At 43.7% G+C, this 61,148-nt stretch overlaps 2 protein-coding genes and 1 pseudogene across 4 annotated transcripts; 2 read left to right on the plus strand and 1 right to left on the minus strand.

The window, feature by feature from the left end:
- Positions 1 to 100: 100 nt before the first annotated feature.
- On the plus strand, positions 101 to 4,658 carry LOC9648558 (protein argonaute PNH1). Of its 2 annotated transcripts, none has more exons than XM_002984799.2 (21): positions 101 to 212; positions 455 to 1,027; positions 1,089 to 1,297; positions 1,366 to 1,515; positions 1,574 to 1,707; positions 1,756 to 1,862; positions 1,924 to 2,030; positions 2,078 to 2,216; positions 2,273 to 2,389; positions 2,457 to 2,564; positions 2,623 to 2,694; positions 2,745 to 2,867; positions 2,918 to 3,077; positions 3,125 to 3,246; positions 3,301 to 3,438; positions 3,494 to 3,636; positions 3,692 to 3,818; positions 3,874 to 4,009; positions 4,073 to 4,146; positions 4,206 to 4,332; positions 4,402 to 4,658. In XM_002984799.2, exons 2-21 carry the CDS (start codon positions 494 to 496, stop codon positions 4,584 to 4,586), a joined length of 3,012 nt encoding a protein of 1,003 aa, XP_002984845.2. In that variant the 5' UTR covers positions 101 to 212; positions 455 to 493; the 3' UTR covers positions 4,587 to 4,658. The 2 variants fall into 2 exon arrangements, with proteins under 2 accessions (XP_002984845.2, XP_024545686.1); XM_024689918.1 differs by having other exon boundaries at positions 3,509 to 3,636.
- A 33,159-nt stretch (positions 4,659 to 37,817) lies between these two features.
- LOC9648560 lies at positions 37,818 to 42,326 on the plus strand (annotated as a pseudogene). Its single transcript, XR_002994198.1, has 19 exons — positions 37,818 to 38,771; positions 38,833 to 39,195; positions 39,254 to 39,386; positions 39,435 to 39,541; positions 39,603 to 39,709; positions 39,757 to 39,895; positions 39,952 to 40,068; positions 40,136 to 40,243; positions 40,302 to 40,361; positions 40,412 to 40,534; positions 40,585 to 40,744; positions 40,792 to 40,913; positions 40,968 to 41,105; positions 41,161 to 41,303; positions 41,360 to 41,486; positions 41,542 to 41,677; positions 41,741 to 41,814; positions 41,874 to 42,000; positions 42,070 to 42,326. The product of XR_002994198.1 is annotated as a protein argonaute 1 (transcript).
- A 918-nt stretch (positions 42,327 to 43,244) lies between these two features.
- Positions 43,245 to 45,710, minus strand: LOC9648767. The gene is made up of 3 exons (XM_002984902.2): positions 45,058 to 45,710; positions 44,075 to 44,647; positions 43,245 to 43,942 (listed from the first exon to the last, which is right to left on the minus strand). Exons 1-3 carry the CDS (start codon positions 45,620 to 45,622, stop codon positions 43,470 to 43,472), a joined length of 1,611 nt encoding a protein of 536 aa, XP_002984948.2. The 5' UTR covers positions 45,623 to 45,710; the 3' UTR covers positions 43,245 to 43,469.
- Positions 45,711 to 61,148: the final 15,438 nt, after the last annotated feature.

The following is a 61,148-nucleotide window of genomic DNA, read 5'->3' on the forward strand; positions in this document are numbered from 1 at the left end:
GAATCGGCGGTGAGAGAATTAATGAACGGACGGCGGATTGGTTGTTACACGTGGTTTTCCAGTCCAGCAGGGCCGTCCGATTACGACACTGGAGCGTGGTCCTTTATTTCTTTGAGGTTTTTAGCGGAGGCCGGATTGTTGGCGCTACCAAGAACCCTGATCCAGGGAGCGCGAAATCTCTCTCGGCGGCATCAATGAGAGTGTGATTCCAGGTATGAATCGCGCGGTGCTCGCGACGCGCCAGCGATCTTTCCCCTCCTCTGCTCCTCGTCCTGCCTGGCCCGCGCGAAATTCAATCTCCCGGCCATTGATTGCAAGTCTTGCGTGGGATTCGTGTCTCCATTCCGAGCCAGCGCCTAGCTCGCCCCGACTTGCATTCCGCTCAATCCCTCCATCAAAGCCCTCCCCTATCCACATCGCCAGGAATTTGGTCTGAATTTCTTGCTGACCGCAGGTAACGCGAGAGCTTCCACATTCCGGGAGCTGATCGGCCATGCCAAGGAGGAGAAAGACGCCCAGAGAGGATGAGAAAGGATCTTCTCCACCTTCGTCGAGCGGAGCTTCTCCACAGCCGCCGCCCCGTGCCGCCGCGAGCTCCAGCTCAACGCCACCGCAAGCTTCACAAGGGGCTTTAGCCATGGCCAGGCATCCACAATACTCGCAGCATTACCAAGTAGGAGGAACTAGTGGTGGAAGGAGTGGAGGCCAGTATAGTCAATCACGTAGTGGCCGTGGAGGAGGAGGAACGGGAGGATATCATGGGCAGCAGCAGCCACAGCAGCAGCAACAGCCGCGACAAGCTCCAGCAGTGAGCGCAGTGGTTGAGCAATTTTCTGGATTGGGTGTGGAAGTTTCAGTTCCTGCGCAACCAGCGCCACCGCAGCCGAGCGTCGTAGCTCCTCCAGCGTCTAGCAAGGCCTTGAGATTTCCGCTGAGGCCCGGACGCGGCCAAACGGGGGTTAAGTGCATTGTCAAGGTGAATCATTTCTTTGCAGAGCTACCAGACAAGGATCTACACCACTATGATGTAAGTTTCTTCTTGTCACGAGCTAGTGTTTGCATCCAATTGGCTTGTTTTGCTTGCGCAGGTGACGATCACTCCCGAGGTGACATCGCGTGGTGTGAATCGAGCGGTCATGGAGCAGCTGGTTAAGCTTCACAGGGATTCGAGTTTGGGTCACAGGCTCCCAGTGTATGATGGCCGGAAAAGCCTGTACACTGCTGGGCCTTTACCCTTCCATTATAAGGACTTTCAGGTAAGTCTGCCGGAGGAAGATGATGGATGTGGTACACCGAGGTGAGTGTAGCTTAGTTTTTCTTTACTCTTTTACAGCATACTGAAGAAAAGCATAAAATATCTTTCAGGAGAGATCGGCAGTTCAAGGTGGTCATCAAGTTCGCTGCTCGTGCTGATCTGCATCATCTTGGCCAGTTTCTGGCCGGGAGGCAAGCAGATGCTCCCCAAGAGGCCTTGCAAGTGCTGGACATAGTGCTGCGAGAGCTTCCTACCCATAGGTTCGCTCCTCTTTTCTTTGGTATCGGGTTTTTATGTGTTTCTTTTGAGTTCTTCCAGGTATTCGCCTGTTGGACGATCGTTTTATTCACCAGACTTAGGACGTAGACAACCCCTCGGTGACGGCTTAGAAAGCTGGCGAGGGTTCTACCAGAGTATAAGGCCCACGCAAATGGGTCTTTCTCTGAATATTGGTAAGGATTATGAAATGTGATGGTATGTGTTCTGATCTATTGTTGAAGACATGTCATCTACTGCTTTCATTGAGCCGCTGCCCGTGGTGGACTTTGTTGGCAAACTCCTTAACAAGGACATAAGCAGGCCACTTTCGGACGCTGACCGCATCAAGGTAAAGTCCCAGCTTGGTTTGCGAAGAGCGATTTTAAGATAGATCTGATTTTCTGTGCCAGATCAAAAAAGCTCTGAGAGGAGTCAAAGTGGAAGTTACACATCGCGGAACCATGCGACGAAAATACAGGATTTCTGGCTTAACTTCTCAGCCTACTCAAGAACTAATGTAAGTGTTTCTGATTGTTTGTGATGTGTCTTATTTTGGGTTTGCAGGTTTCCTGTTGATGATAGAGGTACAATGAAATCGGTAATGGAGTATTTCCGAGATACATATCACTACACTATACGAAGCCCATCTTTACCTTGTTTACAAGTTGGAAATCAAGAAAGACCAAATTATCTGCCAATGGAGGTGTGCAGTTTTCGTAGGCATGCAACGAACTAAGTTCATTTTTGGCTGATTAACAGGTCTGCAAGATTGTGGAAGGACAAAGGTATACTAAACGTCTCAACGAGCGTCAAGTGACAGCCCTTCTAAAAGTAACATGCCAACGGCCCAGGGAAAGAGAACTCGATATTTTGCAAGTAGGATAAGAATCTTTTCCCGTTTTTGTCTCTATTTTTATTTAACTGTTCTTATGTTTTGTGCTAGACTGTTTATCATAATGCATATAATCAGGACCCATACGCCCAGGAGTTTGGGATACGTATCAGTGACAGACTGGCTCTCGTGGAAGCTAGAATACTGCCTGCCCCATGGGTTTGTGTTTCTTCTCTTTTGTTGTCATACAATGTTCTTTAAAAATGCGGGTTTGCAGCTGAAATATCATGAAACGGGTAGAGAAAAGGATTGCTTGCCTCAAGACGGGACCTGGAATATGATGAACAAGGTAAGCGTGCTTGGAAGAAAACTGTTCTTTTTTAATTCATATGTCTCCAGAAAATGGTCGATGGAGGGACAGTGAACTACTGGGCATGCGTCAATTTCTCTCGTACTGTTCAAGATAATATAGCTCGGGGATTTTGTAACGACCTTGCTCAGATGTGTCTTATTTCCGGAATGGTACGGCTTTAAGAATGATCTTCAGTTTACTAATCGTATATGACATGCAGGCGTTTGCTGCTGAACCTATCATTCCAGTTCATGCTGCACGCCCAGACCAGGTAGAACGTGCTCTGAAGTCGGTATATCGTGAAGTTCAAAGCAAGGTCAAAGGAAAGGAATTAGAGTTACTAATTGCCATATTACCCGACAACAATGGCTCACTTTATGGTAAGAGACTTGGTTTTTTACAGATTTGCTGATAAGTTTTATTCCAGGCGACTTGAAACGAATCTGCGAAACAGACCTGGGATTGGTTTCTCAATGCTGCTTGACAAAGCATGTCTTTAAGAGAGGAAAGCAGTATCTTGCTAATGTTGCGTTGAAAATCAATGTCAAGGTAGGGCGCTTCATGCACGATGTTCGTGAATAAGCTCAACAAGTTTGTTGTAAGGTCGGAGGCAGAAACACTGTCTTGGTGGATGCACTATCACGGAGGCTTCCTTTAGTAAGTGATACACCAACAATTATATTTGGAGCGGATGTTACGCATCCTCATCCTGGAGAAGATTCGAGTCCCTCGATTGCAGCGGTAAGTGTACGATTTTTCTTTTCGTGTGTCTCTAAATAAGCTGTGCCTGTTACAGGTTGTCGCTTCTCAGGATTGGCCAGAAGTCACGAAATACGCAGGTCTAGTGTGCGCTCAAGCTCACAGACAAGAGTTGATCCAAGATCTGTATAAAACATGGGTTGATCCTCAGAAGGGAACCATGAATGGCGGTATGATAAGGTTAGTAGCGGTGAGTTTTTGTTTTACTTATTGTGCTAACATACGCAAACTTTAGAGAGCTTTTAATTTCTTTCCGAAGTGCCTCTGGATACAAACCTGGAAGAATCATCTTCTACAGAGATGGTGTGAGCGAAGGACAGTTCTACCAAGTTCTCCTTCACGAGCTGGATGCAATTAGAAAGGTATAGTATGGAAAGACTTGGCACATTGACTGATTCAGCTCTTCGTTTTGGACAGGCTTGCGCGTCACTCGAGCCGAACTATCAGCCTCTCGTGACGTTCGTTGTGGTCCAGAAACGGCACCACACCCGGCTATTTGCTAACGATCACGACGATACAAGAACCACTGATAAGAGTGGAAATATCCTGCCAGGTGCTGTTGCCGTCAATAAGTGGCGAATTTAGATAACTAATGAGAGACCGTTTTCCTTCACAGGCACTGTGGTGGATTCGAAGATTTGCCATCCAACGGAGTTTGACTTCTACCTTTGCAGCCATGCCGGCATTCAGGTAACTTGATGGAGCCCTGGCCTTTGTAGCTTTGCTCATACGACGAGACTATGTTACAGGGAACAAGCAGACCAGCTCACTATCACGTACTTTGGGACGAGAACAAGTTCACTGCCGATGGCTTGCAGTCCCTCACCAACAGCCTGTGCTACACTTACGCTCGCTGCACACGCTCAGTCTCGATAGGTAAAGACCATAGCTCTTTCCCATAGGCTTTGACAACTAAAGCACAAAGCAATCGTCCTTTTCTTTCAGTACCACCTGCATACTACGCTCACCTGGCTGCGTTCCGCGCGAGATTCTACATGGAGCCGGACGCGTCCGAGGCTGGCTCCGTCCACCGGAACACTGCTCCCCGAGCTGGTAATCGCCAGGATGGCTCCATCCGGCCGCTGCCCGCGTTGAAGGACAAGGTTAAGAAGGTCATGTTCTACTGCTAGTCAGTATGCTACTACTCTCTTTTGCTTTTATCTCGCGTTTTTAATCTATCTGACTCCTGTTGCTTTCGCATACTTAGTGTCTCACTAGGGGGACCTCGTTGTCAAAGTCGCGCCTTGTTTTTACTCCTGGTGGTTTACTCCATTTCGGATTCTACACTTCCACTACTGCTTCCAGCGGCAGTCCTCGAGCGCCCAGGCTCAATGATGAAACCACCATGAAGTAGCAACAAACAAAGGAGGATCCTTGAAATCCAACACCATAAATGCCGAGCCAGGGCGCTGCAAATTGCTAACAACAAAACGCAGTCTGGTGCAGCAGCAGCAGCAGCAGCGCAGCGCGCAGCAGTCGAACAACAGAGGATTGTCTTCACTCTCCTGGCAAAACGGTACTGCTTTCTTTCGCTTCGTTTCCATCTCTATGGCGTGCAATTTGTAAAAGGGTGGATATTACAACGGTGGATTTCACTCACACCACATGTATGCCAGCTATTGGTCTACGTGTATTATGAGTGAAAATAACACAGGCATAGAATATTTTACGAATATCCAATCCTTATGCCCCGGATGGGGCATCATGCCCATAGCAATGACCCATGCTATGTGCGGAATGGAGCCATTCATGGGCCATAGAACCATTCATCCTATCCATTCTGGCAAGTTGTTAATGTTGCAAATCAAATGGACAATTGACTAAATTGCATACTATATTACTTTATCTAGAGCATTATGTTTTCACTTCTTGCTCTTGGTGCTCATGGCAAAAGAACTAAATTATCATTTCTTGGCACACCTCTTTTAACATAGTGTTCATAGCAAGTGTAAGTGAACTCCATCTAACTCCATTGCAAAGCCATGGATATATATTGTTTGGAGTCATATCTCTAATGCATCCCATTGAGTTTATCCTTCGTTGCCATTGATTTCCAATGTAACTCTCTCAATGCTTTAGTTTTGTACCATGATGCTTAGAAGATTTGCGTATGACTCAAAAGTAGGTTAATTCCATGAATTGGTGGGGCTCATACTTCGATTGTGTACTACACAAGGGTGCATAGTGTTGATGTTTGGACCTCGAGTTCTCTCAAGAGTAGCATGCTGAAGGAGATTTGAGAATATGGAAGTTGCAATTGCATGCAGTAACATTCAGGTGAGAAGAGCAATAATAATAGACACTTTCAACATTTTCCAATCATAACTATTTCAAATTTTGAAATTTGTAAAAAGGGTTTTCAAGCATGGGGCAAAACTATTCAATATATGCTATGCGCTACAGCTGAAGAACTAGAGTTTTCAAGGATTGGAAGCTCGTGCTCACTTTAGTAAGAGTAGATTTATGATAATTTCCTATATGCTCTAACCTTGTTACAATGTTTGAGGTTTCTAGGTTTCCTCTTGACATGGCAAATTGGAGAGGATTTTATGACTTCTTTGAGGCACAACAATGGATCCAACAAAGCATAAAATTGAGGGTTTTATATGATGCCTCCTCCTTCAAGGCTCAGCAATCTCCAACAAAGCAGCCTAGAATATTTTGAATATTCTTACCTTTAGCTTTGCTAATGAACTAAGTTGAATTGGAAAGAGTGTGAAGAAATCATATATTTCAAGACAATTATCTATTTTTTTTGTGAAAGTGTCTAGATTATGGTACTTCCACAACATCAGCCCAATCCATACAAGCTCTCTAGATTCTAAAGTGCCTAGTGGATCTTGTGTTTGGTCCACTCCATTGACGAGTATGTTAAAGGGAAGAAAACTTCTCATGTGCATGTGGAGAACCTAGGAAATCAAGTAAATGATGTACCCTATCTCTCAACTTGGATCCAAATAGGCCCTCCCGGTTGGATCTGGAGAATCAACTATGAAGTGATGGAACTTGGATAACTCTTTCAGGCTCATATTTATAAAATGCTCAAACATACAAGAGATTTGAAAGTAAATAATTACATTGGATGATATCCATAATCCAGCTGTGGAAGTTCTCTCCAAAGTCCTGATTAAAGACTACGCAATTGATGAACTCCACTGGAGGAATGATCGTCCTTATTCAGAAGACTTATAACAAAGCATCTGTCCTAATGAGTGAAAGCCCACTTAGCAATGCTAGACTCTTGTAATGCTTCTAACAAGCTTCCATGCACAATGAGTGTTAGAAGCCATCTTGGAGTAAGTCTCCCACTACATTTGGCTTGATGAATAGGTAATGCCGAACCACCATAGCCACGCATGCCTCCACAATCTGCTTATAACTTTCATCAAGTTTAGTGAGTCTAAACTCAAGCGTTGTAATCGTCCTGTGTGGGGAGAGTTTCTTCCAACAATGGAAGAATGTCCTTTTCATCCACAAAGTCTTCTTTTTCATTATTCTCATCTTGGTTTGGTTTCTATACAGCTAGCCTCAAGAGAAATGGCTCTATCACCAAGGGATCATCATTTGCAGTTAAAGCATTTGTAGTAGCTACAACTGCAAAGACCACAACATATATTTGTGAGGAAGGAATTTAAAAAAAATAATGACTTACATTCATGAACATCCTTCTCCTCAAGTCCTCAAACTTGCTTTTGATAACTTAGCCAATGTTTGTTAGTAAGATGCTCTATAACATTGTAGGTATATTACTATTGCTCAGTTGCCATTGGCCTTGTTTGCTTTGGCTCCTTATGATGTTTGAGGAGGATAGTAACAAGGCTGGATAGAGTTGAGGCCAAATTTTGCAGATTCGGCATGGACCTCACCACCATTAGATTGCCTTGCACACTGAACAAATGCTCCTAGGTTAGTCATGGATGAAAGTTGGATTTTTGAGGCTTGGAGTGATAGTAGAATCACATGTTGGGTTGTGCCAGGTTGGAAAGGAATACTAGAGTATAAGCCACCCCATATGAGACACTCAAGGAGGTCCATTGCCAACTTATCAAGTTCCGTCACCTTCACCAATAACTCTCTTTTCCGCCCATACAAGTGTACATGCCAAGTCTTCGGGATTGCAATCCACTTGGTGACAAGGACTATGCTGAATAGTCTAGGGACTAAGGGTGTCATAGATGACATCCCACCAATGACTTTGGATCGACTACCATAACATCCATGATGACAAGATAAGGATTGCCAATTGTTATCGGCATAGGTGTGCATTGCAACCACAAGTGGTGAGAGAGTCTACCATAGTGAAATGAAAATGAGTCAAATAAATCCAAAGAAAAAAAATGAAGAGTGTTATACTTGTGATGTTATACTTGTGGCTCACATGGCAGCCCACTGCCTTGAGGGTCAACTTGAATATATCTAGGTGTCAAAGCTTTATTAGATGACGATGTCAATCCTTGGGAGTAGTTGTGGAATGCTAATAGGGAACTATGAGGTCGTTGGTGTGGCAGCATTGTCAACTCACCATATGCAAAAAAACACATGGAAAAAAGACAGGTACAAATGAAAAAACTTACCAAGCTAGACCACTTGTTGCTTTAAGAGGTAGATGGCCAGGTATTGGCACTTGTATTGGTAGATGAAGTTTTGAGAGTTGTAGTGTTGCGAATGTGACTTTGGGTATCGAAACTTACTTGTCAGCTAGTCCTTTTAGATATTCTTTCCTTACTGCCACAATGGCAAGGTGTCGGTATTGTTGGACCCGTTATCAGCCTCCGCTTGAGCTAGTTGAGAAACTGGTCTTCATGTGTGCACTTGACCAAATGAGCATAAGGACGGAATTCCTAAGTGCTATTAGTCAAACATACTTAACCTAGTTAGAGAAATTCATTTGTTGACTTGCACTTACTAGTGTAAGGAACCCCTGTGATATTGAGCTTGGTCCCTCAATATTCACTAAATGATAGCTTACCGTGTCTGCCAAACACCCTCGCTATCATGCACCTTATGTTAGTACCATTTGGTCCTAATTGTTATTTATGGAAAGTGTCTAGATTTGCTAATTTGGTATATTTACGGAATGTAGAGATTGTCCTGAACACAATAGTGTTCGTATCGTGTCCAAATTCGCAATCTAAAGACATTCCATATTTAGTAAGTTTCGAGTTAGTCCCAAAGACTAACTCCTGGTACTAAGGGAGTAAGGGAGGCTTGGGGTGAAAGCCCAAAGCATGTGTTCCTCAAGGGGGAAGGGGGGGGTTTGTGGGGGGTTTTAAATGTATAGTAGGGATAGTGGGTAGTTAGGCATGGCTAATCAACTTGAGGCATAGTCTAGCTCTCACTTGCATGTCTGTCTTTGTTTTGTGTCCGGCTTGGGTCTAATCCTAAGTTCCATTCCATGCTAGCTGGTGGAGTACCCATGTCCTTACATTAGGCCACCGGTATGTTAAAACAGCGCCAAACTTCGTTTGGCTCCGTTTTATGTGCTGGTCCTGGCATTGAGATGCTGGATACTCTAGGACTGTTCCAAGTCGCTCCATGCTCCTGTCCCTTCGCTCGTTGGGCTACATGCTCGAGAGTCATTCTATGCTTCAGTGCCTTTGCTTCTTGGGTTCCATGCTTGAGAGTTTGGCACCATTCCTTCATTCAGTGGCCCAAGGCCCTGAAACTTGAGTTCCACACCACTGTCTTTTGGACACACATGTGACATGTGACATATGGAGGGTTTAGGTTTTGCTTCGTGGTTATCCTATAGTAAATCACCATAGGATAAAGGGTAAAAACCACGTGTGTTACATTTGGTATCAAAGAATACGTCTCAGCGAGTACTATCCAATGAGAATGGGCAACTAGTCTTGCTGCATATGGAGAGATGAAAATGATGATTCAAGTGGGTATATGTTTGGGTGCTAAAACTTCGCATTGGTTCCTTGAGTATGGATTTTGGTTATCTGTTGGTTACCTATTGTACCTTATTGTGTGAGCTTGTGCTTGGGCTCATAAGATGAATGTGAGATGTTTCGTTTGTATGAGTTTATGCTTGGGCTCGTGAGTGAGGCACATTAGCAACTCAAGGTTACACTTTGAGTTGGCAAAATTAATATTAGCCTATCGTTAGTTCCATGAGTTGTTCCATGTACCATAGGTGAAAGTAAACCTCCCCTGGGTTTGCTATGAGTGGCAAATAGGCTGGCCTATAGCTGTTTAGCACGGCACTAGTGGATCCTTCTTAGGCATGATTATAAGTGGATTAATTAAGACTATAGGGATTAGTCTATTGGTTCAAGTAATCATTGCTGTGCTCTCTCATAAACTTTTCTTGGATTGGACTGAAAGCAGTGCGAAAGCAAGCTTAAGGTTAAGTCAAAGTTAAGACCAAAAAACGAGTCGTGCGGGAGGACGGATTACACACGTAAATCATCTTCTGTTCTTGGAGAAATGATTCACAACGAATGTGTTAACTCATTGATCGTGTTCACATTATGCAATCAAGAATCCCTACCTTGATGCATATTGATTATGATGGTCCTACAATGGTGAGTCATAGGATGGATAGCAGTGAAGTGCTATACCATTTTGTCTAAGCTTGTTATTGAAGACTTAGGTTGCAATGCTCAATTCTTTTTTGGAGAACCTTACTATTGCTCCTTGAGTAGCTTGGTGATGGATTAGTTTTGAGTTTGGTCAAAAAGAGAGTGTTATGAACTTGTCCATGTTGTGAACAAAAATTAGTGGTGTTAAATATTGTAAATCTTTATCGGTGGGGTGTGGCATTTATATTGCATTTTATCAAATTGAGTTAGCACTTGATATTCATATAACCTTTGTAGTAGTGATATAAGCATTGCTCATGGTGTTGCTCAATTGATGATCAAGTTATTATGATTTTATATCATATCCATGTGATAATGAGTAATGTGTTTACAAAGTTGCTTGGTTAAATGATGATCAACCCTGAAGTGGTTGATAGTGAAGCTAGTCTATTTATAATTAGTAGCATTGTAGTAGCTTTTGACTAAGTTCTCAATGGTGGTCCATTATATGTTAAGTTGATACCTTGTTTCCTTGAGGGTTTGCCCATTGAGGTGTTGGAAAATGATTGTAGCATTTATTTGCTATAGCTTATCAAATGATTTGCTAACATTTAGAGTAGATTGTTGGATGGAGAAGATGTGTAGTTGAAGCATTAACATCGCTAGCATTTGTGTTAGTGGAAGTGGCATTGTTATTTTGAGTGATGAGGAATTTTCCTTAGACATTGATTTTTCATATCATTTTTCTTGTTAGTGTTTTAATTTCATATTGAATCTTGAAAGTGATTGAAGAAAAGTGTTAATGCGACATGGATATCCGAAGATATAGTTTTCGTGATCAAGCCTTGGATGTTCACTTTGCATTTTGCAGATGTCGGTTATATGGGCAAAGATGTTTGATGCTTAAACTAACTATAGGTCATGAGAATTAGTGTTGAGGTGAATCTATATGAAGTTGTAGGTAAGAGGAAGTTGGTTGAGTCTTGAAAGTTTGCATTCCTAAACTAAAAGTCATTCTTTCTTTAGGATGGAAAATTTTCCACAAATTTTCTTAGACTTTTCCAATGGCTGATCTATTGATCACTTTACCCAAAAACCATTTCATTTTCGTAAGCCAATACAAACTAGTGAAAGGGTTAGAGTTGACTTTGGTTAATTTAGACATTAGTAGGTAGTTTGTATGATGTGACCTGAAAGGGATACTGACTTTGGGGCTAAGGCAATTGAGTTGGATAGAGTCTGGAGTCAATGTAGAAAAGTGATTGTTGCACTTTTCTAAGAAGGGTGACCCTTTATGCCTTTCTTTGTAATGTTATGCTAGGTGGCAGGTTGCACCTTGCATTTCATTAGACTCTATAAAAGTAATGAGCTCTCACTGATTCTGACTTGGTCTTGGTGGTCTTGTGCCTTTGCTGAGGATAGTGATGTTCAATTTAGTTGTTTGAGGTTGAGATGTTGGTACCCATATTATAGCTTTATCTATGAGGAGGTTGTGTATCAATATAAGCCATTTTATGGTCTTCACTTTAGTTTCGACTAAGTGTTGATTATGTATAACTAACCTCTTCAAGGCATGCTCAGAGTTATTGGCTAAATGCATTAGTAAACTTATTGCAGTTGAGTTGGATTCAAGTGGTCATTTGGTTAGTGTTTGTCCATGAACCTTTATCTTGTATCTGGGGTATTATGTTCATGTTAGACAAGTATGTGACTCGATGGCATGAGTTTGGTGTTTGGTTCTTATGAAGGCAAGTTGAAGAATGATTGTTAATTGATTGGCAACTAGTGATTGCTTGTAGACTTCGTCAAGGACTGTTGACACTTGCTTTACTCGATGAAAATTTATCAGTGATGGGTTTGCTTTACCAAATAGTGTTACGAAGGATCGTGTCATGGGCTTGCATAAGTTTTCCATGTTGGTATATCGATTCCTTTGTCAATGTCATTTAGTTATATTTAGTCCGTGGTGTTAGATTTCATGGAATCTTGGATGTGGTGAATTACTCCTTGATGATGTGTTATCTATAACTAAGTTTTGCTGAAGGATTAATCTCAGATACTGACTAAGGTATTTTCGACTTTAGTTAGTTTGGTTGCTAGAGAGCTTTGAGTGGTGATTCACTCTTGCTTTCTATTAACTTTGTTTTGGTGTTGATAGCATTGAAGTGATGCTTTGACGTTGACATTGTTGATGTTAAGATTTAAGTGAGATGAAATGTTTCTCCTTAGGATTGACATTGAGTTTCATTAGTCTCGATGCAATTAGTGTTGATGCTTGGGTTGTAGCTTTATGTTATTGGCATTTGTATAATTACTAAGTAGCAACTGTATTGACGTTCAAACGAGCTGAGTGGCAAGTTTGAGTTAGTTGTGTTCTAGATAAAATTATTTAGTAAAAGTTGAACTTTGGCTTTTTCTTGAAAAGTGATTTAGTCATGGGCGACGCTAACTCTACGAGAGGAAAAGTTAGTGATTGATATTAGAATATTTGAATCCTTGTTGGATTTGAGTTAGGATATATCGATTATTGATGATTTTTCTTATGCTTATTACAAAGTGAGTTACGTCTTGCTAAAGATGGATTCATGGAGGATCGTTTGGTGATCACTTGTTGAGCATAACTTTATTGTGTTTAGTTTTTGGATTGATGCAGAAATGCTCTTCATTAGCTTTGCATTATGAAGTTTAGCTTATGGATGTGTTGAGGAGGATATTAATGGTTGTACCATGATTTCTTCTTTAGCATTGAAATTAGTTCATGCGAGACTCATGATCATTGTTAGGTAAGACTTGGCTATATGTTTCTTCAAGCTTTTGGTTCCTTGAGTTTTCATGTTTATGGTCCATTTGTTAGAAGTTGTTGAGGAAGGCATTTTGGCTTATTAACTTCGATGTTGAAGTTAGTATTTGCATCTAGCAATCATTAGTGATGATTGACTATCATTTGGGGTAGTTGATTATCCTTATCAAAGGTTTTGTTTGATTATTGTTGATATAGAATGATTTACCGTTCTTCGAGATGGTTGATTATTTCTTCAATAATGATTATGCATCTCTCTAATGATGGGATGATTGATGATCTTTTTTGATAGTTAGTTGTTCTCTTTTATAGCTTTTGGCTTTTTGCAATACCACATATTCTTTATGATTTACTCTGGATTGGTTTCTTAGGTTTGAGACATCAATAGAATGTTGCTGACGCTTGCTAAAGCAACTTGGGTTCCTTCATATTGTTGATTGAGATCTATTTAGATTGACTAGTGCAATAGTTGGCATAAGTGTTTGTTAGTCTTACCGCATTCATTCTATTCTGTTGATTATTGCTCGAGTTAGCTTTAATAGATTAGGATGTTATTTCCTTCGGGTATACATTTGCGAGTATTGTGCTTGCCAGTTAATGATACTTTGTGTTCTTTGAGTTCTTTTTGGTAAGTTGTTTGGCATATTGTCTACAATTTTCGGTAGTTAAGTTTTATCATTAAGTTTTCTCGATGATACACTTGCTATTGAATTTTGTTCGATGGTGAATCCTATATTTTCCAGTGATAGTGATCTTGGTGGTTCCTATATGCTAATACTAGTTTATCAGATGATAACTTACTTGAAATACTTTTGTGTTTTAATCTAAGCTTTATTCACTAATAATTAAGTCTTTAAGATATCATTGTTTATGACTTTGATATTGTCCATCTATTGATCTTTAAGTTTGGGCCAGTATAGGTAGACTAGCTTTAGCACTTCGTATGCATGGTGAAATCTCTAGTCATGGGGTAGCTACTATCGACTAGTCATATAACCTGCCTCTATGTTGATGTTCTTTATTCCGTAAAAAGGGTGTGACTATGTAAACAACTCTAACTACCTATTTACAGTAGTCTATCTAAACCTTACTGACGGGTTTGGTTTCTTTGCTCATGAGAGTTGGGGTCTCTGGCTTCTCTCTCTATGTCCCTACGGGCAGGGGCATATCACACTTTTGTAAGCTAGGTGACACCCAAAGTAGCAAGGGTGGCTAACTCCATTGGTCATTTCTTTGTCGGTGACGGTCAAAAGGTGTTAGATAAAGAGGTTACCCCTAACTCATTTAAGTTAGTGCATTTCTCACATAGTGTGAACACTATAAACTTTTTCTGGAATTGTTTCCTTAGCGGTGGTCTAGACTAGAGTATGCATCGACGAGGACGTCAATCTTCCCTAAGGGGGGGAGAGTGTCGTGAATGTGACTTTGGGTATCGAAACTTACCTATTGGCTAGTCCTTTCAAATATTCTTTCCTTACTGCCACGACGGCAGAAAGTCGGTATTACTGGACCCGTTATTAGTCTCCGCCTGAGCTAGTTGAGAAATTGGTCTTCACGTGTGCGCTTGACCAAATGAGCATAAAGACTGAATTTCTAAGTGCTATTAGTCAAGCATACTTGACTTGGTTAGAGAAACTCATTCGTTGACTTGCACTTGCTAGTGTTGGGAACCCCCGTGATATTGAGCTTGGTTCCTCAATATTCACTAAATGATAACTTACTGTGTCTGCCAAACACCCTTCCTATCATGCACCTTGTATTAGTACAATTCGGTCCCAATTGTTATTTATGGAAAGTGTCTAGATTTGCTCATTTGGTATATCTACGGAATGTAGAGATTGTCCTGAACACAATAGTGTTCGTATCGTGTCCAAATTCGCAATCTAAAAACATTCCATATTTAGTAAGTTTCGAATTAGTCCCAAAGACTAACTCCTGGTACTAAGGGAGGCTTGGGGTGAAAGCTCGGGGGGGGGGGGGGGGGGGGGGGGGTTTTTTGGGGGTTTTAAAATTTTAATAAGGGAAATGGGGGATTTAGGATTGGTTAACCACCTTGGGGAAAAACCAACCCCCCCCTTCAGGGTTGTCCCTTTTTTTTGGCCCGGCTGGGGCCAAACCCAAAGTTCCTTTCCTTGTAACCGGGGGGAAACCCCCTTTCCTACAATAAGGCAACCGGATTCCAAAAAAAGCGCTAAACTCCGTTTGGCTCCGTTTTATGTGCTGGTCCTGGCATTGAGATGCTAGATACTCTAGGACTATTCCAAGTCGCTCCATGCTCCTGTCCCTTCGCTCGTTGGGCTACATGCTTGAGAGTCGTTCTGTGCTCCAGTGCCTTTGCTCCTTGGGCTCCATGCTTGAGAGTTTGGCACCGTTCCTTCATTCAGTGGCTCAAGGCCCTGAATGAAGGGTTCCACACCACTGTCCTTTGGACACGTGGCATATGACACATGGCATATGAAGGGTTTAGGTTCCACTTCGTGGTTATTTTATAGTAAATCACCATAGGATAAAGGGTAAAAACCACGTGCACTACATGTAGCAGATGGTGGAGTTATGGGGCTGGTAGCAGTGGCACTATATGGGTTTACATGAGCATGTTCTATAATTGGTGTTGGTGGCAGCATTCCATATTGGACAACACCGTGGGCATAAGGTGTTCAGATTTGGTCATTTCAAATGCTTGGGTTGCTGCTTTCTAGGGAAGGTGAGGAGAACGAAACATACTAGAGGTTTTGGATATGTTGTAGTGTATGCAATGTTAGGTGGCACTCTACTTGCTCAAATGTAGTTGGGAGTTGTGGGTGGGATGCTATTGGAGTTGATGTCCCTACTGTAGAGCTTGGAAAATCAAGTGGCTAGCTTGTGTCTTGCAGGACTATTGGCTGTACTAACTGTGGAACATCGAGTGCTTGGGTGCATGCTTGCAAGGCATTTCCTGCATAGTATCTACTACTATTGAGGCGTGCAGCATTCTTGCTTTGAGCCTAGAAACCACAAGGGATTGGTTATGCAAACCTAATTGAGGAGAAGCTACCCACCATCGCAACTATGGCACTCTTGCTTGCGTGGTGGTCCTGCGATTGGGGGAGTGTGTGTTAGAAGCCTTGCCTTTAGTTAGATCATGTGAATCAATTGGAAGAAGCTCTATTTCGTTAAAGTGGGAATTGTCATTATCCCACTTGTAAAATAAGGTTTCCAAACCTTTATATAGTATATAAATATAACAAAATTCAACTGCATTGAGGCACATGCCATTTTATTTTAAACAAGGAAATGTCTACTCAATCACTTCTCCTCCCCCTGCCACTGCTTCACCTCTCTCTTCTCCTTGTCATCGTCGTCCAATTTCTTTCCATCCTTTTAATATTGGCTCAGTTGCTCCGAGTCTAGGTGGAGCCCAAGTCCCCATTCAATCTTTACTTTCCCCTTATTAATAAAACAACTTCGTAGACTTCCAATAACATGCTATAACATTTCTAGTATAATGCAAATCCTCTCAAAGAATTGTCTTTTAATATTAATACAATGGCATGGAACCCCATGCCATAATAAGTTACATTTTTAAATAAATACATGCCATCTCAGACTGTTATTTTTTGCCTCCAATGCCTATACAATAATCTTGGAATTTCATCACTCTCCACACTATCAGGATTTAAACCCAATAGTAATGCCATCTCTTCTCTAATACGTCCACGCTCATGTTCAGTGGTCGAAGAACCCATCCGGTTGAGCAGATTATGGAGATGCGGATAGTGCTTGGCTAGACAATATACATGCCATAAATGATGATTGGTGTCTGTCCGATCAAATGGCTTCTGATATACCGTTCCATCTGCCATTTGGTTGATTTCTGCAGCCACCTCCTGGACTGGCCGGTTCTCTATCACCATCGCTCCAAGCCGTTTTGCAAGGTCCCCCAGAACATACGGTTTCTTCTCCCTAGTTTCCATACTGCAAGAGATGGGGTGCACTGCATATGTGTGCGTGTTCACTGCAGTTTTAATTGGCGAGTCATCGATGATGAGGATTTCACTTGACCTAGCAGTCCGGTTCATCACTACAGCCTCTGGCTTGACGAAGATGGGCTTGCTACCCCTCACATGGACCATAGTCAAGCAATCCTCCTGCGTTAGGAGAAAGTCAAATGGTAATATTACTCGCGTCTGATGGTGCATCATTTGTAGCAACGTTAATGCATTGTGGCGCATCATAGATGTCCAAACTCCCAATTGCAAATTGAACCCGGCCCTCTGTTTTAAGTGTCGCATGGTCATTATTAGATCCCGCAGTTTCTCCCGTGTGATTAATGTGAATCTGTCTCTTTTGACCAACTTGCGACCGCAGGCTTTGGAGGGTGCAGTGACATTCGAGGACGAGCCACGCTCATGGGAGAAAAGGACACCGTTCAGATCAAAAACGATACAATACCTTCGCCGTGACTCTGAAATGAAATGCATTAGCATAAAAAATGGTACAAGTCAATTTTACCATCTACAATATTAGCGAATGGTGCTCCCGATGGTCGTTGAGAGGGTTTTAGTCGAGGAAACGTGAAGGGCGGAAATACTCTCCTCTGCAATGTGGGGTCAATCGCATCCGATGGCGTGTGGGCACATGCCATTTCAGCTGTAGACTCTGGTACAACTGGCTCAACAGTGGCATGGGGTGGTTCCGATGGCGTTGTAAGCGACTAATTTTTCCATTCCACTTTAGTCACTTAACCACACCTTCGACCACTTGGAGGAGTCTCACTCACAACCTCCTTAAGTCCAATTCAGGGCTTGGGACTTACTAGCCCCAAGAATGGCATCCATGCCACTCATCCCTTGCACTTAGTCCAAGTGCTCCACATGTCCGGTCCCAAGACCGACGCCCCAAGGTACCACCGACATACTAGCCCGTTACGCTAAGGCCATGCCCCTTAACCTTGGTCATACCGGTGGTCTAACACCACGTGCATCACAATCCCGTCTCTCAAGGACTGGACCATTCGTCCATGAGTGATCATTCCAGATCCACTCCTTAGCATCCTTAGGATGCCCACAGACGTGGGAAATAGCCTTCCCCAATATCCCTTTTCTGGTCCCCACCAAGTCCCTTTCTGCCCATGGCCGTGTTCACCAACACTACCACTGGATCGAGGCCCACCGGCCCGACCACTAAGTCCCACGGTCCTCTGGGACTTCCTCACCTCACGACTGTGTCCTTGGTCACTACCCCAGAGGACTGCTCCTCTTCCTTTCCACAGTCTGGGCCTTTGGGACAACATTTCGGAACACCGTGGCCTTACGCGAGCCACCTGGGTACTCTCCCCACCTTTCGCCTTTAGGTGCTCTAGCCATGGGCTTAGAGCGAGGTCCCGTTGAGCCACGCCTGGTATCTAAGTAGGTAGTGCCACCCACACTTGGACTAGGAGCATCGGCCAGTCGATCTCCCGGGGGAACTAGAGCCGGCTCTTGAACACTTCACCAAGCTACCCCGCTTGTCGGTCCGTATTCACTCTAGTCTTGGACTTCCCAGTGGTCAGTTCATCACCCAACACTGGGTCTGGCCTTCCTGGGCCAAACTGGCCTTTCCTGGCCAAACTGGCTCCACTGCAGTCCTCCCCCTTACTATACTTTTGGAGCTCATCAAACCCCCCAGGGTCTGGGAGACGAATGCTTTGGGCTTTCACCCTCTCAGACTCGAACTTGGACTCGGACTCGGACTCGGACTCGGACTCGGACTTGGACTCGGACTTGGACTCGGACTCGGACTCGGGCTCGGGCTTGGTCTCAGCCTTGGCCTCGGTCTCGGTCTCAGTCTTGGTCCCAGTCTCGGTCTCGGTCCCGGTCTTGGTCTCGACCTCGGACTCCATCTTGGGTCCTTCTCGGACTCCATCTTAGACTCCATCTTGGACTCCATCTTGGTCCATCTCGGACTCCATCTCAGACTCCGTCTCGGTCCATCTCGGACTCCATCTCGGGTCCATCTCGGACTCCGTCTCGGTCCACCTCGGACTCCATCTCGGGTCCATCTCGGACTCCATCTCGGACTCCATCTCAGGTCCATCTCGGACTCCGTTTCGGTCCATCTTGGACTCCATCTCGGACACTTCCACGTGTCATGTGTTGGTCCTTTTTGGGTCCCTTTTTGGAGCCTCACTTATTGCTCGCTTCGTGCTTGTTCCTCGAGCACTTTGTTGGGAGTTCCACTCCCACTCTCGACCTTCCAAGTCGGAGCTTTTAGTCCAAACGTGTTACGCTCGTTTGGGCTTTCGCTTCGGCCACTACCACGTGGCACCCTTTTTGGATCCACTTTGGGGCCTAGCGATTTTGTGTCTCACAGGCGTGTGATCACACGCCATTTCAGCTGATGCCTCCGTTGGCAAAGTGGACATGACCGAACAGGTAGCAGGGGCGGTGTAGGGAGGTTCCAACGGTGCGTAGTCAGACGATTGGGCACACGTTAAGTCCGTTGGAAATGAGGATACGACCGACTCGGTGGCTAGGGCGGCCTCATGCGGGTCCAATGGCGCCTGGTCACCGTCAGTTGGATACGTGGACAAGATTGACTCAGTGGTATGGGCAGCATCAAGTGGAGCGTGGTCAGCTTGCTTGGCGTTGATATGGATAGTAGCCTCCACCAGCTCTGATGACTCTTGCAGGCAAGTAGAGTCCACTAGCGGATCCATATGCATGTCCAAATATCTCCCTTCGATTGAGATGGTATCCTCCCTACTGGCTACTAAAAACAAACTCATTAGCACATTGAATCGACTATACTGTATTTACCATCAACTGCTATTGAGGAACTAGGACCGATATCACTTGGGCGCACTGCTGATTCTGAAGGATTGGACATATGTTTCAACCCTTGCTTGTCACTATCCTTCCTCGACACTAAAGGCTAGAGTTTGTATCTTAATTCAACTGAATAATCTCTACTTACCATTTGCTCTGCGACCTACATGGACAATGTTAGAAATGGTAAAAGGTTAGGAATGGATGTATTATTATTTACCTGATGGTTTGTCTTGTATGACCTTCCTCCGCTGCTCTTTGGCCACCTCAGGCTGGCCATCGTCGTCATCATCGTCGTCGTCGTTATTGTGATCGTCACCATTGTGAGGACCATCCAAGTCCTCTTCGTCCTCCTCTTCTTCGTCCTCCTCTTCATCCTTCTGCTCTTCCTGCTCATTATCTTTCTCTGGCTCCTCATCCCCCTCCTGCATTTCTTCCATAGGCTACTCAAGCTGGATGGCTTGTTCTTCTAGGACCATCTTGGGAAAATCATTTGGCCGAGTCTCCATCTCAAAATACAAGATATCCATAGCCTGTTTTAGTGCGTGACCTAGGACCGTATCCTCACCCGACTGTCTTAACATGGTTTCTACACGTTCTTGCACCCTTCGAAGACGACGAGATGAGAAAAACGTGGCCCTGACTTGAAAAGCATCCCTCATCCATTGTACCTCTCTATTGAGATTGGGGAAGGGGAGTCCGCCATAGGAATCTAAGTCAGGAGGTGGTGACTGGCTGCTTTCACTCAGCCCTTGATCTGCAATGAATGGCATGAGCACACACGCCATAACCGCAAGGCATTACCTATCATCTTTTCGTTGCCCTTTTTCCTTTTCAAATCAAACGCCTCTGATCCCGACGACTGTCCAACGTGCTTTCGCTTTTTATGACCACTGTCAGTTTGAGCTTGGCTGGTGCTTGCCTGTTTTGCCTTTGAAGAAGTGTCTCCTGCAAGGAATGGCATAAGACCACACGCCATTGCAAATATAATTTGTACCTCCTTTTTTCCTATTGCTTGTCTGTTTGTCCTTCTTCGACGCGCCACCAGTGCGCTTTTTAGTCCTCGTGTCTGAATATTCACAACGATCTATAATCAAAATGGCGTGAGGCCTCACGTGACCTTACCTTGTGCAGGTTGTGAGCTCAGCCCAACATGGGTATCTTCAACAGTAGCTGTTAATGCCGTTTCAGCATCTAGGGGTGGCCACGCTCCTACATACAGAGCTTGTGAGATAACATTTAAACTTAAAGTGCGTACTCACCAGGTTCGCAAAGAAGATACTGTTTTTCTTTGGCAACTGTAATTATATGCTCCATTGAAGTCACCTCTTCAATGGAGTTTGTCACCACAACACACGGGACACCCTTGAGTAGTGCGGCTCGAAAGAATAGTCCACTACAGTTGTACTCGACAACGCATTTGCCCTTGGAGTCGGAAGCAGGTGACCCACCCACTATTGTGTTGAAGACCCAGCTGAGCATTTCCCATGCTGCACCTGGAGCTTTCTTTGGATTCGAAAGCTCCATAGCCATCTTTAGTTCCTCAGGCACGGGTAAATTGACCTCCCTCAGATCAATTCGATCGGCCTTGTCGAACAAAGCTGGGAAGTCACTCCTCGCCCCTCCAATCTATCATATACATCTCCCACGCGCAGAATGTCAAGCAAGAAACGTGCTACAAATCGAGTGTGCACGAGACATTGGCACGAACACGGAAGCTCTGGGTTCAACTGAAGAAGCCACAAAAACCAGGACAAGGACGTGCACTAGCAACTAGCGCCTAGCAGGTAAGCCTCGTTGCATGTGGCATAGCATGTGGCCTCACGCCATTTCCATTGCAGGAATTCTCGAGTCTTCTCTCGAAAACACTGGGGGTCAATGACACACTCAGCATCCATAACATTCTACTCGCAACAAAAGTTGTTTTTGACAAATGGGTAGATGTGCTGAGGAGGTACCATGACGGGGAGTTGCTAAACTCAATGGGTGTGGAGGACGGCCGGAAGCCCAATGATTTGAAGCTCCACGCCTTGCGTTTCTCGCGGTCTCTAGACGACGACGACCTTCTGACAGTGGCTAATGCTCTTCTACGTGGTGAGGTAGTCTTCAACAAGACCAAAATGACTCCCGGCCATATTGTGACATACGAGGACTTGTGCACGACTCTGAGAGCTCATGCGCTATTGAAGGATTGGATCTTCGAGCAAGTGGCCGTGGAGAGGGTGAGCATCGACACCACACAAGAGATGATGGAAGCGCTGGAGTTGTCAAATGAAGACATCGACGAGTACGTGAAGGGGGCCCCCAAGTTCATCGATCTGCTGCGGGATGCCACGAAAAGTAAAGCTGAGAAGTTGAATTAGTATCCAAATTTCATTAAGAGGGATGTCGACCACCGGCTTCAGAAACAGCTCGACCCCGCAGCAGAGGCCTATTGAGAACCTTACCGGGTATACGTGAATTCGGATGAGGATCAAAGGTGGAGGAGCATTGTTTCCCGCGGAGATGAGCAGGTCAAGAACATCTTTTGTGTGATGGACTTCACAAACAAGGAGATCACTCATGCAGACGAAGTCAGCTCCATCATTGACTTAATGGTGGGACTTGCGGAGGTGGAATCTTCAGTCCACTATATGATCTACGACTCTGAATCCTATCACAAGTTCTGGAAGGCCTTGAACGAGGTGAAGGCTTGGTTGAAAGGCAAGGAGATGCGGGAGATCCATGGGATAATGGCTAAGAAGAAGATACCGACGAATGTCCGCATCTTCACACTCGCCCTTGTTATTGGTCCTGCAGCAGAGTGTTGCCTTTTATCAGGCGGACAACTCTTGTCTTGAAGACTTTTTTCACCTCCTCACCCACCATAATATCCACAACTATCTCTTGCATCGCCAAGCTAGAATGCTGCCCAGAGACGGCATAGAACCGGATGTTCTGATCGTCCAACACCTTCCTATTGATCAAGTCTGGAAACCTCGTCTCGCCCTTCATTGTTCGGTAGTAGGGGATCACGTCTGCGATGTCGGGTGTTACTGGACTTGCCAGCATCTTCTGCTTCAGTTTCTCCACCCACTCATCAGATACTAGCCTGTGGTTGTATTTGCTTTGGATGTCGATACGGCTCACGTCGATTGTATATACTTTGTTGGAATAGTAACAAGTACTATTATCTGCGACAATTTTTGCTGCCTCTTCTTGCTCTTTCTGCTCTTTGTGAGTCTTCTTTTTGGTGGGTGTAGTGTTCGAACCCGAGGCAATGGCATCACCGAGTAGCTTCTTTTTTGGAGCAGGAGATCGGACGTCGGCTTGAGCTTGACCACCCTTTTCTGCTTCGGGGTAGTTTCCAGATCGACCCCCTTCCCCTTCGCTTCGCGAACTGGAGTCACTCTCAACGGCTCAATGTTGGACTATAGTTTTTGAACATCGCCGTAGGTGAGGTCCGTGGATTCCATGTGATCTTCATAGACCCGCAGCGTCTTTGAAATTGTGGACCTCCTGGACAACCTCTCCCTAGCTCCCTCTAGGAATTCCTCATAGCCGTTGCCCCCCTCCGTGAAGCCGCTAGGATGTGCAAGGTGGATCTTGAAGGCGGACGTTGTCTCTACCACAAGTGCCAGTCCATATTCTTGCATGGAACTGCATGGAGTGTCTGTCACTTGGATGAGGATCCCCATGCATTCTTTTCTCCCACCATCTGTGTTGTACAGCCTCAGATCCTCGACTTCCATCCCGAAAGTCCAACTGGTGAGCTCCTCCCCCTTCTCTACATCCACATTGACAGTGGCTGGAAGAAGAATGCAATTCCTCACCTGTTTAGAAATGCACAACAATTAGAGCTGACAGATGAAAAGCTAGCAGCTGGAAATAACGTGAGGCCACACGCTATTCACCACTGCATCAGATGTCTTGAGGCTGCATCCTAAGATGGCGTGAGGCTACACGCCATCTGTAACCGGACTGCACTTGAGAGCCCAATCGGTGCATGCCAATGTTGCTACTAAATGGCATGTGGCCTCATGCCATTTTCTACTTGGCCTAAAAGACTTACCATTTGAAGCCGAATGGAGGCATGACAATCGAGGCCGAACTCGCTGGCGAATGTGCACTGTGTGTGCAGCGGATCGTAGCAGCAAGGCTACTCTGCCACTTACAGTTGGAGAGTGGCACTGAAATCTCCCGGGACGCCAAGTGGGCTGCGTGTGGGTGGCGAAGTGGGCGGCGGGGTTGGCGGCGAAGTTACAAACTGGGTGTGTCTTGAAGTGGACGCCGATGCACACGAGCGCGATGCGAGTGCGAGTGTGATGCAAGCGCGAGTGGACGCCGATGCACACGAGAAACCTGTAGAGAAGGTAGATGAGCGCGAATGTGAGTATGATCGCGAGTGGGAGCGTGATGCGAGCGCGAGTACGAAGCAAAATGCAAAACCTAACCCCACACGTGCGAAATGTCACGACGGTTGGTAATCCCGCCACATCATCATTCCTCGGACTTGGGCGCCACCATTAATTTCTGGATCGCCGCACGCATGCATGCACATGAAATCCAAAAGAAATCCGCAACGTCATCATTCCTCGGACTGCATGCACGCGAAATCCAAAAGAAAGATCATGATTGGGATATCATTTAATACCCTCGCTATATTTATGCATGATTGGATATTCCAAAGCATCTTGTATTTCCAAAAATGCCAGATGTTCAGCTAAATAAAGAATGGTATACAATGTCCTTCTTGATGACCCTGCAAAGAAGCATCTCGATCGGACACCACATGAGACCACACAAGCCTTACAATGTTTTAGGGGCATTTGCCATAGATCTGACCGTTATTTTGCTCCAAGATTCTACAGTTTGGTGTGGATTGACCTTTCCATCGACACTGCAAAGGGACATCACAATCAGATGCGGGATCACAAGAAACCAACTTCATTAACTCTGGTTTCACCAAGATCTACGTAAGGAGTTATGAAATGAAAGGACCCTCTCTATTGAAATGTGTTTATGGTCCTAGGGGCATTGTGACATATCAAAGGATTTTGCATCAAGTTCTGTATTTGCATGTTTATCAAGCTACTGAATTGCTAAACCCTAAACCCTAAACCTTAAACATGTGGCAAATGTTGCGTGAAGAAAGATGCCCTTTCTGGGCAAATGCTGTAAGAGGCAGATGCCGAGCAAATGTATCTCAGGCTAGCGAAGGGGACAAACGAAATCTAGCTATAAACATGACGGGATGCAAATAGATTACTAGGCTAGTCCTACGAAAATCAAAAACCATAATTGAAAACATTGAAAATGCAAAAAGAAAGGTTTATAATATTTTTGAATTTTAAGCAACCAAAGGAATGTAAGTAGGGCATGTGTTTGTAAGTTTAAAAATGCCTCAACAACTTAAATTCCCAAGTAAATAAAGCTGTTTCTATTTTTGGTACAAGTAAACTTTATAGCGTGTGGGCTCATGCAATTTTGAACCCAAAAATGCACCAAAAAATGCTCGACTAGCATTATTCTTTGAATGGCATGTGGCCTTATATTGCCATAAATGGACGTACACACACAGCATAATTATTCCTTTACACAGCGAATAATCTTGGCGCGGATCGTTGACACGGCATGGCAAAGTTCGAATCACTGACATGGCACAGCTGGATCGAGGCAAGGACATGATGTGACAAAGTTCAACCTCCGACAGCAAAATCTAGAAGCTACTCAGTTTGAAATTTGTCAGAGGAATCATAAGATTTGGTTTGTCAGAGGATTTGATGTGACGTTCAAGCGTGTGTTATTTTTGAATTCTCGAACTCATTCCTAGGTCTATCATTTTTGTGCGCCGTGTTCTTGGTTCCGCTGAGCGCAGTGAGCGCTGCTTGTGTAAGCGGCGTTGTGAGCTGTGGTTTATGCGTCTATAAGCGGTTGCGGCATTGCAAGCACCATTGCGAGCGGCAGTTTATGCGAGTGGCAGTTTGTGCGAGCGGCGCTACGAGCAGTTGCGGTGTTGCGAGCGGCATTGTCTTTCGTGTGGCTACCGCTTCCTCTTGATATTCGGCACTTGTGCTTCCTGGTATGTTCACCATGGAATGGCTTAGGACCACATTTAGAAATGGCATGAGGCCACATGCCATCTTAGGCCCTTGCAATTTCATGGCTAGCGTATTGTCATGTATGTTTTTACTTGCCTGCAGCTGTGTGTATATCAAGATGGCATGAGGGCTCATGCCAATTTTGTGAATGCGAAATTTCACGTGGGTGTCAATAGCATGTTTGAATAATGGCATGTGGCCTCATGCTATTGAGGTTGTTTGGTATGTTATGATTTAGGCCATTCTCCAATCATTTTTTGTATGGTCTTAACTTCTTTTCTGCACTTTCAGAATGGCCTTCAGGGTTGGGGAAAAGGTTTACATTTTGAATGGTGGGAAGAGAATTGCAAAAGGGACCCTTGTGTCTATGGATCGGAACTTTGTTATACACTGTCAAAGGCTTGGGGAAGGCAATGTTGCTGTATCAGTAGAGACTATCTTTGATGGGAATGTGGTCGCTATTGAACGAGGAGAGATGGTCGTCGGGGTAAATGTTATTGTTGCCTTGAAAAATCTTCAGAAGAAAGCAGATGTTGGGGACAGCGCAAGTGCAACGCATGTTCCCTCCGTGGATCTTAAGAACCGTGCTACATGGATTCAGGCAAAGGTGTTTCTAAACAACCCCGAGGGGGAGGTGGTAGCTGAGGGCTTAGCCACAGTTGTCGATCCAAGAGATGCGGTTGCTAATCAAGAATTGGGCTGGGATGATATTGGAGTTGCGATTTTAGAGGTTGTTGACACAGAAGAAAACAGTCTGACTATTGGAAGCATTGTGCGGTGGAAATTGAGGCACTTAGTGTTTGAGAATGTGAAGGATTCACAATCAAACACCACTACAACTGATGACAGAACATCTCTTCATGGGAAAAGAAAGTACACCTTCCTAAAGCACAGCCAAAGGGATCTGAGCAACGAACCGAAAAGGCAAAAAATGGCGATGGAGGTTCGAATGGTCTCGACAGTTGCTTGTTGCAAGAGGAGGTGCTGTCAACATGCTGATTGGGATGCTATTGAAGAGGAGAGAGCAAGATACAAGACATTGTCCTGGAAGGCAGCTTGCAATTTTGTGTATGAGGCATTACGGTCATCTGTTGATGCTTCAGAACATCAGGTGGGGGGCATGGTCTTCCAGAGGGGTTTGGTCTGCATGAAGGCATGGAGAATCATTTATGGAGTCCCTCGAACCACATTCTACAGAATCAAAACTGAGTTCGAGGAACAAAGGGTTCAACAGGCAGTCCATGGGAACGACGGTACGCACAAAACCAGGGGTCATGTTGTATATGGAGAGGCAATCTTCAAGAGGTTTGTCAAGACATGTAGCGAGCAACAACCACATAAAACCCGCCTCTTGGAAGATGGAACACGAGACACCCAACGAGTTCTCCCTTCCATGTATACCAAGGGGGCCATATTGGAAGATGTGAATCGGGAACTCCAGAGTAATGGCTACAGAAAGCTGAGCCAATCTAGATTTAGTAGATTGTGGAGCAACAGGTTCAGGGATGTGAGTATAGGAAAGTACTCTAGCTTTTCAAAAGTGTGACGAGTGCACTGCTATCAAAATGGCTTTGTCGAAGAATTCTTGCAGCGCTCAAGAGCGAGAGACGTTGGTTAGAAGGCGGCTCGACCACAACAACGAGCAGAGAAGCTACAGGACTGCATATTATCATAACAGGATTCTCTCCATAGAGAAACCTGACTCTTACCTCTGCATCATCCACGACAAAATAGACTAGAAAAAGACGTGCTTACCTCGACTCAATCCTGCCCCCAAGGCAATCTCTTCATCCATGCAGCTGCCTGTGTCTCTGTTTGGCATAATCGCTCATGGGCATAGTGCCCAGAACTATGGGAACTTCTTTGTACCTCTATGGGGTGGCGGGGGTGCAAACATGATGATTGCGTCCCTAGCAAAACACTTAAGGTCTCTGCAAAGTGCGCAGACTGAGCTGAACGGCCAACCCTTGCATAAGGCCCTTGTCGATCAAACCCCATACAGGGTTCAGCTGGAGGAGGAGCAAAGGCTTGCAGTATTGCGTGGGGCCCCATGCCATCCCAGTGAATATGTTGGCCGTCAGATTGTAGGGTTATCACGTGAGGCCTCATGCCATTCCGATGAGGCTAGTCGCCCGGTGAATGCACAGCCTCATCCAAACGAAGCAGAATCTCAAGGAAGTTTTTGCGGCCGATGTGGCCTTCCACCCCATCTTCTGCTCCAAACAGACAATGCTGGCAGTGAGAACAAAAACATGTACGTCTTCACGTACTTGGCGATGCTTGTTGCCAAAGGCATATTTGAAACGGTTACACTTGGCTTTCTCATGGTTGGGCACACTCATGAAGACGTCGATGCCATGTTTAGTCACCTGGCAGAGTCCCTCCGGTGATCCAATGTCCTCACCCTCCCACAACTCTACGATGAATTCCAAAATTGCATCAAAGGCACTGTTGAAGCTGCACTTGTGACAGAGGTTCCAGACTTTAAGGGGTTTGTAAGAGGCTACATCAGGGACGGATCCGAAACGCTGATTGGCCATTCCAAGCCTCTTCAGTTTCATTTTAGCATGCGTGACGGTGCTCCAGTGATGAGGTACAAGATGAGAGAATGGGACACAGTGTGGCTGCCAGTGGATGGCATTGAACTCTTCAAGAGAGATCCCATAACTGGGGAACCTATGATTCCTCAGGGTTCCCCATGGCCGATGCACCCGGATGGACTCAAAGACCAGGAAAGTATAGTGGCCGGGATTAGACAGCATATTGCCTTCTGGAAGAGGGGGTTGGTGTTTGGTGGAGAATCCTATTTTAAGAGGTGCAAGCCTTTGCTTGAATACTGGGAGAAGATTATATCTGCTATCCAAAATGGGCCTGTTGTATATGAAGAATTGGAAGAGTCCTTTTGGCCAGAACCCAGAGCACCAGATAGTAGCGGAACAATGTCCTCTGGAAATGAGTGACAGATAATGATGTTGAGGATCACTATTGTGGGCCGAGGAACAAGAAGCCGGATTCAGCATTCAATCCAGTACAGGTCTGCAAAGGAATGGTCGTGCTTGTCAAACCCAGTAATAAAAAAAAAATGATATGGGTGGGGCGCTGCATCACTGATGCAGAGGAGGACGCGGAAACTAACTCCTTCAATGTAACTGTGGAGTGGTTCAAGCCAAGTTCCGGATATACGAAGGATTGTCTAGAAAAGAGATGGGTGCTGAATTCAAGGGATCCCAGCATAAACATATCGGTGGATAATATTGTGCATGGTTGGATGCGGAAGCAGAGTGCCACCATCACCTTGCCAGACCATGCAAGAGATGTAACAAGAGCATTCATAACCCAGGTTCAAGGTGAGATTCATGAATATTCCTTTACTAAGTTTCTAATGTATTTTATTTCAAGGTGAACAATCCAAATCTGAATCAGAGGAGGCGTGATGGCATGTGGCCTTACACCATTCCTAGGTGAGATGATACAAATAACAAGTATAAATTCTTAGTTGTTCTAGCAAATCTTACTTAAAGTTCAAGGTGAACAAGCCGAATATGAATTCATCGGATTGTTATAACAAATTGCGAGGTGATGGCATGAGGCGATACGCCATTTGAGAGTGGTAGCCATTCCTATATGAGGTGAGTGAAATATTTATTAGAAATACCTCATTCAATTGTGCACTTCTAAGTCTTGGTCCACTCAATACTGTTTGCATGTTTCTATTTTAATTCTTTCTCTAAAATGTTATTTAGCATATGGCTTCATGCCATTGCTCTCCACAATCATGCATTGAATTTTTCTATCCTTGCATAATACTTCTCCATATATATAGCATGTGCTCACATGTGATATGGTTCATTAGGCCTGATATAGTGTGTGAGGTAAAACAAAGATGATGTGACATATGCATTTACCAATCACATGTGCATAAATCTAATAATATGGCATGTGGCCCATATTAATGGCACATAAACCCATATTGTGGGCTTACGTGCTTTATGTACCATCATTCCCTTGCAGCGTGTGTGTTGGTTTCCTTTTATAACACAACGAACTCCATATTTTAGGGTGAAGAGCGTTCTCATGGCAAGCACAAAATCTGTAAGTGAGGCAGAAAAGGAGACGGAGAAGGAGATAGGTGAAGATGTAGAATATATAAGTCTTCCAAACTCCCTGTACTATACTCCAGGTGATCATTTTTCTGAACAAACGGCAACATTAACAACTATCGAGAACGCCCCAGTAACGTCAGAGACAACAATCCAAAGCAAAACAACTGACCTAGAGAAGGATGATAGTACCGCTGAGAGTACCAAAAAAGAGGTGTCCACTAGCGCTTAGGCTTATAATGGCGTGTGCCCTCATGCCATTTACTTGATCACCAAATACCTTTTTCCCTTTGCACTAGTATATCTTAATACCGGTCTGAGAAATAGAATGGCATGTGCCCTCAAGCCTTTTACTAAATCACCTTTGAAAGAAATGCAAGCTTCTATGTCGTAAAAAAAAGGTACTAGAGAAATTCCTTAATAATATGAATGTTATTTAGTTTCATGAAAATACACTAAGGGTCAAATGAGTTAAATGACTTCTCCAGACTAGCAATGCCTCTTGCTACACCTTCACAATTAGATTCGTTAGAAAAAAATAACATTGAATAATATCTAAATGTTCTCACCATTAAGTTATATGTCTGGCTAATAGGAATGACGTTCATCTTGGAAAGCTCACCACACGCTCAATGAAAAAACAAATAGTGTGTGCGCGCATGCCATCGCTCTTCTTTAGCTTCAGATTCGGCTTGTTCACCTTGACAATGAGATTTATTATACAACCAGATAGACTCAGTCTGGACACAAAGTCACCGCGTCAAATTTACACTAAAAAACACTCAATTTTCTCTGAGTATGGCTAAGTACAATTTTTTCGAAGCTTGTCACTTCACTGGTGTTGCTGTAGGCAAGGCACTCTCAATGTAAAATGGTAGATCTACACCTGCAACATCAACCATTGCACACTCCATTGTTAAATCCAAATAAAATAAATATTGCTCGTCTAAGTTGAGTCCCTCTTGATGCATAAAAAATGCCTAGTTTTGAATAATGTTGAGAGCCTGTAAGGTAGCCAAGCATAACAAAATAGATTAAAAGAAATTGTTCTATTCTTGCTCTAAATATTACCTCTAACAGAGTTGCACCTTCGACATTAGAGAGAAATAGTCCAGGTATATCTTCAATATTTTTTCACCAACTGCTAGCATAATCCTACAAAAGCACAATTTATGAAGAATTCTATAATATTACCAAAATTCTTACCCAAGCTCTCATTCCATCGGTTGAAATAAGTTCGTAGAAACATGAGATGGTCTAAAGTAATCACCACATTGATACAAACAGACCTCATGGAGGTTCTAGGTTGCAACCCAATGCGAAATATCCTTCTTAAGGTATGGAGAAAAGACATAATATAGACTCTGGTTGTGCCATGAATTAAATACATCAAGAATTCCTATGTCTTCCATAGACTCAAAAAGGTGCTTATAAAACCACACCACACGTTCAAAGAGCTCTCTCCACAAATGCTCTATACATTGCAAAATAAATTCAATTTAGTCCTTATTTAGAAAAACTTTAACATTGTGAGTACCTAGTGATGTGTTGATGTCCCATGTATAAAGCTCCTAGCTGCAGGACCCCAATAGCGGACCATGTCCCTCTCAACCTCATTATGCTCTGAAGCATTGTCGCTCCAAATGTGCTTGGGCTTTCCAAATCAATGAATAGCCTATGCATATGTGTTGAATATTGCATGGGATTCTTTGGAGGTAACCAACTCACAAGCTACAATATAATGAGTTGCCCCATAAATAATGGCATGTATATAAAAACCATCTTACAAGTTTGCAATATGCTACAATAAATATGTTATCACATATGCTCACAAAAAGCAGAAATGAAAGAATACTCACAATCCATATGGCAAAGTGTATAAACCTCCTTGTTCCTATAAATCTATTATCAAATCCTTGTTGTATGCCTCTATTCTAGCCTAGTTGGATCGTGAGTGGCTAAGGCCTTATGAATTTAGCATCGGCTAAACTAGTATCCTCCAGTTCGATAGTTAAATTGAGAATTGATAATCCCCTAGTTTGTGCCACCTCAATTTATAGCATTGTTAGTCCGAACATGATGAAGTACCTCTTCGAGTTGTACTCTATAGTATACACCTCTCTAATTTGGATCGACAAGCCGCATGTATTTATACAGTGTTGGTTTTAAAATTCTAGGATAGCATGTGAGGTAAGCAGTAGTCTTAGTCTCGAAGATCTTCAGGTGCATCCAGGTGCCAAATGCAACTGAACTACCGAATCCCCTAGATTGCAAAAAATTATAAAAGGCCTAAAAATGTGCAAATCATGAATTTAAAAAGCTGGAAACTAAACAAACCTCTGGGAGAGCATTGTTGTCATTATCCACACTTGAATCACAATCCAAATCACTAAAATTGGATGGAAGGCCATCTATCTCCTCTTCCTCCATATCTTCCAGTAAACCTGGAAAAAAAAATTTTAACAACACAAATTTGAAGTAAATTGGGGAGGGAATTATACTCATAGTAGGAACTTCAAAGTCCATAAAGAGAAATTTAGTAGTAAATCAAAACCACTTCCACCTTCACTTCTACATACATGCTATGCCTGGAAATTGGCCATCTCCCTACTCTAGTGAGATAAGTGAAAATTAGACTTATCAATTCTGGAATTTGGCGAACAGCCTCCTTAATGACTTTTGCATAACATAGACATCACTAGAGTCGAAAAACAAGGTGATGATGGGGATAAACTGCACCAAAGATTTCCGGAGACATCCTTGTCACCAGAGATAGTGGCTCCTGGCCATGCGGCTGGTAAGAAGCATTAACATAAATGAATATTTCCTTTATTTTCTAATTTCTGAGTGTAAATAGGCCAATGGTAGTGTATGATAGTGATGATGGGGCCCATCTGCATCTATTGTGGCTTCCTCCCACACCAAAGCTCCTCCAATCTTAGACACATAGACCACTTTGTAATTTAGTGTGCGGAGATTAGTATTGAAGGTGAATTAGAAACAACTTAATTCATTGCTTAGTGTAATCTGGAAGGACAAGTGAATGAAATCCAATTCATATGCAATCCATTGCTTACCAGAATGCAAGACGGCCTCAAACATATGCGAGCAAGTTTGTATAGCTGAAGTATGACATTCTCGATGTAAAAATAGGAGAACTTACAATACAATGTTTTAGCAGTGTGAAATAATTCTCTCAATTGTTGTGCAGCCGCCTAATTAATACGTAGGTCCCTGCACAAAACAATAAGATGGTACTAGATGCTAAAAAAATAAATACACATACCTCTTCTCAATGAACTATGCTATTGTGGAATCAACAATTGAAAGAGGCATTGATGCCTTCTTTAGCAAGGAGTTGCTAAATTGTGTTGTCACAAAACACACCCTCATACTATGCCTCTGAAAGGCCAAGCTTAGGAGAACACTCTCCTAATTCTGCCAATAGGGCATGACTTGGCTAAAAAGCACATGCCAAAGAAATATTTCACCACCAGCCCAATGGAACTCAGGGTGTCTAGGAACAACATCTAGCATCTCATTGTCACTTGTGCTTTCCATGCCAAAGCAACCAAGAAGTTTGTGTTTCAGCCATTGCACCTATGAGAGAACTTTAACGTCCCCCTGTGCCCTTAACTCAAAGGTTGTGGTGGCATCCTATAAAGCAAAAACCTCCTCATGTTGTAGCATGATGACGTTAACACTATCCTAAGTGGTTAGTTGAACAGTTTCATTAAATGCATTGGTGGCATCAATTCATTGTTGTTGACACTCCAACAATCTACATACAAACGTTAGTTCAATTTCAAAAAGCACAATTTTTAATTATTTTACTCCACTATAGAAAAGTTGTCAAGCAACTCCATAAGAGTAAGAGGAGTGGAGCTACTTCCCTCTAGAAAGGGGGGGTGGAAGCACACCATAGTCTTCAATGCCTACATTGCTCATAAAAATATTTGAAACCAATCACTAACAAACCAAATTACCTTCCACATCTGCTACCAAGAAACATGCCAAATAATAGAGCACTAAATTTTGTGTTACAGACATGTGGACTATTTGTGTTTAGGAAAGGAGCCACATATTGGCATCCCAAGATGCCAATACATTCTAGGATGTTGCAACAAAAAGAGTGGGACATGGTAAGTTAAGCTTAAAGCATAAGTTTTATATGCTTTTCATTTCTATATGCACAAGCTATCTTTGTGGGCTGGTTGCTATTCCAAGCATTCGAATGTAATGCACAGGTATCTCACATGTGTATAATTGCAATATTGGCAATTGCAGCCAAAGAGGTTCCAAATGAGAATGATTGATGACTTGCCTGAGGAGGACTATATGAGATGGACCTCAAGGAATGCATGCCATATATCTAGAATGCACTCAACCAATTGCAAGGTGCATTAAGCTTAAAGGAGGAGGGCGATCAACGCAAGTCTATGGATTCCATCCTAGAGAACTCAGCAATTACTAAGTAGGGTGCTAAGGCAAGAAAGTGTCTCCTAAACCCTATGACCTATGTCATAGGGTCAAATTTGGCATCTATGTATAGCACAATGTTCATATTATAGCAACTCATCGGGCCAACATCCATGGGGCATCCATGAGGCATCCAAATGACATTTAATGCCAAACTAATAGAAAACTATCACATGGACACGTGAGTGAAATCCACTGCAGTAACATCCACCTTTTTACAAATTGCACACTATACAATCCATGCTTTTACCATTGTTTTGGTTTTCTTCTCTCTCTCTCTCTCGCAACAGGCTTTTAAACTAGAGAATCCTGGATGCGAATTTTTGAGAAACTTCATGCATATCTACATGGTTCTCAGACGTTACTTAAAGGTGATTATGCTGCCGTTACTTCTTGGTCCCTCAGGTATTACATGCTCTTCCACCATTGCGAAGTTATTTGTGGCCATGTCACTATGACATGCCTGGCAGAAACGCAGCGTAGGCGCTTTCATCATCATGCCACACCGTGGCCTGTCGGGTCATTGCTAAGCACTTGCACACTTTCTCTTTACTGCTGATGTTACACACAGGTAAGCGCGAGTGAGCAAGCGAGCACAAGCGAGCGAGCAAAGCAAAGCAAAGCCAAGCAAGCAAACGTGAGTGGAAATCTCGCAGGAACTTGAATGGATTGCTGCAAGCTACCTAGGCCTGCATACGCTCTGCTTGCTTGTCGAGCGAGAGGAACAAAGTGATGTGAAATCCAGTCCAAGCTTCTGTTCATCCAGGGATTGCGAAGAGAGATATGGATAGCGTAGGACTTTTGGATCGATCAGTATGAACTCAATCAGCCCGACTTGTATGGATAAGTTGGAACTTTTGGATTGATCAGTTTGACTATGAACTTATAATAAGATCCTAGAGCGTTGGATAAGTGGAACTTGATCTTAGTAAGCTTATACTTCTATTGGGGTTTCTTTTTCTTATAGACAGGGAAAAAACGAAACAAGCAAGCGACAAAAGTTTCACTTTGAAACTCTCGATTGTTTTCTCTTTTCTGCGATGGATTTTGTCTTGATGATCGACTTCATCGGTTCTTCTTTAAGCCCTAGACTCTTCAGGCGCCGACACCCAGGAAACCTATGAAATCCTGGGTGGGCTAGTTGCGATCTTCGTCGCCGACGTCCTGGGAAGACTGCTCCACGCTGATGCACGAAATCGCACTGTCGGATGCGCTGAGTTGCTACTGCTGTTGATCGAGACGGTAGAGATGAGCCTGGTGCTGGAATTGGTGCTGCGTCTTCTTCCACAGCTCGAGCTGGAGGTCACTGGCGAGATTGCCGCTGGACGGCTCGTTTGCATGGCCCCGGCTTCTAATCGCATTGCTGCTTTTCTTCACGGTAGCATTGTCTGTGGACGTGAAATCCGTGCTACTGGCCGCTCAAGGCGTCGCGTAAGTTGTTTTGCCCGCCACCATTTTGCTGGCTTCGATGATTTTGCTCATGGTGGTGGTGGCGGCCATAAAACCCCTCCGCGAAGCTCGGAGCTGATCCTCCTCCAAGAAACGGAGCCAGCAAAGTTCCTGACGGCATCACACGATATATATCAGACCATGATGGCATTCTACCCTCCCCGGATTGAATCCCATCAAATTGCTCGCGCGATGATGGAGATTATCCATCCACGCCGCCGCCGCCGCCGCTGTTGCCGAGCTGCTTGTTGGGCGATCCTCCGCGTCCACCAGGCTCCGCTTGGACGGCAGCAGCACCGGCGTGGATCCCCTGTTTAGCAGCAAATTGTGGTGATCGAGCTGCTGCGATGGTGGCGCGGGATGATCGGATTTCACGGCGGTGGTCACGGTGTTCTTCCTGGTGGAGGCGGCGTTGGGCGATCGACCGTATGTCCGCGTCCGCTCGCTGTACTTCCTGGCCATGACGACGTGCCAGTGGTTCTTGACTGCATTGTCGGTTCTACCCGGGAAGAGCCGCGCGATCATCGCCCACTTGTTGCCGTGGAATCTGTGCGCCGCCAGCAGCCGCTCCTCCTCCTCCTCCGGGAACGGCTGCCGGCGTGGGAGAGCGTCGCTTGGAACACGCTCATCGCTGGGTTGGGTCTGCGATCGCGGATCTCCGAGGCAAAGTCACTGTTTGATCGAATGCCCGCAACGAAGAACATCATCTCGTGGATGTCGATGATCCGGGGATTCGTCGAGACAGGCAGCGTGGATGATGCTAAAAAGCTCTTCGAGGATGGGATCCAGCGTCTTGGAACTTGGTTCTCCAGGCGTATGCCCAGAGCGGGCATACTGAGAGCGTCAAGAGCGTGTTCCAGGAGATGCCCGAGAAATCTCTCCTCGCCCACGTCTTCCCCATCGCGGCATTCGCGCAGGGAGGCCAGATCGCGGAGGCCAAGAGCGCGTTCGATCGGATGGTCCGGCTGGACATCACGGCCTGGAACACGATCATCGCTGCCTACTGCGGCGATCACGATCCAGGCTTGAAGAACGCGCGCAGGGGATTCGATCGGGCTCCCAAGCGCGACATCGTGTCGTGGAACACGATCATCAGTGGCTACGTCCAGCGCGAGAATCTGGAGGAGGCCAAGCTCCTGTTTGATGCCATGCCCGAGAAGAACAGAGTCTCTTGCAATGCGATGCTCGCTGGCTACTCCAATCGATGCCTCTTCCACTCCATGACCCAGTCTGCGACCACGCAGCCGGATCGCCTGTCGGATCGGCCGGCTGGGCGACGCGATCGATCTGGCGATGAGCATGCCGTTCGTCCCGGACGAAGTGGAGCTCACATCTTTACTCAGTGCTTACGGTTTACATCGTGACGCCGACCAGGCCGCACGGGCAGCCATGGCGTATCTCCCACGCGATCCTCGCCGTACGTGCTCCTCTCCAATGCTTTTGTACAGGAGGTAACGCCGTTCTTGGCACCAGGTAATTATGCTACGCAAATGGCTTTCGAGTTCTTCTCCATATACCCAAACTGGGCATACTTCTATATCGAAAGGTTGCATGGCTTGAGTCTTTGTGATATTCCATTTGCTTGCAGCGCCAGCTTGATTGAAGCTGCCAACCTCTTGGAGAATGTGTATGAAGAATTATCTGTTCACTGACACATTTTTCTCTTGTGAAGTGGGCAAAGTGTGGCTTTTTATTATTTTGATCCAAAACTTCTACCTGTGCATTCAATCTTGTGTGACACTTTTTGATACGTTCTAAAAGCCCATTATTCAAGTGATGGTCAGGATGCTTAAAATTCTGTGCGGCAAGCAGGTTTTACATGGAGAGCTTGGGTGGCTGCTACGGATCTCCTCCGGGAATCGGACGAGTGAAAGGCTGAGCGAAGGCTGGGCTCTTACGTAAGGTGCCTTTCTGGTATATCTTCATCTGCTTTTCAAGTCCATCAATCACTCAAACTTGATTCAAGATGCAGGAAAAGCTGGGGAAAAGCTACAGAAAAATGCGGCTTGGGTCCAAGAATGAATAAAGCACTGATCTGATCGCTTCTCCAGCATCGCCGAATCTTCTCCAACGAAGTGGAGCTCGCATCTTTGCTAAGTGCGTGTTGTATCACGCGGCCTTCGTACAAGAGGTGAGACAACGAGAAAAAGAACTTGAGGCAACATGGCTTTCGGTGGACCTCCAACGTGGAAAGTAGATCACAAATGGGCATATATGATTCCCACATTTTCTGTGGAATGCATAGCGCATCTTTGCTTGGGGTGATCTCAAGAGGTTCTTGCTTAACTTGCGACGCGCCAGCGATCTTTCCCCTCCTCTGCTCCTCGTCCTGCCTGGCCCGCGCGAAATTCAATCTCCCGGCCATTGATTGCGAGTCTTGCGTGGGATTCGTGTCTCCATTGCCTCAGATTCCTAGCTCGCCCCGACTTGCATTCCGCTCAATCCCTTCACCAAAGCCCTCCCCTATCCACATCGCCAGGAATTTGGTCTGAATTTCTTGCTGACCGCAGGTAACGCGAGAGCTTCCACATTCCGGGAGCTGATCGGCCATGCCAAGGAGGAGAAAGACGCCCAGAGAGGATGAGAAAGGATCTTCTCCACCTTCGTCAAGCGGAGCTTCTCCACAGCCGCCGCCCCGTGCCGCCGCGAGCTCCAGCTCAAGCTCCACTCCGCCACCGCAAGCTTCACAAGATGCTTTAGCCATGGCCAGGCATCCACAATACTCGCAGCATTACCAAGTAGGAGGAACTAGTGGTGGAAGGAGTGGAGGTCAGTATAGTCAATCAAGTAGTGGCCGTGGAGGAGGAGGAACGGGAGGATATCATGGGCAGCAGCAGCCACAGCATCAGCAACAGCCGCGACAAGCTCCAGCAGTGAGCGCACTGGTTGAGCAATTTTCTGGATTGGGTGTGGAAGTTTCAGTTCCTGCGCAACCAGCGCCACCGCAGCCGAGCGTCGTAGCTCCTCCAGCGTCTATCAAGGCCTTGAGATTTCCGCTGAGGCCCGGACGCGGCCAAACGGGGGTTAAGTGCATTGTCAAGGTGAATCACTTCTTGGCAGAGCTACCAGACAAGGATCTACACCACTATGATGTAAGTTTCTTCCTGTCACGAGCTAGTGTTTGCATCCAATTGGCTTGTTTTGCTTGCGCAGGTGACGATCACTCCCGAGGTGACATCGCGTGGTGTGAATCGAGCGGTCATGGAGCAGCTGGTTAAGCTTCACAGGGATTCCAGTTTGGGTCACAGGCTCCCAGTGTATGATGGCCGGAAAAGCCTGTACACTGCTGGGCCTTTACCCTTCCATTATAAGGACTTTCAGGTAAGTCTGCCGGAGGAAGATACACCAGTGTAGCTTAGCTTTTCTTTTCTTTTACAGCATACTGAAGAAAAGCATAAAATATCTTTCAGGTGATCTGCATCATCTTGGCCAGTTTCTGGCCGGGAGGCAAGCAGATGCTCCTCAAGAGGCCTTGCAAGTGCTGGACATAGTGCTGCGAGAGCTTCCTACCCATAGGTTCGCTCCTCTTTTCTTTGGTATCGGGTTTTTATGTGTTTCTTTTGAGTTCTTCCAGGTATTCGCCTGTTGGACGATCGTTTTATTCACCAGACTTAGGACGTAGACAACCCCTCGGTGACGGCTTAGAAAGCTGGCCAGGGTTCTACCAGAGTTTAGGCCCACGCAAATGCGTCTTTCTCTGAATATTGGTAAGGATTATGAAATGTGATGGTATGTGTTCTGATCTATTGTTGAAGACATGTCATCTACTGCTTTCATTGAGCCGCTGCCCGTGGTGGACTTTGTTGGCAAACTCCTTAACAAGGACATAAGCAGGCCACTTTCGGACGCTGACCGCATCAAGGTAAAGTCCCAGCTTGGTTTGCGAAGAGCGATTTTAAGATAGATCTGATTTTCTGTGCCAGATCAAAAAAGCTCTGAGAGGGGTCAAAGTGGAAGTTACACATCGCGGAACCATGCGACGAAAATACAGGATTTCTGGCTTAACTTCTCAGCCTACTCAAGAACTAATGTAAGTGTTTCTGATTGTTTGTTTTGTGTCTTATTTTGGGTTTGCAGGTTTCCTGTTGATGATAGAGGTACAATGAAATCGGTAATGGAGTATTTCCGAGATACATATCACTACACTATACGAAGCCCATCTTTACCTTGTTTACAAGTTGGAAATCAAGAAAGACCAAATTATCTGCCAATGGAGGTGTGCAGTTTTCGTAGGCATGCAACGAACTAAGTTCATTTTTGGCTGGTTAACAGGTCTGCAAAATTGTGGAAGGACAAAGGTATACTAAACGTCTCAACGAGCGTCAAGTGACAGCCCTTCTAAAAGTAACATGCCAACGGCCCAGGGAAAGAGAGCGCGATATTTTGCAAGTAGGATAAGAATCTTTTCCCGTTTTTGTCTCTATTTTTATTTAACTGTTCTTATGTTTTGTGCTAGACTGTTTATCATAATGCATATAATCAAGACCCATACGCCCAGGAGTTTGGGATGCGTATCAGTGACAGACTGGCTCTCGTGGAAGCTAGAATACTGCCTGCCCCATGGGTTTGTGTTTCTTCTCTTTTGTTGTCATACAATGTTCTTAAAAAATGCGGGTTTGCAGCTGAAATATCATGAAAAGGATTGCTTGCCTCAAGACGGGACCTGGAATATGATGAACAAGGTAAGCGTGCTTGGAAGAAAACTGTTCTTTTTTAATTCATATGTCTCCAGAAAATGGTCGATGGAGGGACAGTGAACTACTGGGCATGCGTCAATTTCTCTCGTACTGTTCAAGATAATATAGCTCGGGGATTTTGTAACGACCTTGCTCAGATGTGTCTTATTTCCGGAATGGTACGGCTTTAAGAATGATCTTCAGTTTACTAATCGTATATGACATGCAGGCGTTTGCTGCTGAACCTATCATTCCAGTTCATGCTGCACGCCCAGACCAGGTAGAACGTGCTCTGAAGTCGGTATATCGTGAAGTTCAAAGCAAGGTCAAAGGAAAGGAATTAGAGTTACTAATTGCCATATTACCCGACAACAATGGCTCACTTTATGGTAAGAGACTTGGTTTTTTACAGATTTGCTGATAAGTTTTATTCCAGGCGACTTGAAACGAATCTGCGAAACAGACCTGGGATTGGTTTCTCAATGCTGCTTGACAAAGCATGTCTTTAAGAGAGGAAAGCAGTATCTTGCTAATGTTGCGTTGAAAATCAATGTCAAGGTAGGGCGCTTCATGCACGATGTTCGTGAATAAGCTCAACAAGTTTGTTGTAAGGTCGGAGGCAGAAACACTGTCTTGGTGGATGCACTATCACGGAGGCTTCCTTTAGTAAGTGATACACCAACAATTATATTTGGAGCGGATGTTACGCATCCTCATCCTGGAGAAGATTCGAGTCCCTCGATTGCAGCGGTAAGTGTACGATTTTTCTTTTCGTGTGTCTCTAAATAAGCTGTGCCTGTTACAGGTTGTCGCTTCTCAGGATTGGCCAGAAGTCACGAAATACGCAGGTCTAGTGTGCGCTCAAGCTCACAGACAAGAGTTGATCCAAGATCTGTATAAAACATGGGTTGATCCTCAGAAGGGAACCATGAATGGCGGTATGATAAGGTTAGTAGCGGTGAGTTTTTTGTTTTACTTATTGTGCTAACATATGCAAACTTTAGAGAGCTTTTGATTTCCTTCCGAAGTGCCTCTGGATACAAACCTGGAAGAATCATCTTCTACAGAGATGGTGTGAGCGAAGGACAGTTCTACCAAGTTCTCCTTCACGAGTTGGATGCAATTAGAAAGGTTTAGTATGGAAAGACTTGGCGCATTGACTGATTCAGCTCTTCGTTTTGGACAGGCTTGCGCGTCACTCGAGCCGAACTATCAGCCTCTCGTGACGTTCGTTGTGGTCCAGAAACGGCACCACACCCGGCTATTTGCTAACGATCACGACGATACAAGAACCATTGATAAGAGTGGAAATATCCTGCCAGGTGCTGTTGCCGTTAATAAGTGGCGAATTTAGATAACTAATGAGAGACCGTTTTCCTTCACAGGCACTGTGGTGGATTCGAAGATTTGCCATCCAACGGAGTTTGACTTCTACCTTTGCAGCCATGCCGGCATTCAGGTAAGTTGATGGAGCCCTGGCCTTTGTAGCTTTGCTCATACGACGAGATTATGTTACAGGGAACAAGCAGACCAGCTCACTATCACGTACTTTGGGACGAGAACAAGTTCACTGCCGATGGCTTGCAGTCCCTCACCAACAGCCTGTGCTACACTTACGCTCGCTGCACACGCTCAGTCTCGATAGGTAAAGACCATAGCTCTTTCCCATAGGCTTTGACAACTAAAGCACAAAGCAATCGTCTTTTTCTTTCAGTACCACCTGCATACTACGCTCACCTGGCTGCGTTCCGCGCGAGATTCTACATGGAGCCGGACGCGTCCGAGGCTGGCTCCGTCCACCGGAACACTGCTCCCCGAGCTGGTAATCGCCAGGATGGCTCCATCCGGCCGCTGCCCGCGTTGAAGGACAAGGTTAAGAAGGTCATGTTCTACTGCTAGTCAGTATGCTACTACTCTCTTTTGCTTTTATCTCGCGTTTTTAATCTATCTGACTCCTGTTGCTTTCGCATACTTAAGTGTCCCACTAGGGGGACCTCGGTGTCAAAGTCGCGCCTTGTGTTTACTCCTGGTGGTGTACTCCATTTCGGATTCTACACTTCCACTACTGCTTCCAGTGGTAGCCAGCCCAGTCCTCGAGCGCGCAGGCTCAATGATGAAACCACCATGAAGCAGCAACAAACAAAGGAGGATCCTTGAAATCCAGCACCATAAATGCCGAGCCAGGGCGATGCAAATTGCTAACAACAAAACGCAGTCTGGAGCAGCAGCAGCAGCAGCGCAGCGCGCAGCAGTCGAACAACAGAGGATTGTCTTCACTCTCCTGGCAAAACGGTACTGCTTTCTTTCGCTTCGTTTCCATCCATGCTCTTACCGTTGTGGCTTTGTTTATAGTTTTCTTTTGGCTCGTCTCGGCTTGGCTCTCTCTCTCTCTCTCTCTCGCTCGAGCACAGTAGGCTTTTAAACCAAAGAATCCTGGATGCGAATTTATGGTCCCTCGGGTATGACATGCTCTCTCACCATTGCGTTGGAAGTTATTTGTGGCCATGTCACTATGACATGCCTGGCAAAAACGCAGCGTAGGCGTTTTCATCATCATGCCACACTGTGGCCTGCCTGGTCGTTGTTAAGCACTCGCACACTTTCTCTTTACTGCTAATGTCACACAGGTAAGCGCGAGTGAGCAAGCGAGCACAAGCGAGCGAGCAAAGCAAAGCAAAGCCAAGCAAGCAAACGTGAGTGGAAATCTCGCAGGAACTTGAATGGATTGCTGCAAGCTACCTAGGCCTGCATACGCTCTGCTTGCTTGTCGAGCGAGAGGAACAAAGTGATGTGAAATCCAGTCCAAGCTTCTGTCCATCCAGGGATTGAGAAGAGAGAGATGGATAGCGTAGGACTTTTGGATCGATCAATATGAACCCGTCCGACTTGTATGGATAAGTTGGAACTTTTGGATTGATCAGTTTGACTATGAACTTATAAGATCCTAGAGCCTTGGATAAGTGGAACTTGATCTTAGTAAGCTTACACTTCTATCGGGGTTTTTTTTTCTTATAGACAGGGAAAAAACGAAACAAGCAAGCGACAAAAGTTTCGCTTTGAAACTCTCGATTGTTTTCTCTTTTCTGCGATGGATCTTGTCTTGATGATCGACGATCAGGCGCCGACACCCAGGAAATCTATGAAATCCTGGGCGGGCTTGTTGTGATCTTCGTCGCCGACGTCCTGGGAAGACTGCTCCACGCTGATGCACGAAATCGCACCGTCGGACGCGCTGAGTTGCTGCTGCTGTTGATCGAGACGGTAGAGATGAGCCTGGTGCTGGAATTGGTGCTGCGTCTTCTTCCACAGCTCGAGCTGGAGGTCACTGGCGAGATTGCCGCTGGACGGCTCGTTTGCATGGCCCCGGCTTCTAATCGCATTGCTGCTGTTCTTCACGGTAGCATTGTTTGTGGACGTGAAATCCGTGGTACTGCTCGTGGTGCCGCTCAAGGCGTCACGTAAGTTGTTTTGCCCGCCACCATTTTGCTGGCTTCGATGATTTTGCTCATGGTGGTGGTGGCGGCCATAAAACCCCTCCGCGAAGCTCGGAGCTGATCCTCCTCCAAGAAACGGGGCCAGCAAAGTTCCTGACGGTATCACACGATATATATCAGAACATGATGTAGATCCAGACATAAAGAGCATGCGATTTGGAAGAGAGAGAATAAGAACACACACACACGCACTCGTGGATATGGAACTTCTAGAGGAGAGCTTACCTGGTCTTAACGTATTGGGGCCACTGCTGCTGCTGGTGGTCGTCGTGGATGGAGCTTGATCCCTGCCCGGGAAGAAGGGGACCCTCCCCGGATTGAATCCCATCAAATTGCTCGCGCGATGATGGAGATTATCCATCCACGCCGCCGCCGCCGCCGCTGTTGCCGAGCTGCTTGTTGGGCGATCCTCCGCGTCCACCAGGCTCCGCTTGGACGGCAGCAGCACCGGCGTGGATCCCCTGTTTAGCAGCAAATTGTGGTGATCGAGCTGCTGCGATGGTGGCGTGGGATGATCGGATTTCACGGCGGTGGTCACGGTGTTCTTCCTGGTGGAGGCGGCGTTGGGCGATCGACCGTATGTCCGCGTCCGCTCGCGGTACTTCCTGGCCATGACGACGTGCCAGTGGTTCTTGACTGCATTGTCGGTTCTACCCGGGAAGAGCCGCGCGATCATCGCCCACTTGTTGCCGTGGAATCTGTGCGCCGCCAGCAGCCGCTCCTCCTCCTCCTCCGTGAACGGCTGCCGATTTATCCGCGGGTCGAGCTGATTGAACCACCGCAGCCTGCAGCTCTTGCCTGGAAAGAAAAATCGCGATGATCGTGTGAGACGACGATGGTCACCGGGGATATCGATCGCGATAGAACTCCAGGGGATCAGATGAGACAAGGAGAGAAAGAAAAGAGATTGGAAGAAAAGGAATGATCTTTCCGGCGATTGCGAGCGAGCAAAACAATGCGCCGGGAAAAGAGCGATTTTGGGGAGATGGGCAGCTTTACCGCGTCCCAAAATCCGTGGCGGGCGGATCAAGCGCGCCGGGGGGAAGAGACACCCAAGAACAAACAAGCCAAGCCATGCCAAACAAGAAAACCCAAGAACCTAGGAAAAAACGAAGGAAGGACGAGGATTACTATCCTACTCGCTCGCTAGATCTCTCTCTCCCTCCCATTTTTTATGTCTAGACTCTCTCAATTTCCTCGTCTTTTACCTGATCGCCCCTGGAGCTTCTCCGCGATCATGTTCCAGTTCTGTGGGCCGTGGAGCGCGACGAGCTCCTTGAGCTTGTCGTCCTCGCCCGGCCGCCAATGCCCGCGCGGGCAATGCTTGGATTGCGCGCCGCCGCCGCCACTGAGATCGCTCTTCCCGGCGGTGGCGCCACCGCTGCCGCCATTGTCGATCTCCAGGAGATTCGCACTGCTGCTGCTGGGCGACGACGAGGCGCCCGCCGCCCCATCGTTCTCGTTGGTCGACTCCTTCATCTCATCGTCGTCATCCTCCTCCTCCGCGAGCTCCCTCGATCCATTCCCACTCCCACCATCGCCGCGATCACGATCTAGGACTACCTCCTCGTCTAGCCGTCCTAAAACCACTCGTCGGCGATCCTCCTCCTCCATTCCCTCCTCTCCAATTCTTCTTCCGCCATGCCCCCCTGTGGATCGAGGAGAGCTCATCCCGGGAAAGAGTGGAATCTTCCCAAAGCCCAGCAGCGCCGCGGATGGTTTTCCCTTGCCGAATCCTCCCCCAAGCGACAAAAAATCGTCGCCATCGCTCATCTCTCCTCTCTCGTCCTCCTCTCGCCTCTCAAAAAATCACCACCCAGGAGATTTTGTAGCACTGCTCGCCCGCGGAGAAGAAGAAAAACAAATTAATTCTTTTCATGAAAGAAAATCCACTGCACAAAATTGATTTTTTCGAAAAAGAAAATCCAACTTTTATACGTCTAAACTAAACACGCGGGTTATCATAAAGCAACCTGGGTTTTTACGATATAATCCAACCACCTTTAACATTTTAACCAACCGGCCAAACCCCCCAACCTACCCTTCGTTTTCAACGACATCCTTCCATTCATGTCGTACACGTCACTTTGCCGTCCCGTCCCGTCATTGCCTTCCTCGCAGCAACTAATCTGCTGCAGTGATCGCGGCCGCTCATTATCAGAGCAAGCCCGCCCCACATCACGGCTTAAGACACAAACGGTCGCTCGTGCTTTGTGGCTGCCAGCCGCATATTCACCTCCCACGGCAACGCATATTCTGGTGTGGTCAACCCTAGCTAGAGAGCGAATTACTACGCAATGTGATATTTTGTGAGTGAAATACGTGTAAGCTTGTGCTAAGTTTTGTTTTCTAAAAAATGAGATATGATTTCTTTGTTTTCTAGATGACTACCAGTTTCTTTTCTATGCATTGTCTATTTTTTCAGAAATGAAAAAAATCGAAGAAAGGTGACGGCCCCGTTGACCTGCCTGTTTTGTAACGTTTTAGAAATGCTTATAATCTGTGACGGCAGCAATCCAAAATCTCACGTTACAAATTTCTTATAGCCAGCGCAGCGGGTTTGGAGAGATTTTCTTCTTTCTTTGTAGCGAGATTGAGATCCACGACGGGGTCCTTCATGGATTTTTAAGCAAGAGAGAAATGGAACGGAGAGAGAGGAGAGGGCCTAGCGGTTGCTCAAACATCGATCATCGGACGGGCTCACATCCAAAAACAACGACTTGCAAAGCGCGATTACGACTCCTTCCCCGGACCCTCCTCCCCTCTACAACGCAGATGAGCGAAATCGATTTTGATATACTTCCACTGCAACTTTTTTTCTTTGTTTTCTTTTTCTCGTTCTTCCTTTTTTTGTTGTTGTTTTGAGCTTTCAGCGAGGTCGATTGACAATGTCTTTTTGTTTGTCACCGTCGCTTTGGTCCATCCGCAGAGAAGGACCCGGCACCTGCAGCAAATTCACACACCGGGGCTAAGTCATTCGTTTTGCTGTCGTCCATCCTTTGCGTCGAGTTGCTTGCGTATATATGTTATTTGGCGCTACAATGGATTGTCAACAACCAGGGATGTGGACTTGTTTCCATCCGGGTCAATTTCCTCAAGCAACTTGTTGTTCTAGAATTAAAACCATGCGGTTTTGCGTAATGCATGGGCCATTCTGTGTGAATGCATAATGGGAACAAAGGAAAAGCCTAGGGCATTGACAACAGTGGTCCCGTCAAACTGACTTGACTCTTGACTAGGCAGATTTGTCAAAACCGGCATTCAATTCAACCACTTTGCATGCATGCATGCAAGCGTTCAGACTATGAATATGTTTTCCCCAGGAATCATACTTTTTCCAACTTTTTTGACACTGGCAATGTAGTTATAGGTACCAGTGAAGAAGAAATAGAGGGAAGCCATGCTTCTGCCAGTCCAAAGTACCAGCTTGAAAATCACAAAAAAGTCCATAAAATACTAATTTATTTGTCAAATTTTTTCTCCAGAGGCTCTGCAATGGAATGGATTGCAAGATTGAGAAAGGAAAAAAGAAAACAAAGGTGGCTGACTGCAGCTCTCAGAATCCCAGCTCTTTCGGTTACCTCCTCCACTACCTTAAATGCGAAAAAACAAAAAACTCATCCATTCCATTGCAATGACCTGGACAGAAGCGTTACGCCACGTGGTGCTAACGCAACACGTGGACGCTGTCCATTGGCAGCGTGTCAGCTGCGATTTAGGGCAGGCAAATCTTTTGCGTTTGTCCGGGAGTAATTCTCAAACGATTTCAGTGGCGACTGAGGGCGTGGGTGGTGTGTCGGATAGGCGCTGCTCGTTCGTTTCGCTGCCCCCAGCGATTTTGAAACTGACGAGAAAACAAAAGCTTCACGCATTTGCCCACACGAGGGACACGGGAAGAGATTATTCCTTTTTTGACTACCGGCATATTCGACTCACAAGAAAGACAACATTAATGTCTCGGGCAGCATCTCTCGCTCTCTCGCAGGGAGCAAGGAAAGCGAAGAGAGATCGCTCTCAATGTTGTTAATTATATTATATTATTTGGATATATCATATTTTTTATATATATACATCTCGAGTTTCTTTGTCAAGGATTCTTCTGCGCTGCATGTACCATTTCCCGTAGAGAAAATGAATCTAGAGTACTCCATTCCCTTCCTATTCAAAGTAGTAAAACGGACCACAACTTTGATGAGTTTGCATACCACAAAAAAAAAAGAAAGAAAAAATAAAACACTAGAATTACTGATTGACAATGGCCTGCACGAATTCTAAGCTTTCAATCTTCCACCTTGACTGGCCAGGCTCACAGTTCTGTAATGTATATAATAGAAGTATATATCGATCGTTTTGAATGTCACGAGCTTATCTTCAGCCACTCAAGGTTTTGCTCTTAGACATCCTTTGTAAGCTTTGCAACTTTGATCTTAATCTTCCTGAAAGGGCTGCTTTCGCCGAAACAAATGGCCCCAGGTGACGATCACCAGAAGGAAAATTTTCAATTGCATTAACATCTCTCATGCATGCGTATGAATTATTTTCTTCTTCTTGAATTATGTAGTTTTTTTGTTTGTCCTGTTTCCGTTGGAACTTGTCAATTCAGTGAACGCACGAGCCCACAAATCCGTGTGGACCGGCCACAAATCTTTGTAGTATGTATGCATTCACTCTTTCGTAGTGGCAGAGGCTGGATGCTTGGATGGGTGTGAGAAAATGTCAAGCACACAGAGCTGGATTGGAAAGATTGTATTTGTTCCATTTCTAATCACTTTGATGCAACTGTCCTTCACTCCAACAATAATACATGTTTTTGGGGTCTTTTGGAGGCAAAAGACCACAAGAAAAACCCGTTACCTACCTACTCCCTTGAACTTGTGATGTTCTCAGCTCCTCTTGGCTCCAACAGTCTTGTCCCCATAGAGAGAGAGAGACACACACAAGCTCTCTTTTATTTTTAGCGAAAGAGCTCTCTTTTTAGAGATAGAGAGAGAGAGAGGGAGAGAGAGCGAGTCGCAAGCTCAATCTCCCACTATGACTGTCATTGGAAGCGATCATCGTGCTTGTTCTCTTCCTTGTCCTCTTGCCCATGCGCCCAGATTTGTCCCTACATTGTGTTCTTCGATATCAAGCAGCCTGCGCCGCTCTCTGCATGGAGTGGAGTGGAAGTCTACCGCGAGACCACGTGTGCTGAGAGTTCTTATGGCCTTCCAGCTCGGAAAGCAGTCTTGGAAGTTACTTGTCCAGCATGATACATCCTCACCACAGGCATGTGAATTGCAATCCAGTTCAAAACCGGGGAGATTCTTTAAGCTTGAAAGCAGCGCTCACGGCACTATTGGGCAAGTAATGTTTAACAAATTTTTCTTTCTATTACATTGATCTTCTGCTGGCTTGCAGATCGGTGGTGGTGTCAACTTGTGGAACATGAAGTCTTAACTCGATGCTGGAGCGCGTCATGTGATTGCCAGTGTTTTATATCGTCCTAGGTTGGAAGAGGCTTGTTTTGGACCTGAGTTGCAGCAAGAAGGCGAGTAAATTCCTTGTAGTAACATATCTAAAAGAAAAAGTCTTGTCAGGATGGAGTATACTGACTGGTGGCAAAAACTTTAGTGATCTGGCAATCATTGATAGAAACTCTAGCTGGTTTGGCACAATCTCAAGTTTCTTGTCCATGAGGTGGATTTTGGAACCACCACACCAGGCTGGGAATCAATGAGGAGCTTGTCAACATCTTCGTCTCCAGTACATATCATCTTGGACTCTTCATGCTTAGTTGTGAGTGACTATTGGTGTAGCTCCCAGTTACATATGCTGGTGCAGTAACATCGCTCGAAGATCTGGATCTCATCAGAAATACTGGACTGCTGGCTCTTCTCTCGACATATTTGGAGGCAATGTTTCATATTGCGATGTCTTGTGTTGGGACAGAGATCAGCAAAAAAACTGTTGATTTACTTGTCATAACCTTTGTCTATATCACATTTTTGGTTGTGATGTACTCCCCTTGCAAATGTGGATCAGGATTCCAAGCATAATTGTGTTCATGGTAACAGTAATTGACAATAACTCCTCACACTGTGTCTTGTGGAGCTTTACCTTGTGCTTGCTCATCACTTCTGCTTTTGCTGCTGGAAATGAAGGTTACTTGCATGTCCATAGAATCTATGTAGCATGTGAGAGCTAGCTAGCTTGCTTGTTTCTACAATTAGTCTTCTAGCGTCAGAACAACTTGGCAGCTTAGCATGATGACTTGCTCTCCTCACCATAGTGACTTTCTAGCAAATGATGGATAAATTTTTTTGTGATATGCCACAGATGAATATTGATTCCATAAATGATTTCTTGATTCACTTGGAGGGGACATAAAAGGAGCACATTTGTAATGTTTGCTAGGTGTTGAATTAGTTGTAGGAAGTTGGTTTGAAGTTGAAGCTATTAAAATGTGTGTTTGTGTCCAAAGAAATTACTTTCTTTAGGTATTGTATTTCTTGTGGAGGTTTGCAAGTTAATCATGACAAACTTGTGGATTTTATTGATCATATTTTTAATCATATTGCAGTATTGTGAATGTTGTTGAATTCATCAACATCATCTTTCATTTAGTCTGAGGACTGCAATTGGGCATTTATGGATTTCAAAAAGTTGTTGTCGATTCTTTTAGTTTTAATATATCCTGATTACACTCAACTTTTATTTTGCATATATATGGTTTTGATATTGGTCTCAGGGGTGTGTTGATGCAAGAGAGCATAAATGTGGTTAGTTAGAATCATCTCATTGTATACATTAGTTGTACATTACAACCAGGAGAGGTGAATTACTTTATGATATAAGAAATGTCTAGTAGTAGTTTGGGGTTTTGAAAAGCTTTATACATACTTACATAATTCTTAGACATTATTATGCAATTACTCCATTATTGAAGTGGAAGAACTTGGTTGATCATACTATTTAGTAAATTCTAAAACTTTAGATATATGATTTATTGCTCGAGGAGTTTTATAGCTAATGCTAATACCCTTTATTGAACTTCTCTCCCTTCTTCACTCTTTTCTTGTATTTATGATAAGTATGTTATTTTAGCATTAGTGGATTTTATAAAGGAGGATTTTATGCTATTGGCTGTTACTATACTTGATGTTTAATATTCACAAGGTGTAGAACAAGATTTATATTCTTTTAACAATGTTTATGAAGTTAAAAAAATTGAGCTGTGGATTTGAAAGTTTTATGATAGATTTGAGAATCTTGTATCACTTGTTGATTACTTGCTATTTCGGTATTTACATTTTCAATATCACCTTAAGGATAACTTTCTTTATTTTATGGGAATTAATCATAATAATCATTTATGTGGTGGTGCTTTTAATTTTTATTCCATACTTTCTCCACACCTACCATAACTCTTTTATTCTTGATAGGCATATGGGATATTGTCATATGATTGAGAAGCTGTACAAGTCTTTCTATTGGCTATAGATGCAATATGATATTATCATATATATATATAGTTGCATTTGGTGCCAAGCTCATAATACTCCTCCTTGTGTTATAGAAGAATGATTGGAGTGAATTTTGGTTTTTTTTTCAATTGAGTTGGTAGCATTTGGTTTGATGGGTTTCACAATCAATTACTAGAAATGAATATATTATTATTGCCTCTAACTACTTGACTCACTTAGTGGAAATCGAGATTACTATTAGATATTTCCTCCTTAATCGAATGGTGTCTTATCATTCTTATTCGAAGTAAATTCTCTCATGTAATAGTCCTATATTTATAACTGAAACATTTCATATCCTAATGCCTTGACTGGGGATATGTTATATTTTCATAAGTGTGTATCATCCACAGATAAATAATCCTTTAAAGGAATGACCGTAAAGTATGTGAACTTTTAACATTTAGATTGGTATGGCTATTTACTATTTCTCTAGTATGCATATGTTAGGAGGGTGAAAAGTTCTGTTGGTGCTTCACCATATAAACTTTTATATTATCATGATCCGATATTACTAATAGAGTTGAATTTACCTTTTGCAATTGCTATAAGCTATTGATGCTAGGATTAGTATTTAATGAACATGGTTCAAATAGAGTCTACTGAACACTTGGGCTATATATAAGTGGATGATAATAATGCTACAACTCCTATCATCGTCCACCTTATCATCATGCATACTTGTCTAATTCTTACATGTTGTTGAAAGTGATTATGCTGTAGTCATTTCATTATTGAAGTAGAAGAACTTGGTTGGTCATACTATTTAATGTGCTTTGAAGCTTAAGATATATAACTTTAAAATTATTTATCACCATACTTGATGATAGTGCTCTTTCTTGAGTTCCTTTCCTTTCTTCCTTCTTTTCTCCTATTCTTGATGGACTTGTTGTTTTAACATTAGTGATATAATGCCATAAATAATTATTGTATTTGATATTCAATATCCACAAGATGTTAAGCTAGATTTACCTTTTCTTGATAATGTTTATGAAGTTTAAAAGGTTAAGCCATGGATCTGAAGGCTTTATAATAGGTTTAAGAATTCTACATCACTTGCTGATGATTTGCCATTGTGATATTGACATTCTTAATATTGCCTTGAGGATGATTTTTTTTAATTTTATGAGGATTAATCATGATGAATATTTGGGTGCCTTTGATCTTTATTTCACACTTTCTTCACACTTACCATGACTCTTTGATTCTAAACAAGTATATAGAACATCATCATGTGACTGAGAAGCTTTGCAAGTCTTTCTATTAGTTGGAGATGCGACATGATATCATTCAGTATGTATATAGTTACATTTGGTGCCAAGCTTATAACTTCTTCTTTAGGTTTCCCCACACGCACCAACTAACCTATAAATGATCAACCATCTCCTTATTGCTCGGTCTACACTAGCTAGGAGTAGAATGGGTTTTTGATATGCCACTTCTGAATGGCTAGATTGCTAGAAACACAGAAAATACTCCTCTCAATGGAATGATAATTGGAGTCAATTATAAATTCCTATTTATTTATGTTAGTGGTGTTTGATAGCAAACACCAATAACAATTTTCCATATCGACTACTAAAAATGAATATGCTATTATTACTTTCGACTGCTTGACTTGTTGAAAGGAAATCTATGCTCTTACTAGTGTATTTACAATTGTTATTAGATACTTTCTCCTCAATTAAATGGTGTTCCACAATTTTTGTCTATAGCAGATTTCCTCAGACAATGGTCTTATATTTATGGCTAATGTGTGAGACAGTGGTAGCTGAAAGGGTGCCACGTGGTAGTGGCTGAAGCGGAAGCCATGAGCATAACACATTTGGACTGAAAGCTTTGACTTGGATAGTCAAGAGTGGGAGTGGAACTCCTAACGAAGTGCTCGAGGAACGAGCATAAAGCAAGTAGTAAGTGAGTCTCTAGAAAAGGGATATAAGAGGACCAATACATGACACATAAAAGTGATAAAACGGAGTCCGAGATGAAGTTTGAGAAAGAGTCTGAGATGGACCCAAGACAAAGTCCGAGATGGAGTCCGAGATGGATTCAAGATGGACTCAAAATAGAGTCCGAAATGGACCTGAGATGGAGTTCGAGATGGACCCGAGATGGAATCCAAGATGGACCTGAGATGAAGTCTAAGATGGAACCGAGATGGTGTCCAAGATGGAGTCCAAGGTCGAGTCCAAGATGGATCTGTGATAGAGTCCGAGGTCAAGGCCGAGACAAAGACCGAGACTGAGAAAGAGACTAAGACCGAGACCGAGATTGAGTCTGAGTCTAAGTCTGAGTTCAAAGCTAAGGGTGAAAGCCCAAAGTGTTCGTCTCCCAGACCCTAGGGGGTTTGGTGAACTCTAAAAGTATAATAGGGGGAATACTTTAATGGAGCCAATTTGGCTAGGAAAGGCCAATGTGACCAAGGAAGGCATACCCACATGTTGGGTGATGATATATCCACTAAGGAGTCTAAGGCTGGAGTGAATATGGACAGACAAGTGGGGTAACTTAGTGAAGTGTTCAAAAGCCAACTCTAGCTCCTCTACAAGATTGAATGGTTAGTGCTCCCAATCCAAGTGTGGGTGGCACTACCTACTTGGATACTTGGAGTGTCTCATTAGAACCTCGCTCTAGTCACATGGCTAGAGCACCAAAAGGGAGAAGGTGGGGAGAGTACCCATGAAGCTCGCATAAGGCCACGGTGTTTCAAAATGTTGTCCTAAAGTCCCAAATTATAAAAAAGAAGAGGACAAGTCCTCTTGTGTAGTGACTAAGGATGTAGTCATGTGGCAAGGAAGTCCTGGAGGTCAATAGGATGTAGTGGTTGGGCCTTCAAACACTAATCTAGTGATAGTGTTGGCAAATATGGCTAGGGACAAAGAGGGATTTAGTGGGGACTAAAAAAGGGATGTTAGGGAAAGTTGTTCCCCATGTCTCTGGGCATCCTAAGGGTGCTATGGTGTGGTCAAGGGATGACCATTCATGAACAAATGGCTTAGTTTTTTAGAGACGGGACAATGATATAAATGGTTTTAGACTACTGATGTAACAAGGGTGAATGGGCATAGCCTTAGTGTAATAGGCCGATATGTCAGTGGTATATTTGGGTGTCAGTCATGGGATCAGACACATGGAGCACTTGGGCCAAGTGCAAAGGCTAAGTGGCATAGATGCCATTCACAAAGCTAGCAAGTCCCTAAGTCTGGAATAAGATTTATAGAGGTTATGAGTGAGACTCCTCTAAGTGGTCGAAGGTGTGGTCAAGCATGTACATGATGTTGATGGTGTACTTTTCTCGTTAGCCTTGAATAAAACTTATGGAGGTTGTGAGTGAAACTCCTTCATGGTTGGAGGTGTGGTTAAGTGACTAAAGTAGTATAGAAAATTTAGTTATATATAATTTAGTATCAGAGCTATTCCTTAATCCGACTCTTATTGATGGTCAAGTACATCATTACTTGATATTGGCATTAGAAGGTCCTAGAAATGGGTCTTTATCAGAGAGTAGCATGTTGAGAGGGCATAACTCTCCATTTTAGTTTATACGTGTAAGAATGTAGTGAATAGAAAGGGGCCAATAAGGGAATGACTTTGGGATCTTGGGAAGTATAGGGTTTTCTTTAGAGAGTTGAGGATGTGATCTATAAAAGCATTTGACTTAGCAAGCCAGAGAATGTGGTTGCGGTAAATAACTATAGTTAGGATCACGGGAATGATGGAAACTCTTGGACAAGAAAAAAATCATAAGATTATCGTCATATAATTAAGGATGGTGCTCAAGAATTTGAAATTGGAGTTAATGACTATGGGAGGTCAAATATAGATGAGGACACAGGCCCTTGAAATGGTAGTTGGGGCTACCTTAAATAAATGCTAGAACAACCTAAGAAGTTGGAGGTGTACTTAAAGGATGAGTCGGTATTCTCAACATATAAATAAATAGTCCTAAGGGGCAAAAATAGTCTATATGGAACAAAGAATAATCAAGTGTCAAAGTAACATTTGCTAAGATGGTCCTTGTGAGTAGGACATAAATACAAGAAGTTGTATTCCAATTAGCTAGCATATCAAAATTAACCATAAGGCTAAGACCTTATAGGTCGTCAGATTAGCAAAGTCCAAAAAGTTGAATAACTTAAGTGGAATTAAGGAATGGTTCTAAAGGATTAGTAGAAGCATTTGGACTAATGTGTGTTATACCCTATGAAGGATGGGGAAGATCATAAGATCCAAGTATGAGAACAATAGATAGCTAACATGGTGTGGAGCTTGGGTTTAGACCCAAGACAAACACAGAAAAAGAACAGGCACGCAAGTAGGAGGTAGAGTATGCCTCAAGTTAGTCAGCCATGCCTGACCTACCCACTATCCCTACTATATATTTGGAACCCTTAACAATGCCCCCCACCCCCATTGAGGAACACACGCTTTGGGCTTTCACCCCAAGCCTCCTTTAGTACCAGCAGTTAGTCTCTGGGACAAGCTTAAAACTTATTAAATATAAAATATTTTTAGATTGTGAATTTAGAAACGGGATGAATACTATTGTGTTCAGAACAATCTCTACATTCTGTAGATATGCCAAATAAGCAAATCTAGACACTTTCCATAAATAGCATTTAGAACCAAAATGAAACTAACACAAAGGGCATGATAGCAAGGGTGTTTGGCAAACATGATAAGCTATCATCTAGTGAATATTGAGGGACCAAGCTCAATATCACAAGGGTTCCCACCACTAGTAAGTGTAAGTCAACGAATGAGTTTCTCTAACCAAGTCAAGCATGCTGTAAGCTCCTGAGTTTGGACTTCCCGGGAGGTCACCCAACTCAGTACTATTCAAACCCAAGGACGCTTAACCCCAAATATCCTAAGACGCTTAACCCCAAATATCCCAAGACCCTTAACCAATTGGAAAAGGGGGTGCACTTTTATTCATGGGCCCTTTCCTTCTATATTTAAACCCTTATGGACCATCTCTCAAGTCGTTCTCTTTGGTTGCTTACAATCCATCACGCTTCCCTGCAAGTTCACGCCCTCGTGAACAGAAGCTGAGAGCCGCAGCTCTCCCGAGAGCCTTGCTCTCTTGACAGCCTACCCCTTGGGTCGAGCCCAGCGGGAGCAAATTGGACCAGCCAGATGTCAATCGACATGTGGTGTGATTTCCTTAGCCAACCAACAGAGTCGGACCCGAGACCTCTTTGATACCAAATGTAAGCTCTTGAGTTTAGACTTCCCAGGAGGTCATCTAGCTCAGTATTATTCAAACCCAAGGACGCTTAACCCCAAATATCCCAAGACCCTTAACAAATTGGAAAAGGGGGTGCACTCTTATTCATGGGCCCTTTCCCTCTATATTTGAACCCTTATGGACCGTCTCTCAAGTTGTTCTCTTTGGTTGCTTACATATGCTTGACTAATAGCACTTAAGAATTCCGTCCTTATGCTCATTTGGTCAAGTGCACATGTGAAGACCAATTTCTCAACTAGCTTAAATGGAGACTTGATAATGGGTCTAGCAATACCAACTTCCTGCCGTCATGGTAGTAAGGAAAGAATATCTGAAAGGACTAGTTAACAGGTAACTTTCGATACCTAAAGTCACATTTGCGACACTCACCCCCCCTTAAGGAAGATCAATGTCCTCGTTGATGTATACTCCAATCTAGAATACTACCAAGGAAACAACTCTAGAAAAAGTTCACGATATTCACACTATGTGAGAAATGCACCAACTTAAATGAGTTAGGATAACCTCTTTGTCTAACGCGGATGCGCTACCAACTCAAACACCTTTCGGCCTTCACCGATAAGGAAATGACCAATGGAGTTAGCTATCCTTGTTGCTCTGGGTGTCACCCAGCTTACAAAAGTGTGATACGCCCTTGCTTGCAAGGACATAGAGAGAGAAGCCAAAGGCCCCAACCCTCATGAGCAAAAAACCAAACCTGTTGATAAGGTTTAGATAGACTATTGTAAATAGGCAGTTAGAGTTGTTTACACGGTCACGCCCTTTTAACAGAATAAGGAACATCGACAAAGAGGTGGGTTATGTGACTAGTTGACAGTAGCTACCCCACGACTAAAGATTTCACCATACACACAAAGTGCGAAAGCCAGTCTACTTATACTAACCCAAACTCAAAGATCAATAGATGGACAATATCAAAGTCATAGACAATGATATCTTAGAGACTTAATTATCAGTGATTAAATCTTAGATTAGAACACAAAAGTATTCCAAGTTATCATCTGATAAACCAGTATAATAGTATAGAAACCACCAAGATCAACATGATTGGAAAACATAGGATTTATCATGCAACAAAATTTAATAGCCAATCTATCATCAAGAAAACTTAATAATAAAAATTAACTATCAAAGATTGCAGACAATATGCCAAATAACTTACCAAAAATAACTCAAAGCATCATCGACTGGCAAGCAAGATGTTCACAAATGTATCACCCGAAGGAAATAACATCCTAATCTATTAGAACTAACTATAACAACAATTAGCAGAACAGAATGAATGTGGCAAGACCAATAAACACTCATGCATGCTAATTATTACACTAGCCAATTTCAATAGATCCCAGTTAATAGCACTAAGGAACCAGAGTTGCCTAAGCAAGCCCTAGTAACATCCTATTGATGTCTCAAACCCAACAGATCAATACAAAGCAAACCATAAAGAACATGTGGTATTGCGAAAAACCATAAGCTAACAAAGAGAATAATTAACTATCATGAAAGATCATCAATCATCCCATCAAAAAGAGATATGGAAAATCATCATCAAATAAGGAATCCACCATCCCGAAGAATAACAAATCATTCTATATCAACAACAATCAAGTAAAACCTTTTGACAAGGATAATCAACTATCCTAAATGATAGTCAATCATCATTAATGATTGCTAGATGCAAAAGCCAACATAAACATCGAAGTTAATAAGCCAAAATGCCTTCCTTAACAACTTCTCACAAATGGAACAATGAGCACAAAACTTAAGAACCAAAAACTCGAAGAAACCTATAGCTAAGTCTTTATCTATAATGAACACGAGTTTCGTATAAACTAACCTCAATATTAAAGAGAAATCATGGTATAACCCATAATATCCTCCTCAACACATCCATAAGCTAAACTTCATAATGCAAAGCTAATGAAGAGCACATCTCCATCAATCCAAAAGCTAAGCACAATGGAGCTATGCTCAACAAATGATCACTAAACTGATCCTCCATGAATCCATCTATAGCAAGATGTAACTCACTTTATAACAAGCACAAAAAGAATCATCAATAATTGATATATCCCAACACAAATTTAACAAGGAATCAACATCTTCAATGTCAATCATTAACTCTTCTTCTCGTAAAGCTAGTATAGTCCATGACTAAATCACTTTTCAAAGAAAAGCTAAAATTTAACCTTTACTAAACAATTTCATCTAGAACACAACTAACTCAGTTTGCCACTCAGTTTATTGAACGTCAAAACAGTTGCTAATTGGCAAATGCATGAATGCCAATAACACAAAGCTACAACCAAATCATCAACACTATTTGCATCGAGACTAATGAAACTTAATATCAATCCTACTGAGAGATATCTCATTTCACTCGATTCTCAACAACAATAATGTCAACGACAATGCATCACTTCAATGTCATCAACACCATAACAAAGCTAGAAGAAAGCAAAAGTGAATCACCACTCAAGGCTCTTTAGCAACCAAGCTAATCAAAGTCGAAGATACCTTAATCTGTATTTAAGACTAATCCTCCAACAATACTTAGTTTCAAATAACACATCATCAAAGAGTGATTCACCACATCCAAGACTCAATAAAATCCAACACCAGACTAAACATAACCAAATGACATCAACAAAGGTGGAATTGATATGCCAACATGGAAATCATGTAAGTCTAATGACATGATCCTGCTAAATCATCATCAAGCAAAGCAAGTGTTAATAGTCCTTAATGAAGTCTACAAGTAATCACTAGTCAAAAAGCAACTAACAATCACTTTTCAACTTGCCTTCACAAGACCCAAACACTAAACTCTTGTCATTAAGTTATATACTTGTCCAATATGAATATAATACCCCAGATATAAGATATTGGTGTATGGACAAGTACAAACTAAATGATCACTCAAATCCAACTCAACTACAACAAACTTACTATTGCATTTAGCCAATAGCTCTGAACATGCCTTGAAAAGGCTAGCTATGCATGATCAACACTTAGTCAAAACTAAAGTGTAAATCATGAGATGGACTCATATTGATACACAACCTCCTCATAGACAAAGTTATAGTATGGGTACCAACATCTCAACCTTAAACAATTAAATTGAACATCACCATCCTCAACCAAGGTACAAGACCACCAAAACTAAGTTAGGATCAGTGAGAACTCACTACTCTCATAGAGTCTAATGAAGTACAAAATGCAACCTACCACCAAGCATACAACACTACAGAAAAAAGGCACAAGGGTCACCCTTCTAGAAAAGTGCAACAACCATTTTTCTACACTAACTCTAAACTTTATCCAACTCAATTGCCTTAGCCCCAAAAGTCAACATCCCTTTTGGGTCGCATCATACAAACTATTTACTAAGGTTTAAGCCAACCGAAGTCAACTTTAACCCCTTCACTAATTTATTCTAGCTTACGGAAATGAAATGGTTTTCGAACAAAGTGATCAACAAATTAGCCATTGGAAAAACCTAAGAAAATTTATGGAAAATTTTCCATTCTAGAGAAAAAATGACTCTTAGTCTAGGAATACAAACTTTCAAGACTTAGCCAACTTTCTTCTACCAACAACTTCACATAGGTTCACGTCAATATAAATTCTCATGACTAGCAGTATGTCTAAGCATCAAACATTTTACCCATATCTCCGACATCCAACACCGACATTTGCAAAATGCAAAATGAACATCTAAGGCTTGATCACAAAGACCACATCTTTGGATATCCATATTGTACTAACACTTTTCTTCAACCACCTTCAAGATCTAATATGAAGCCAAAACACCAACAAAATAAATGATATGGAAAATCAAGCTCTAAGGAAAAATTCCTCATCACTTGAAATAATAATGCCACTTCCACTAACACAAGTGCTAGCAATGTCAATGCCTCACCTACACACTTTCTCGAAGTGTTAACAAATCAATTGACAAGCCATAGTAAGTGAATGCTACAACCCTTTTTCCAACATCTAATGGGCAAACTCTCATGAAAACAAGGTACCAACTTAAGCTTAGCATAATGGATCATCATCAAGAATCAAGTCAAAACTATTACAATGCTCTTTTGTGTAAGTAGACGAGCTTCACCATCAACCATTTTAGGGTTGATCATTGTTTAACTAAGCAACTTCCTAAACACATTACTCATTATCACATAAATATAATATAAGTATCACAATGACTTGATCATCAATTGAGCAACACCACAAGCAATGCCCATGTCATTACTTCAAAGGTTTATATGAGTATCAAGTGCTAATTAGATTCGACAAAATGCAACATAAATGCCACACTCCACTGATAGAGATTTACAACACTGAACACCACCAATTTTTGTTCACAACACAAACAAGCTCATGCCACTCTCTTTCCAACAAAACTCAAAACTAAACCAACACCAAGCTACTTAAAGAGCAATAGCAAGGTTTCCTAAAAAGAATTGAGTATTGCAACCTAAGTCTTCCAATAGTGAGCTTAGATAAAATGGTACAGTATTTCATTGCTATCCATCCCACA

Source organism: Selaginella moellendorffii, unplaced genomic scaffold, assembly GCF_000143415.4.
Source record: "Selaginella moellendorffii unplaced genomic scaffold, v1.0 SELMOscaffold_64, whole genome shotgun sequence".
NCBI lineage: Eukaryota > Viridiplantae > Streptophyta > Lycopodiopsida > Selaginellales > Selaginellaceae > Selaginella > Selaginella moellendorffii.

What these genes read in the sequence shown, in the direction of transcription:
- LOC9648558 (XM_002984799.2), top strand. Translation starts at nt 494, where the DNA reads ATGCCAAGGAGGAGAAAGACGCCCAGAGAGGATGAGAAAGGATCTTCT. An exon ending in CGAGAGCTTCCTACCCATAG is followed by an intron (nt 1,516 to 1,573) that starts GTTCGCTCCTCT and finishes GAGTTCTTCCAG; the next exon opens with GTATTCGCCTGTTGGACGAT. An exon ending in GCAGCCATGCCGGCATTCAG is followed by an intron (nt 4,147 to 4,205) that starts GTAACTTGATGG and finishes ACTATGTTACAG; the next exon opens with GGAACAAGCAGACCAGCTCA.
- LOC9648767 (XM_002984902.2), bottom strand. Translation starts at nt 45,622, where the DNA reads ATGAGCGATGGCGACGATTTTTTGTCGCTTGGGGGAGGATTCGGCAAG. An exon ending in GAAGCTCCAGGGGCGATCAG is followed by an intron (nt 44,648 to 45,057) that starts GTAAAAGACGAG and finishes TTTTCTTTCCAG; the next exon opens with GCAAGAGCTGCAGGCTGCGG. An exon ending in CCCCAATACGTTAAGACCAG is followed by an intron (nt 43,943 to 44,074) that starts GTAAGCTCTCCT and finishes TGATACCGTCAG; the next exon opens with GAACTTTGCTGGCCCCGTTT.